We start from the raw sequence: 56724 nt of genomic DNA on the forward strand, positions 1-56724 counted from the left end.
TCACCTCCTCCAGGAATGTCATCTTGGCTAGGCCCAGGGCATGGAATGTAATAAAGAGCCCTGTGTATAAGACAGGGTCACTCCTTAGCTGAAACTTCTAAGGACCCATCACAGGCAACTGGAATTTCTCTATCCTGACTTTATTCCCAGGTCAACTCTGACATATAGAGTTCTAATTCTAGATAAACTGTAATTAGTGAAGTTGAAAATATACCATAATTTCAGCAAAAACTCTAATCAATTATGACAAGAGAGGTGTTAGTCAAATGCTGTCTTGTATTAGATAGTACTAATGGGTTAAGCAAGTTAAATTCATTAGTCTTTTAAAGAAGTCAGCCTTATTTCTATCATTCAGTCCTTATCTTGAAACTGAGTCTTTGGTGGATGTAATATAATCTCATCTTAGATATGAGCAGAGAATAGCCATTAAAATGCATCACAGACCAAAACTTTTCTATTTGGTAACAACAGAAATTCTACTTATAGAAAACAGGCTCTCAAATCTTAAAAGTTTAAAGTTTCATTAGAAAAATCATAAAAATAAAAAAAGTATTCATCAAGAACAATAATGGTATTATTTCATTACCAAATTCATTTAAACCATGAATTACAGTATAGCAACAGAAATGACAACATCAAGTCTTACATAACTAACTCATCTGCACAAGAAGTCCTTAAAAACAAACATTACACCATGTGGGTTTAATAAAAGGCAACTGCAGTTCCAATTTCCAAGCTGTATCCTTAAGCTGAAAGTTTTCTGTAGTTGGTTTTATATTAAACTGTCTCCATAACAAGTTTAAAGGTGTACGTCATTTCATCAGCAAGAATTTTAGTCCCAAAATGTGAAACCAAGCATCTGATAGTGAGGTATCCTGTTCTTGCCTCTCATTTATCCTCTCATTTATTTTGTTGAGGAATACAAAATTACTTTAGGGTCAATCCAAGTTCAAGTCCACACCAGAGTTCTACCTAGCACATGAATATTTGCCCTCCTTTGCTTCTTAGGAAGCATGATTAAGAGTCACAGCCACAAAATTGAGATTACAGTGATGAACTTTTGTTTTTTGTTTTTGTTTTTTTAAGTCTATCTACTAAGTTCTATCTCTTCTTTCACCTGCTCCTGGAATCTCCTCCTCGCCTATCAGATTTAGATTTGGGAAGAGGTGGTTTTGTTCAAAGTCTCTTTAATTTCTTCAGTATTCAAATTATATCTGAGTTTATTTGAGACTTTAAAAAGAAGGAAATAAAAAAGCTTACCTCTTTTTATTGTTTCATCAAGAAAATGTTAAAACCCTGACAGAAGCTTACCATCTGTTCCAACTCTATTCTATCAAGGCTCCCAAACAGCTCCCCATTTGCTAAGGCAGCAGTGACAGGATGTGCATTACCAGCTCCTGTCAGCACTAGCATGACACCACAGATTGGATCTTTTTCCATTGTTTATTTCCAAAAATTAGCAAAATCCTTTGTAATTAGTTGAACTCTTATCAGAATAAATTCAGTCTCCAAAGATGAAGCAACTTGAGTTGTTCCATTCTGTTCATGCACATAACAAAAACCAGGATCACTCATTTATCCTTCAAAAAACCATACAGTGTGTGTGACAACTGCAAGCGAGGTTGGCTAAGACATTCCTGCAGCTCAGAGAAATTAAAGCAAAGTGCAAGCTGCAAGTGCATTCTAAAGTTAAGTCTCCCACTTGAAATTTAACTACAATAAAGAAGGTTAGAGGAGCATGAACAGGATCAATGTCTTCAACAATTACCGAGGTGGGAAGCCACCTCTGTGTGCTCCTCCACGGCCCCCTCTAAAGCCACCTCTTTCTCCTCGGAAGTTAGATCGATTTCTTTCTCGTCCACGGCCAGCGGAAGTTCCACCTCTTCCTCCACCTCGGGGAGCTCCACCTCCTCGGTCAGATTTAGATTTAGGAGGAGGTGATTTTGGTCGAAGTCTCTCAATTTCTTCTGTACAACCAGTCAAGTAGGAATTAGGAGCACTGAAATAGGATGCATATGTTTCTGCATTGTAGTTGCTATTTGTAAGCGTTGGTCCAACTGTGAGCCAGCCTAAAATGGAGGAAAAAAAGATTATCCTTTTTATTTGCAATTCTCTCTTCTCTTATTAATTCTTTAAAACCTAGTTCAAATCCCCAATGCATTCTTAAAGATGTTCCCATCATTCATCCAATATTGATCTCTTTTACAGAATGGCACTGAATTGTGATCATATTTTGAAGATTTCACAGGTATATATCTTGTTTTAGTAAATAAATAAAATACAATAAAATTTGTATACACAGGGATTGAAAAGTATTATGTAAAAAAATAATTATTAGAAACTTTCCTAAATGTTACATTAACTTTTCAATTATTAAGAGATTACCATCTGATGTTTGCTTTTATTCTTGTAATTGTTTTTTCTTAAGTTTTCTGTTTCCTTAAACAGCAGTTGCCACTGAGATTATTCTCAAATTTAGGAGCTATATTTGTGCAGGATAGGTTAATAAAAGGAGGAGAAATATCTGTCCTTTATTTACTCAAACATGATAGCTATATTCTTGATTTGTAATATATATGGACACTTATGCTTCCTGAACAAACACGCTACTTCAGTTGAAATTTTAGAGACATTATTTTCTCTTAACTCAGTGAAGGGGAAATATTTGCTTACCACAAGCTCTGCTGCCAAAAAATATTTTACTCTTATAAGAGAATAAAGTCATCCATAGAACTTCCAAACAAGATGTTCATGTATATTTGCAGAGGAAGCCTAAACAACTCAAATTTCATTACATAGCCATATATATATATATGATGTATATGTATAATTATATAATATATATGTATATATATGGCTTTGTAATGTATAATACATATATAGTATATATATGTATATTGTATATATATAAAATATATATTATATATGTATATTATATATAATATACATATATAATATACATAATATATATATTATACATATACATATTATGTATATTATATATATACACTATGTATAAAATATACATATGATCTATATGCATATTGAGGAAAAATTGGTTTAAAAAATTAAGGAAATTCTAAAGATTAAGCCATAGTATTCTCACTCTTTAAAAATCTATACTATTTTAATTTAGAATTTAGTAACTCAAGGATACATGCTGCAGTTTCCAAGATAATCAATGAAAGAACAACAAAAGAATACATAACAAGTTAATGAAAAGGAAAAATGAAATGATAAAAGAGTAATTAATCAATCCAAAAGAAGTGAGAGAAAAAGAAACAGAGCAGGTGGTACCAATACAAAGCAAACAGGAAGATGGTCATTTATGCCCCAAAATGTCAGGAATTACATTACATATAGATTGACTAAATGTCCAATTAAAAGATAAAGGTAAACTGGATGAAAAAGCAACTGTGTGTTTATTTGCAAGAGATACATCTTATATGTAACAACAGAAAAACTGAAAGTACAAGGCTGGAAATAGCATGCCACACAAAAACATAAACCTAAGAAAGTTATAATAGCTATACTATCAGGTGAGGTAGAATTTAAGGTCAAAAACACTGGATAAAGGACATTTCATAGCATTAAGGAGATCAATCTACCAGGAAGGCACAAAAATTCCACCTTTTCTATGCACCTAACAACAGAGCCTCTAGTAGATATAAATAAAAACTGACAACAATACAAAGAAACCACAAATCCATAACCATAACAGATTTCAATAGACCTTTGTCATGTAACAAGTACTTTAAAAATATCAGTAAAGATATTCGTGATCTACATAGCATACAGTTAATAAATACCACAACCGGGCCGGGCGCCGTGGCTCAAGCCTGTAATCCCAGCACTTTGGGAGGCCGAGGCGGGAGGATCACGAGGTCAAGAGATCGAGACCATCCTGGTCAACATGGTGAAACCCTGTCTCTACTAAAAATACAAAAAATTAGCTGGGCATGGTGGTGCGTGCCTGTAATCCCAGCTACTCGGGAGGCTGAGGCAGGAGAATTGCCTGAACCCAGGAGGCGGAGGTTGCGGTGAGCCGAGATCACGCCATTGCACTCCAGCCTGGGTAACAAGAGCGAAACTCCGTCTCAAAAAAAAAATAAAATAAAATAAAATAAAATAAATAAATAAATAAATAAATACCACAACCACAACAAAAACACAGTACACATTCTTTCCAACTGGACTTAGAATATTTATTAAAACTGAGCCATAAAGCAAATCCCAACAAATTACAAAGAAGCGAACTTTACAATATATGTTATTTGACCACAATATAGCCCAAAAGCAGTAACAAAATAACTTAAGCAACATAATACTGAATAACCAATAGATTAAATATGCAATCACAATGAAAATTTGAAAAAATTATTTGAAATAAATGATAATAAAACACTACATACCTAAATTTTGGAATGCAATAAAGCTGTGCTTAGAGAAATTTAGAGCTCGCAATATAATACCATAATACAAAAATGCTGAATACCAATGTTAAAATACTTCAGAAAGAACGAAAGTAAACCCAAAATAGAAAGAAAACAAAAAAGCAGAAATTAATTAAATAAAAATAAGCATGCAACAAGGCAATAAGACAGTCACCAACAAAGACAAAATATTTGCAAAAAACAAATCTGATAAAGTACTATTCTCCAAAATATACAAATAACCCTTAAACCTCAACAACAAGAAAACAAACAGCCAAATAAAAAATGGCCCAAAGACCTTAAAAGACATTTCACCTACGAAGACATACAGATAGCCAATAAGCATATGAAAAGATGTTCATCATATGTCAACAGAAAAAATGCAAATTAAAACAACAATGTGATACCACTACACACACACTAAAATTGCCAAAATCCTGATCACTGACAATACCAAATGCTGGTGAGGATGTGGAGCAACAGGAACTCTCACTGCAGGTGGAAATGCAAAATGGTACAGGCACGTCAGAAGACAGTCTTAGCAGTTTCTTACAAAATTAAAGATATTCTTATACAATCCAGCATTTGTGTTCCTTGGTATTTACCCAAAGGAGCTGAAAACTTATGACCACACAAAAGCCTGCACACAGATATCCATGGCTGCTTATTCATAATTGCCAAAACTTGGGAAGATGTCCTTCATTAGGTAAATGGATACATAAACTGTGGTACATCCAATGGAATATTATTCAACACTAAAAAGAAATGACCTATCAAACCATAAAAGGCATAGAGAAATCTTAAATGCCAATTGCCAAATAAAAGAAGCCAATCTAAAAAGGCTACATACTACACAATTCCAACTATATAACATTCTGAAAAAGGCAAATTATGGAGATAGTAAAAAGGTAAGTGTTTGTCAAGGGTTGTGGGAGGGATAAATAAGAGGAGCATAGAAGATTTTTAGGGCAGTGAAACTATTGAGTATGATCCTATAATGATGGATACATGTCCTTACACATTTGTCTAAACCCACAGAATTACCACATCAAAAGTGAATCCTAATATAAACTGTGGACTTTGGGTGATTATGACCTGTCAATGTAGGTTCATCATTTGTAACAAATGTACCACTCTGGTGGGAGATACTAACTGGGGAGGTTATGCGTGTGTGGGGGCAGAGGTATATAGAAAGTCTCTGTGCCTTCCTCTTTGATTTTGCTGTGTACCTAAAACTGTTCATATTTTAAGTACAGCAAGAAAATGAATCAAACACATAAGAACTTTATTTTACACAGCACCATGTCCTATTTCTTGACATGCACAATCCAAAGAATCATAAAGTTGTTGTTTTAACTGAGGTCCTACCTGGTCGAATTGTACTATCTCTTCCAAATAGATGAAGGCGTCTTCTACCAAGACAAAAATGCTCAATTATATGAAAAATTTCTACAGGTTTTTCTATGTTGCCAATTTCAGGTTCTTCTGTGATAATTAAGTCAATGTCAACATTAGCATGAATGAAGTCCCCATCTGTGCTACGCTTCACAGTTCCTTTGATCCCCATGAGGCAGTGTTCCTAAATAACAAGAGCAGACCAATTAATCTCTTTTAATCAACACTCATCCAAAACCTTTTTTACATTTCTGATATCCTCAATTTTAAAACAATCCTCATTTCTCCAAATCTTTGGGATACAGTTCTTTCTCTTTTTTTTTTTTTTTTTTTTAAGACAGGGTCTTGGCTCTGTCATCCAGGCTGAAGTTCAGTGGCATGATCTCAGCTCTGTAGCCTTGACTTCCTGGGCTCAAGCAATCCTCCCGCCTTAGCCTCCCAAATAGCTGGGATCACCAGAACATGCCACCACACCTGGCTAATTTTTTAATTTTTTTGTAAAGACAGGGTCTCACCATGTTGCCCAGGCTGGTCTCGAACTCCTGGGCTCAAGTGATCTACCCACCTTGGCCACCCAAAGTGCTCGGATTACAGAAGTGAGCTACCATTCCTGGTGGGATACAATTCTATGGGCAAAAAACCAACAGGAGAACCTGGATTTCTGGATGAGGAAAGACTGCCATGTAAATAAGAAAAACAAACTCTTTTCTACGCTCTCACTTACAACATTAGGCATTTTCAGAATACTTCATTTCTGATCCCAGATGTGTGGGTTTTTCCCATACCAAGCAATTCTCCACTTCTCCACCAATGTTATAATTCAATTCAATTCTGACACTATCTACCTACTTAGTGCAGACTCCACACGACTGCCCCACCTTCAGATACCAATCACAAGTCCAGATTGTCACCTGTGCTTCTGACCAACCAGCTATAAATCAGAGGTTCCCATGACCTCTTTCTCAGGTTAGATCACTTGCTAGAACAGCTCACAGAATTCAGGAAAGCTCTTTACTTATTATGACCTATTTGTTACAAAAGGATACAATTCGAAACAGCCAAATGCAAGAGACACACATTGAAAGGTGTGGGGCACGGGTCATGGAGCTGTTGTGCCCTCTCCAAGCGAACCACCTTCCCAGAAACTCCACAGGTTCACCAACACGGAAGCTCTCCAGCCCCTGTCTTAGGATTTTATGGAGGCTTCATTACCTTGGCATGATTCCAGTCCAAAAAAGACTTAATAAGAAAGACCCTCCCACCACTCGCTCCCTCAAAAGTGAAGAATAAAAACTGTTAAAGCCTGATACTAGCAGGGCAAAGTCACATGAAGCAGAAGTTCTCAGGGGTTTTTAAAGGAAAAAGAAGAAGAGAGAAATATGTTTCTAGGCTGGCCAGCTAGAGTCTTGCTGCTATCTTTCCTTTCTGAGCCTAGAAAAAGAAAATTCTGTGGGAGAGGGTGATCAAAAGTGTTTATCTAACTTAGAAATACGGCATTTAGGACATAGAGGAATACATACTCTCCTCCCTAGCATGGTTGGGGTTGATCTAAGATGGTGAATAAATCATTTAAAACCTAACTTGGATGTATTCCTATAATGCTCAATGCTGTCTTTACAAGTCTAAGATAAGGACCTTTTCATAAAGTTAATTAAACAGCATACCGGGATTTGGAAAAGCTTGAGAGAAAATCATGAAAATTAAAAAAAATAAATCAGTAAAAGCAATACCTTTGTTCTCTGAAAGACAGCCTTTGGATCTAAAGTCTTAGTCTTCCCAGGATTGTTTTTATTGGTTTTAATCCAACAAATATCTTCACATCTTCTGTAACCCCATTTTCGTAAACACTAGAAAAGAAAGAATTTTAAACAGAAATCCTTAACTTAAAGAAATAAATAATACTTACAATAACCAACAGCATTAAAAAAAACAACTTTCTAGAGGTTTCAGACACTAAATTCCAAGGTTTCAAGGTAATTTTATCTTAGTGTAGAGTATAGAAAGAAATGCCAGTCTTTAAATATACAGCCCTAATATAGAATACATATATACACATATATAGTTAAATATCAAAACACAGAAAGGATTACATAATATCCCAATTCTGCATTCTCTTGTCATTAATGGATACTGGGTTGTAAATTGTAAGCAGACACTCAGACCTTCTGTAATCACAAAATAGTTCAAAACACAATTTGATTTCTGCCACCTCAATATTCTATCTCTGACAAAGCTATACATTGTTGAAAATTTTCTAAATGCAAACATCAAATGAGAGTCTTATAAAACTGTATTTCTATATTGAATACAACTGTAAAAATGTTCAGACTTAAAATTGTTAAGTGTATCTCTTTGTTGGATAAAACTGTACTTTCATCTCTATATAATCTAGAAAATAAAGATGTGAACCTGAATGTCCTAGAATCTATTACACATGAACATGAAACAAATACCAGCTAAATGATTGCTCACAGTGACCTTTGAAATCCTACCATATGCCACTGCTGGCTAGCTGCTGGGAATAAAAACATGAATAAGATACCGTCCCTACCCCCATCAACTTAAGATTAAGAGTAAAGGAGGCAAAAATAAATAAAAAAGTACTGTATTGCTGGTATGATGATCAGTACATATAAAGATACAGTAGAGTTTGAAACATACACTTTTCAGAAATGCTTATTGGGCAATGTAAGATAACACCTCAAAATAAAATTTAAATTTTATTTTTTTGTTTAAGACAGAGTCTGACTCTGTCACCAAGGCCGGAGTTCAGTGGTATAATCCTGGCTCACTGCAACCTCCACCTCTCAGGTTCAAGCAATTCTCATGCCTCAGCTTCCCAAGTGGCTAGGACCACAAGCATGTGCCACCATTCCCTGCTAATTTTTGTATTTTTAGTAGAGATAGGGTTTCACCATGTTGGCCAGGCTGAGGCTTGAAATCCTAGCCTCAAGTGACCTGCCTGCCTCAGTCTCCCAAAGTGCTGGATGATAGACATGAGCCACTGTGCCCAGCAGAATTTTAAAATCTCCAAAATCAAGATCAATATCTATTCCTGTTACTAAATATTTATTTTGCACCAGGTGTCATTAACATCACTATGACCTAAATTCTACATGCCCTAATCCACTAATTTATCAAAAGCTCTTAAGTGTTTCTCATGCTGAATTATTTTTTAAAAGTGTTTTTCACTAAACTCTCACCAGTATGATAAACTGCTGCATAAGCAAATAAGATACAAATCTCCTGGATGGCTACTGAAGAGGCTGAGGCAGAAGAACTGCTTTAACTGGGAGGCAGTTTTATAGTAAGCCATGATCACACTCTAGCATGGGCAACAGAGCAAGACTCTGTCTCAAAAAAAAAAAAGATAAAAAACCTCCTAATCATTTTCAATCTAATTTGGGGAATTCGAGGAAAGATCAAAGTCAGATATTAAAGTTAAAACAAAGTGAATACCAATATACCTATAAAAACATTTGTTTCTCTCTAACTTTTCTATAGCATCTTGAAGAGCCACTACCACAAAAAAGGAGATACCCAATCGAAATACAATTATAGTCTATCTTGGAGTTAGTAAATGATAGAAGCAATGGTATTACCCAACAGCCTTACTATTTATGTAAAGAATATAAAGTAATAGTGGAATTTCAGAATTGGGGCACAATCTTATTTCCATATAATTGTACTTGTTATCTCATATAATCCTACTTAAATTTTTCAACTGTTAAATGGATACCTCCCCAAATTGGAATGATTAAATGAAATCATTTGGAGTGTAAGAAGTAATATGTCATAAAAATGGAAAGTGTCAACCAACAAAACATGACAAAACTGGGAACCTCAGCAGTAAGTACCTTTTTGCATAGCAGCTGAATTGAGAGCAAAATTAAGATTCCTGATACATAGTCATAATACTGTCATTATTCTTGTTTAAAACAGCATATATAAAATTATTTTGTTCCTTTTGGCAAAATACTTCAATCAGGGCCAGGTGTGGTGGCTCATGCCTGTAATCCCAGCACTTTGGGAGGCTGAGGTGGGAGGATCCCTTGAGCCCAGGAGTTTGAGGACAGCCTGGGCAACATAACAAGACCTCATCTCTGCAAAAACTAAAAACTAAAAAAAACTAACCAGGGGTGGCGTTGTGCCTGTGGTCGAAGCTATTAGGAGGCTGAGATGGGAAAACTACATGAGCCCAGGAGGGTGACTGAGGCTGCAGTAAGCCATTTTGTAACACTGTACTCCAGCCTGGGGAATAGAGTCGGAACTTGTCTCAAAAAAATAAATAAAAACGCCAACAAAAAATAAAAATAAAAAAGCTCTAAAATACAATTAAATATCAGATACTTAAAATAAGTTCAGGTGTTATATCTTTCTCATTCATTCATTCATTCATGTCTTCCATATGCTGTGTTACTTTTCCAATTTTACGTGACTTCTATTTGGATTTCAGGAGCCAATAGGAGTTAGAATACTTTTTAGCTACTCATAAAGAATAGTAAACAATACCAAAGCTGCTCATTTTTGAGGTATAATTTGGAGTTTCATTATCTTTAAGCTGTTCTCTTCCTACACGTGCAATAAAGTATCTTTTGAAAGAGCTACACATTCATCCCTAGTGCTGGTTAAGTGACTTACAAGTACTGCATTTCTTACATTCTTTTCTGGACATTTTTTTTCTCACTATTTTAAAATTATTCAAGAAACAAAGGACAAAATAACATCGATTTTCAAACTTTCTATGCAAAATACTGTTACTTTTTTTTTTCTTATTAATGTAAAAATTCACTTTATAAAAGCACCATCTTACCACTCTTCCAAGGTCCAACCCCTCCCCAGAACCACACCAGAGAAAAATAAACGATCGAGGTGCTGCAATCTCATCAATTTCTAACTTCATAATCTGTAAGAAATCAAAAGAATATTGCATCAAAGTATTTTGTTTCCCATTCATCCTAAATCCAAAAGAACAACAATTGAGATTTATCAGGTTACTCAGTAGGTGTGTTCTTTCAGTGTATTAGTTTCCATTAGGAACTATAATAGAAAAAAAAAATGTTATCCTTAAAATTGCTTGCTCTGTTGTTTTGTTACATTATATATAAACAACATACACATTTGCGCACACATGATTGCAACATGCACTCCATATATACACTTGCTTTTATACAGAAAGAGCTTATAGGAAACCATAGCTATAGAACTATGGAATCTTTTAAGATGGAGCTTGAGAGAGATTCTCCAGCAATGTTTTACCATTTACTGAAAAAGAATGAAGAGCTTAACTGAACCCAACGTTAGGAACAAAATTAAAATATAACAATAAATGTTTGGGGGAGGATTGTGATATACAGCGTCTATAGAACTTCTCAATAAATCAATATACATTATTTTCCTACGATTACTACTTAGTCTGAAATGCCAAAAAAAAAAATTAATTATTCTCTTTTGACATTAATTCTAAAAGCTAAGTGTTGGTATTTTAATTAGGTGCTTGTGTTCTTAAGTAAAACACAATGATCACTACTGATTCTAACATGAAAAAGTAACACCTGTGAAACCCAAACACTTTTCTTATTTATATTTTGTTTATTACATTATGTAATGGCACTTTCTTTAGGACAGTATCTCATAAAAGTTAAAGAGCTTTGGGGCCAAATTTTTCAATATGCCAGCCAGAACTGGTGAATAGTGAAATTAAACTAAAATTAAAAATCTGCATATAAAATAGAATTTATTTCAAAAACTGTATTAGTTTATCATATATAATTGAAGGTCTTGTACCTTCATTGCTGAAACTTCATGGACTGGCTAGAGAAAACAAAGTTCTGCCTAATTATTAATCAATGATATAATCAGATTCATTGTTTAAATTTTCTTTTCTTTGATCAAACTGACAAAAAATGGTTTTAATATTAATATACAACTTTAATGAGGATATAGTTAACTAGACATTGTTAAACACTACTTAAAAGAATGTAAATTTATACCTATCTGGAAAACTTCTCTGCACTAAATACCAAGAGCATTAAGTCTTTCATCTTAAGTGTTAGAAATACTATATTCCATGTACTTTTCTGATTTTTTTCTACAATAAACACAGGTAACACTTTAAACAAGGAAGGGGAAAAACTTTTACATTATAAGAGCCATACAAATGTAAATAAAAGTGCTAGGAGTATTAAAGCTAATAGGAAAAGCTTCAAGGAAGATGAATTAGAGGTAAATCTTGGAAAAACAGACATTCAGAGTAGTAACTACCATTAACTCAGAAAGGGACATACAAGGATTCCAATCAGTTTCCTAAGAAACATATCTTCCAGTTTCAGTCCCTTCCTCGGCCTAGATCTTTTCTAGAAATGAAGGATACTCCTGATTACACTCTCCTTGAAACTCACTATTCCCTTGGTTTCCATTACATTCATACTCTCCTGGTTCTCTTCATTCATCATTGAACAACTCGTTTTTGTGTTTCTTTTATACGTGGTCCTTAAATGCAAATGTTTTCCCAGGCTTTACTGTCAGTCCACCTTTTTATCCTGAGACATAATCCCAGGATAAATTCATCTATTTGCATGGATTTTATGTGACAATCTTCTAAAATACATATTTTGAAACCAGATCTGTCTGTCCTTTGAGTTTCATATTCCTGTTATCTCCTCCATTTGAATATCTCACATATACCTAGAGATCAACTTATTCAATATTATTTAATCTCTCTAATCCTGCTCATCTTCTAAAACCCACTCTTAGTTGGTGATAATTCAATTCACCTACCCCAAGACAGAAACCCTTAGTTATCCTTACCTCTTCTTCACTCAGTCTCACCAAATCTACCTCCTAAATATTACTGAATTTATCACCTTCTTTCCATTCCTACTATTATCCTAATTCAGGGTCTCTTCATCTCAGCAGTAGGTTACTGTACGAAAGAGTCTTCTAATTGCTCTCCTTTTTCCAGAATTCTTTCCCAGACTCTAGCCCAGCTTCCAAACACCAATCTGACCTTTTTACTAAACTGGTTAAAAATCTTCAAAGACTTATTAATGTCCTCAGAATAAAAGTCCAGACTCCTCACACAAGATAGTCCCAATCTGTTCCAACAATATCAACTTACATACAGACCTCCCACTAAGAGATAGTCATTTGCCTCCATCCCTCCTGTTCTTGTTGCTTGTAATCCCCATCCCACATCTTTCTTGGGTAATCCAACTCATATATTTATATTGTTCAGGTGTCACCACCTCCTCTATGTTCACATGTCCCATCTATCGAGGCTTGGTCAGTTATTCTCATATCATCTTATGCAGGACTCCATCACTTAATCAACAAAATTCTAATCACGTGTCCATATATCCTCTTTATCCATACTTTACTATAAGTCATTTAAAGAGTAGAAATCATGTTTATATATATATATAATATATATTTGGTTATATATATACACATATATAACCAAATTCTAATGTTTGCTGAAACTAATCAAATGCAGAATGAATTATGAATCATTCTGTGTGTTTTTAAACTTTTCTAGCTATATAGCCAAGGGCTCTAAGACTAAAATTGTAAGTCTTCTATAGCCTACTCACTATCTGCTCAATTTTTGCCTCATAAAGAAGAATCGTATTAAAGAAACTGTAATATTGGTCAATGTATCTTGGACCTTCAGCTATAATTTACACTATAAATCTATATTTATAATCCCTACAAAAGTAGAGAGATTTATTATCTCACTTTCTGATCAAATAAACATATATTCATTTGAAAATAAAAAGTTCATTACAGTATAGAAAGTTTCATCATACATCATCCCAAGTCCAGCATTTTTCGTTAGCAGTGATGCCAGTTTCTCTGTAATACTCTTCTAAAGGGGGTTCCAGAAGAATCACATCAAATTTGGGTGTTAGTTCTCTGATGTCAAAGGCTTCTATATCTGCTTGTAAGTACCTATTTGATTAAAGCATAAAAAATGTTTTTTTAAATAAGCTTTTTTAAATAAGATTTTCAAGTACCTTTCAGAAGGTAATGAAAGAAATGTCTTAGATATCACTAAACATTATTACTAAACATTATTTACAAAGTAATCAATAAGCTGATTACTAAAATCGTTTTTATTGAGGGTCTTTTTTTCTTCAGTATAGACCTAAACCATCTACAAATGGTCTTAGTACATGAACATAATTAAACTACATAGTAAAAGTCATATTATTCCCCAAGTACATCCAGAAATATTCTTCTCTTAATATTAAAAATCCATATACTCAGATGTGTCTCTGAACCCCTTTCCATTCTCATCTGAATTTTCTAAGGAATATCACATTGTTTTTTTCTCAATTGAACAGTTAGGTTAGAAAATCCATTCCTCTGTAAGCTTTAAATTCTTCCCCCTAAAACACAGTTTTCACATAATTTTCTTTTATTAGTTTTTTCATTAGTAAAAATGTTTATATTGAGTCTTTTCATGCTACCTAAGTTAGTATTGGCCTTTACTGAAAAGTTACTTCACATAGCATGAAAATATTTCAAATTTAAAATACTTTAAATGTAAACGGGTTTCCGGTTATTTTTTTTTTGAGATGAGGTCTCACTATATTGCTCAGGCTGAATGCAATGGCTATTCACAGGCCTGATCACAGAGTAGCACCATCTCAAACTCCTGGACTCAAGTTATCTTCCCTCCTCAACATCTCAACTAAAGGTGTATTTCAGGGCAGGCATGGTGGCTCATGCCTATAATACCAACATTTGGAAGGCCAAGGTGGGAGGATCAATTGACCCCAGGAGTTTGAGACCAGCCTGGGCAACACAGTGAGACCCTGTCTCTATTTAAATAAACAAATGAATAAATAAGCAAGTAAAGGTGTATTTCAAAATACAATGAACATTAGCGTATACTTACACTTCCTCTCCACATACTAAGACATTCTGTGGTACTTCTAATGACTTACAGAATACATTTTATCAAATCATTAAATGTACAAAACATTCCAAGCTATATTCTCCAATTTCAAAGCTCTTATATACATTTCTGAGGAAAACATTATTCTGTTTAGCAACAATTAAAATGAATTATCATATTCCAAATTGTTAAGAATAGTATCTCAGAATGCTACGCTGTGATTAATTTTTGTGTTCTTTCCCTAAATCTAACTTTTCTAAGCTTCCTTTAATAAACAAATTACTTGATAAGAAGTTATTTAAAGGCATTTTAAGTAAGTAATCAAGAATACAGAGTCTTGTTGCTCTGTCACCCAGGCTCAAGAGCAATGGTGCTATCTCAGCTCACTGCAACCTCCGTCTCCCAGGTTCAAATGATTCTCATGTCTCAGCCTCCTGAGTAGCTGGGATTCCAGGTATGTGCCACCATGCCCAGCTAATATTTGTATTTTTAGTAGACAGGGTTTCAGCATGTTGGCCAGGCTGTTCTCAAACTCCTGACTTCAGCTGATCCATCTGCCTTAGCCTCCTAAAATGGCTGATGCCTATAATCTCAGACTGGTCTCAACCTCCTAACCTCAGGTGATTAACCTGCCTCAGCCTCTCCAAGCCTCCCCAAGTGGCTCATGGCAGTAATCACCCACTGTGCCCAGCCTGAATGATTTTTAAGAAGAAAAAATATAGAGAAAAGAAAAGAAAAAAAAATTATCTGAAAAGCTGAAAAAAAATTGAGAGCCCACTGTGAACTCAGCACCAGAGTTTCAAATTAACATTTTTGCTATAAAGAAGAAATAAGGCTCAGTGCAGTAGCTCATGCCTGTAATCCCAGCACTTTGAGGCCAAGGTGGGCAGATCACCCAAGGTCAGGAATTTAAGACAAGCCTGAGCAACATGGTGAAACACCGTCTCTACCAAAAATACAAAAATTTGCCAGACATGCTGGTGCATGCCAAAAATAAGCCAGGCATGGTGGTGCCTGCCTGTAATCCCAGCTATTCAGAAGGCTGAGGCATGAGAATCGCTTGAACCTGGGAGATGGAGGCTGATTACGCTGAGATTGCGCCACTGCACTCCATATTCCAGTCTGGCCAACAGAGGGAGACTCCATCTCAAAAAAAAAAAGAAAAGAAAAAAATAGTGCCAGGAGTGGTGGTTGAAATGCCTATAGTCCAGCTGAGATGGGAGGAGACTGCTTGATCTCAGGAGATGCATATAAGCCCGGGCAACATAATGAGACCCAGTCTTTAAAAAAAAAAAAAAAAAAGCAAAGAGAAAAAATAGAGTAAGAAAGCATGTTAATAAAAGTGCTCAATTTAGGAAAAAGAAAAAAGGTTATAGAATAAACAAACTGTTACTTTAAGCCTGAGCTGGGAACAAACAGTAATAAAAACACTTACATAGGAGGAGTGTTAGATTTAGCTATTAACTCATCCTTTAGCCTGATGAGCTCCCTCAGTTTAGGATATTCTTCAAATCTGTCAGCTAATCCTGAGGAGATAAAACAGTAAATTCTGAATTTCAACTCCACTGAAGTTAGTATCAGTAATTCAAAAGTTATGAGCCCTCTCAAGAAAACAAAACAATACACACCACACACGTATCTTTTAAGGAAGCTTCATTTCTAATAATTTTAAATAATATGTACGCACATTTCATACTAATGACATGCAAGTAAAATCCTAGACGTTCTAAAACCTAGTCCAAGTCAATAAACCACTTAATAACACATATTTATTTAGTTGAACAGTCTGCTCATAGCATCCAGTTTAACATTCAGGAAAAAAAATATAACTACCTTTCTTGTGTGATTTTTTCCCCATTCCTCTTAGCTAAAAAAATAAATAAATAAATAAATAAATAAATTCCATATACTAAAGAAGCTAATTGTTAAGATTTTAACTTAATTTCTTGGATAGTTAACCAAAGCAGAGAAAATGAGTGTTTCTTTTTTCCCTCTCCCAGAGGAAGCACATTCATAACAATATAAATTAAATAAACTTCCTAATTTAAAAACCAAAGTACGAATATTAGTAACTTTAATTTAATCAAAGAAAAAAGTAAAAGATTTTGTAAAGCTTCCTCAATCGGTGGTTGCAGATCACATTTCAAATACAACGAATTTGAAGATTTTATTACAGTCAAGTTTCAAGACAGCAGAGTCAGCTTTTAATCATCTACAAAAAGAAGGTACAACTTTTCCTCGATCTGTAATAGTTTACTAAGTATGCTTTCTTTGCCTTGGGAAGACAGGTATCTTAAGAGCAGAACGGTTTATATCTAAATCTGGTTATACAGTTTATCATAAATTTTTAGTCTACATCTATATTTTGCTTACAAAAACATTAAAATTAGTTTCTCTACTTTAAGAATAATGTTTCCATGTAACAAAGGAAAAACTAAATTTGATTATATCAAAATAAAATATCTGTTACACAAAATATAATATCAAGAAAGTGACCCACAGAATGTAAGAAAGTATTTGCAAATTATTCATCAGATAAGAGACTTGTACTCAGAATATGTAAAGAATACACACACACATGCACAAAGAGAATATATATATATATATATAAAAGACTTGTTATTCAATAGTAAAAAGACAGTTAAACAATTAAAAAATACACAAAGTATTTGGATATTTCTCTACAGAAGATATTTAAATGACCAATAAACATACAAAAAGATGCTCAGTATCAGTCACTAGGCAAATACAAATCAAAACCACAATAAAATATCACTTCACACTTATGAGGATGGCTACAATAAAAAATAGATAATAGTAAGTACCCAAGATGTGAAGAAATCAGAACCATCATACATTGTCAGTAAAAAAGGAAAATGGTGCAGCGGCTTGGAAGAACACTTCATTAGTTTGTCAAAAAGTTAAGCATATACAATGCCATATTACTTGGCAATTTAAAAACATGAAGTATGGGCACATGCTTCAACATCAGTGACCCATGAAAATAGACTAAGTGAAAGAAGCCAGTAACAAACCACCACACACTGTATGGTTTCATTTATGTGAAATGTCCAAACAAAGCAAGTGTATAGAAACAGAAAGTAGATCAGTAGTTACTTAAGTCTGAGAAGGGGCAGATGAGAGGGAGCAAATGTAGACTAACTGCTAATGGGTACAGAGCTTCCTTAGGGGAGATGCGCATGTTCTAAAACAAACTGTGGTAATAGTTACACAATCCTGTGGATACATTAAAAAAAAAAACACTGAATTATAATCTTTGAGTGAATTGTTTTGTGTGTGTGTGTCTGTGTGTCTGTGTGTGTGTGTGTACATATGCATACACATATATATATATAATCTCAATAAATTTGTCTAAAATGCAAGAATAGGCACAGTACCAAACTGGAACCAAAAAGAAACTAACAAATACAGTAAGAAACACAAAAATAGTGATATTGAATAATAGAAAAAGAAGGTATACAGGGGTAGGCACAGTGGCTCACAGCTGTAATCTCAGCACTTTGGGAGGCCAAGGCAGGTGGATCACCTGAGGCCAGGAGTTCGAGACCAGCCTGGCCAACATGTGAAACCCAATTTCTACTAAAAATACAAAAATTAGCTGGGTAGGGTGGCAAGCACCTGTAATCCCAACTACTTGGGAGGCCAAGGCAGAAGAATCACTTGAACCTGGGAGGTGGAGGCTGTAGTGAGCCGAGATCACACCACTGGACTCCAGCCTGAGAAACAGAGCTAGAGGGAGGGAAGGGGGTAGGGGGAAAGGGAGGGAAGGAAGAAGAGAAAGAAAGAGAGAGAGAGAGAGAGAGAGAGAGAGAGAGAGAACCAGAAGTACTAAGAACAGAAAAAAGATGTCAAGCTGGGAAAAATAATTTTGTTAGAAATACCCACAAACTGGATAAATTATATGCATGTAATCGAGAGTCAGCAACAGTGTATTCCAAACAAATCTGACATACCTACATCCCTGATGAAATTCTGAGGTCTATGTCCAGTGTCTACAAAATGTTGGCAGTAATCATTATGTGGATTTAAGCTCTGCGTTCCCTAAAGTAAAAGATAAAATTAAATTTGCAACATGTACTGTAATGGTAGATACATTACCTCTGTACTTTGTTTTTTATTACAACACCATATAAAATGCAATCAATTGATAGATCTAAAAATTAGTATGTTTGAAAATACAACTAAAATTGCTACTTTTCAGTAGCTGATATTAATATTCCATTATCTCACACTAAATAGTCAAATAGAAGACTATTTCATAACTAATTTTAAATAATCTTTATTTTATAACAATGATCCCTCAGTCATTGAAAAATATCTCGAAGACAAATAGGCATTTAAAATTTTTCCAGGTATAGAATTTAAATGTGAAGAGTTACAAAATTTGAAAATTACTTATTTTACCTTAAGAAAAGTACTAGAATCTTTGTAAATTTCTTCTTCATATGGCAAATTTTCTTCCTCCTGTTGCATTTCTAGTTCATCCTTGAAAAACATAAGATTAAGTAAATACTTTACAAATAGGGGCTCTCTAATTATCACATCTTGATTAAAGCTCAACATAAATATTTTATTTCCTTAAGATTTAATAAATGCTTTAAGTTAGCATTAAAGTCAAACATTGAAGTCTTTACTTTCCCATCATTAGATCTAGCTAATTATTTTCACACACAAAAATTTCATCATCATAAATAATAATTATTATAACTATTTTGTTGACTAAATTATCTAAAATTATTTATCTTATGCAATACTATAAATGTTAAGAGTTTAGTTTGAATCATAGCAATATGACCACCAATGTTGCAATTTTATTTCCATTAGATTAAACCATATGAAACTGCTATGTTTATAGGTCAAAAAGTTAGAATATCAGCAACTGCATATGGTTCCACCTAAAACAATCACAAACGCTTAAGTTACCTATTATTAGAACGGCAACATATAAGACAATATTTATGAAATTAGGTACTATATCATTAAACTTTCTAGAGATTTTATTGAAACTATACATTCTTATCTCTATTATATACAATTAACCTGAAAAAACAAAAGTCTTTTGGCTCATAACACTTTCTTTTCAACTATTTCAACTAAATACTGCAATTACAAGTTAGAAGTTGGGTTTTCCTTGAGCCTGCTTCAGAAATATTTCTACAATGTAGACTAGGCCATGAATCCTAAAAATATCTTGATTGTACTCTCCAATATTGTTAACATGGAACAACTCCTCAAAAAAGACTACTGAAGCTTCTCAAAATCTGATCCAATTACTCCAAGTTTCTTTTTTATTTTCTTCTGTTTTTTGAGATAGAGTCTCACTCTGTCACCAAGGCTGGAGTGCAATGGCATGATCTCGACTCACCGCAACCTCCACCTCCAGGTTCCAACTACGCTCCTCCTGCCTTAGCCACCTGAGTAGCTGCGATTACAGGCATGCACTACCATACCCAGCTAATTTTTTGCATTTTTAGTAGAGATAGGGTTTCAACATGTTGGTCAAGCAGGTCTTGATCTCCTGACCTCAAGTAATCCACTTGCCTTGGCCTCCCAAAGTGTTGGGATTACAAGTGTGAGCCACGGCGCTGGGCCTAAAGTTTCTGACACACTTATATCCTCACTTGTCTTCAAGAATATTACTGCTTGGTACTTACCAGACATTATGCTGAGTGCTTTATATATAAAACTTAATTTAATCCACATAACTCTCATATTAAGATAAGAAAACTAATACAATGGTCTTAATTTAACTGGTGATAACATACACCACTGACAATTATTTTAGCACATCTTAAAATTAGGCTTCCATCAAATTTGTTTTCACAAATATGAATCTATCATTTGGATTTTTCTTTGACCATAAACTTATTTCACTAACTACTTGCCTTATATTCCTCTATTTTGTCTTCATCGGTCTCTCCTTCATCCAGATACTTACGTTTTGCATTTGGAGCAGAGGTATCATAGGAAGCCCTGAAAAATAAAACAGAAATACTACTCACAAATACATACAAATATAGAAATGTATAACAAGTTATAAAAACAAAACAAGGAAAATTTTTCCTGATTAAAGAGTATCTAATTTACCCAGTTTGCAAGTCATCCAAAAAGTCACACAACATGATTAATTGATTAATTCTGTACTTCATTATTATGAGAAAGTAACCAAATGAGAAAATATGCTGCTATAGGAGATATATTGAAAAAAAGAAAACTTATATAGTATGCATTATTTTAACCTGTTTTTAGCAAAACAGATGGCCAAATTGAAGATTAGAATAATGAAAAAATTTTGAAATGCTTTCTGAACTACCAAATAAATACTACTTTTAGGGTAAGGTATATTTTCTTTTATAAAAAAATTTTTAAATACACTTATTTATTTATAGTATATATGCTAATTCTTAGTCTATCATTCCATTTTCTAAGTACTTTACAAATGGGAACTTACTATCTTGAGAAAATAAATATTTAATAATGAAATGATAAAAACCATTGTGTCTAAAATCATTATTTTGGTGCCTTTCTTAATACACTGCATACCTACCTACAGTTATTTGTTTATTAAAACAGTAATCCTTTCAGTATTTTTTTTTTTTGGACATATTCTCACTCTATTTCCCAGACTGGAGCTGTAGCACAATCTCAGCTCATTGCAACCTCTGCCCTCCAGTTTCAAGCAATTCTCCTGCCTCAGTCTCCCAAGTAGCTGGGATTACAGACACCCGCCACCCCACCGGCAAATTTTTGTATTTTCAGTAGAGACGGGGTTTCACCATGTTGACCAGGCTGGTCTTGAACTCCTGACCTCAAGTGATCCATTTGCCTCAGTCCCAAATGCTGGGATTACAGGCGTGAGCCACCACGCCCAGCCCCTTTCACAATATTAACATGTCATTTAGAAAAAAATATTATTCGGTTGGGCACAGTGGCTCACACCTGTAATCCCAGCACTTTGGGAGGCCAAGGGAAGCATACCACAGGAGCCCAGGAGGTTGAGGCTATAGGGAGCCATGATCATACTACTACACTCCAGCCTAGGCAAGAGTAAAACCCTGTCTAAAAAAAAAAAAAAAAAAAAATTTGACTGACCTGCAAGTTTCTCTTGTTTCAGCAATTTCCCTCTGCTCATCTTTGCTATTTAACACAGCACCAATGCTGTCGGCACTTTCAGCTCCCAACTGAGAAAAGGCAAAATCAGAAATTAGGTCACAATACATTAGATAGCCTTTCTAAGCATTTGTAGCAGCATTTGACATATTAAATATTTAAAAATCAAAAACACATTAAATCACACACACACACACACACACACACACACACACACACAATGAATTAATCAGCTTGCAAGACAAACTGGAAAAAACCTGGAAACAAACTGTATTAAGAATGAGTTTGAAGGCTGGTAAAGCATGTTATGCTTTCAGTTACACAGATGCTCCTTGATTTATGATGAGATTATGTCCTGATAAACCAATTGTTAAGTTGAAAGTAAATCTGTTTCAAAGCAAACGTTGTAAGTGCATTTTCAACTTATATTTTCCACTTATAATGGATTTATCAGGACATAACTCCACCATAACATCATTAAGTCAAGGAGTAGCCTGGATGCTTATCACTTTTTTTTTTTTGAGACAAAGTCTCACACTGTCACCCAGGCTGCAGTGCAGTGGCACAATCCCAGCTCACTGCAATCTCTGCCTCCTGGGTTCAAGCAATTCTCCTGTGTCAGCCCCTGAGTAGGTGGGATTACAAGTGTGTGACACCACACCCAGCTAATTTTTTGTATTTTTAGTAGAGACCATGTTGGCCAGGATAGTCTCATCTCCTGACCTTGTGATCTGCCCGCCTCGGCCTCCCAAAGTGCTGGGATTACAGGCGTCAGCCACCCCGCCAGACTGCCTATCACTTTCAAACCATCATAAAGTCAACTGTTAAGTTAAATGATAGTAAGTCTGGGGCCATCTGTATTTGAAGATAAGACACTTTAGCCAATTTCCTATAAAGTAATAAACATGATTTAGTACAGGTTGAGCATTCCAAAACAGAAAATCCAAAATGCTCCAAAATCGGGAAATTTTTGAGCTAACATGACATTCAAAGGAAATAATCACTGAAGCATTCAGATTTCAAGTTTTGGCATGCTCAACCAGTAATATGCAAATAATCCAAATCCTGAAAAGAAATCTGAAATCCAAAACACTCTGGCCCAAGCATTTCAGATAAAAGAGATTCATCCTGCAGTAGCAATTAACAACAACAAAAAAGCAGCTAAGACAGTGTTTGCGTAGGGTTGTGGGTGCTATGTTAATCATTTTGTAGGCATCAGCTTATATAATGTAATTTATATTGTATGTTTTAATAAAAAAATCTACCTAGTTTTACTGAAGCTAAGTTTTACTATTTACAGACACAATGCTGAACTTTACTACCTTAAGATGGTAACATAAATTTTGTTTGGCAGTGGGGAAAATTTTGCAAAATACAAACAAATGTGAACAAATAATGGTTAAGATAAGGCTGGCTAAGTAGAGTGCAACCAATTCATAAATAAACTTTAAAAGCCAGACCAGAATGTAGAATGCAATTTATAGGCCATGAGGAACCATTTAATATTTTTAAGCACATGGGCCCAGGAGCTCAAGGTTGGAGTGAGCCATGATCACATAACTGCACTCCAGCCTGTGACTGATCAAGACCCTATCTCTAAATATACATATTTTAAGCACAAGAAGGGCATGAAGAAATCTGCATTAAACAGTCCATTTACCTCAGGAAAAGGGAGGAAGCATACTAAAATATCAGACTAGCAAGTTACCAGCCTTGATCTTAAACAACTATCCACTGACCTTGTAGTCCACCCACACAATATGACTCCCCTCAGGTTTCCCCAGTGATAAATCTCTTCCAATATATCAACTCTTCCTGAAATTTCAACTCCTCCATAAACTCTTCCTTACTCCTTTTCTCCTTAGTCAGGAGACAACAGACCTAATTCCTACAGTTGGAATGCTATCTAACTTTCTTCCCGTAACTGACTCCTTTCTTTTCCTATCTCAGATGAGTACACATTATTTACTCAGAGATTTGTTTCTATAACTGTATGGATAGGCAGTTCCCTTCCATTATTCTCCTTTTTACCTTGTTTCCTCATCAATTTCATGGGACTTAATACAACTTTCAATTATTTTATCTTTTATTTTCTATTTATATTGTTTATTTCACAGTTACAACTTTCAATTATTTTATTTGCATACTTCAATTATTTTTATCAGTTTTTGTTCACTTCTCCCCAATAAAATGTGAAATCCCTAGAAGAAGACCCTGCCTATATGTTCAGCAACTAGTATAACACTTGACTAACAGTAAATGTTAATCGATATCTGCTGAATGAACAAATGAGATTTCATACTAGGGTCTCAATTAGGATACAATGTATCACAGGAGAAATGTATTAAATCATAATTCTGTTTACATGTTTAACTGTCTTCTCACAGGCCAACATCTTTTTGTTGTTGTTGTTGTTATGGTGGCACTAAACACGTTATCTGAATAATTATAACAATTTGGTATCTTTTGAAGTTAACAAATGTGAACAAATAATGGTTAAGATAAGGCTCGGTGCAACTAATTCATAAAACTACAAGCTGAAATAAAAGGCAGGTATAAGTTGCTGGTGACAGCATCCAATTGCCAACATCATGGTCTGGGCCTACCTAATGCATCCAATGTCTTCATCCAGCAGACCAAAGCAAATTATACACAGAGTTGTGCTCTACACTGATATTTCGTCAATCAACAAACATTTATTAAAAGCTTATTTTGTGCAAGAACCAATGCTGGGATAGAAGATTAACCCAACAGGAGTCATATGCAAAGACTTTGCACCCGAACAGTTTGTATTCTGTTTGACAATTAACAAACGACATATAGTAGTAGACTCAACAACAAGGACAATGAAAGCTCAAGGCATGCGCCTAAGCCAAGGTGATCGGGACAGATTTCATCACTATGTTGTAAGCTGTGACATGGAAGCTACAAGGAATTCAGAATGGAAGGAGAACAATTTCAAACATCATAAAGGGTACATTGCACAAAGCATTCTGGAGAGTAATAAAGCAGTCTGCCATGTTCAACATAAACAAAAAAGTAAGTGAAAGAGAGGCTGAAGTTAATTGGTAAGGAGGAAGAGGATGTCTGTCATTGATTATATGGGGCATCCTTACTAAAGCAGAAAGGTCCAACTACAGGACCAGCAGACAGCTAGATGCACTAATAAAGATAGGGCCTAAGTTAAAAATTGCAGCTTGGAAACTTACCAGCTTTTTGGCTTTAGACATGTAACTTAAATTCTTTGAGCTTAATTTCTGCATCTATAAAATGCTGATAGCATCTGATATGTAGGATGCAAGATAATGTATGCAAAAATCTTAAAGTCTGACACAATTAGAAGAGACTTTAAAAATGGCACCCATCATTAAACTTTATGCACTTTTTAAGGTCTTTAAGGATAGGGGCTACCTATTACTTGTAGTTCATTTGCCAATACCTACTAGAGCCCCTTGCAATTTGTTGAGTGTAAAACATTCAATAATTGTCCTATGAATGTATCCGGAGTCAAATAGAAGTTTGAATTCAATATTAAGGAGTAAAACATCTTCTGTGGTAGCAACAAAGAGCTATTGAACATTTTTGAAGAAGTTGGGGAAAAGAAGACTTAGAAAGGGTACTTGATTTGTCCAAGATTATAATGCCAGAGGGACAAGGAACAAATGTGATTCCAAGTTCCCATTGTTTTAGCAGTATACCATAAATCTGTTCATCAAATCATAAATAGGTTTCAGAATTCCATTTACTAAAACCAAGTTTCATTACTGAAAAATAACAGGAAGATGACCAATTACAGTCCATGAGCATTTCTTCTATCACTTTTACTGATCTGAATGGTACAATGGAAAACATAGCCTCGATTTTAAGTAGAACTGTGCACAATCTGTATTTTCTTCACGTATACTCTACTGATCGGCAAATGTTAACTTACTCATACACAAGAAGCAGTGAAGGACAATGGTTTAGAAGACAATGGTTTAGAAGACAAGCTTTGGGGAGACAAATCTAGGTTCTATTTCCCAGCCGAGAAGTGAGAGACCAGGAGTAAAATTCCTTAACCTATGGAGCCTATTTCATTATTTGTTAAGTTTAGGAAACACTACCTGTTTCGGGAGATTATTGTTGACTAACACAGAGTAAGATTTCAAATATTAACTGTGGGACAAGGATACTGTACATAAGATGCAGAATCTAAAATTTACACTCAGGCTACTTCCAGTGCAGTCTTTAGAAAGACGTAAAATACTGCAAACATATTTCACAATGAAACCACAATCTCAAGAATTTGGCACTGAGGACGAGGAAAAGTAAGAAACAGATGATCATTTAAATCGTGAACAGAAATGTAAGGGGTAACATGCCAATCATCCTGGCGTGAACTGCGGGAATTTATTTAGAAAGACCAAAGCGTACATCCTTGCCAGACACTCGGTGGGCGTTCCACAGATTCGAGGCCAATCTTAGCATTCGGTTTAGCGTAACAAAGACCGCGGAAAGAAACGGAAAAACATTCGGAGCACCGCGAAAGTTGAGAACAAGAAAGGGAGAACCAGGGATCAGGATCGCAGGACCAGAAAGGCCTTGACAGCGGCAGGTAGAGAGGGGACAGAAAAAGGCGGGGTGTGGAGGTAGGAGGCGACCGCGCACTCGCCTTCGCGATCCCTCCCACAGGGACCACCAGGGCCGCGGACCTGCTGCGCGAGGAGCTGTCGCCGTAACTTCTGCCGCTCCCGGATCTCCTGCAATCGGCTATCCATGTTCCAACTGCTGTTTTTAACTAGCCCGAATATTTGTCAATCGCCAGCGAACCCCTGTCCAACTTTTCTTCCGAGTCTATGGAACACAGTAGTCACCGGGAGCTTAAGAACAGAGTAACCTCCATGCTTTCCTCAGTAGGTACTTCCGGCGTGGCAGGAATTGGCTGGCTCGGCCCGGAAGTCCCGCCTCCTTCCCTACGCCCGCGCTCTGACGCCACTAGGAAGGGACACAAAGCGGTCTATGGCGCTGCAAGGGTACTGAGGCCTCTAGGCCGCCACGGGATGGGATGGTCTGAGCCGGTCCGGAAGGAGGACAGTCACTGACCTCTCCTTTCTCTCTCCTTCCCAGGGTATCAGGCTCCCTTGGTGTCTCACACTGTTTCCGAACTGTTGATTCCCTTTTCAATTGATGACACAGGTGACAATTCCTGACGTTTAAAAAATTGCCACATAGGGCCGGACGCGGTGGCTCAAGCCTGTCATCCCAGCACTTTGGGAGGCCGAGGCGGGTGGATCACGAGGTCGAGAGATCGAGACCATCCTGGTCAACATGGTGAAACCCTGTCTCTACTAAAAATACAAAAATTAGCCGGGCATGGTGGCGCGTGCCTGTAATCTCAGCTGCTCAGGAGGCTGAGGCAGGAGGATTGCCTGAACCCAGGAGGCGGAGGCTGCGGTGAGCCGAGATCGTGCCATTGCACTCCAGCCTGGGTAACAAGAGCGAAACTCCGTCTCAAAAAATAAAAAAATTGCCAGATACCTTAAATTTTTTTGTTGGTTTTAACTGAGAACACAAACTTAAGCCAGACTGCCCAGGACTGAACTTTGGTCTCTCACTTCCTAGCCAAGTGGCCTTAGCTAGTTAACCACCTTCCTGAGCCTGAGTCTTCTCATCTGTAAACTGGGAGTAGTAAGTGTCTGCCTCACAGAGCTGTGATTGAAAGGATAAACAGAACGTGGCACACAGAGCTATTTCTGCTTAGGGCAATGAGTGCGTGACAGTAAAGTGTGTCTTGGGTTACGTCCTAGGAGTCAGAAGCTAAGGGACTCCTTTTTGTGCTTGTACATTTGTCTTAACTGAAAATAACCCAAGAATAAGGAAACACATAGTTTCCTGAAATTACTCAGAAGTCATTTCGAGGATGGAGGACGAAGGGCGAAAACCAGGAAGTGGTGATTCTCTCCTGAAAGGAAGGTAGCAAAGGCCAAAGTCTTATTTAAGTTACTACGATTATTATTCACCACATTTGCCATCTGATTTCAAACTTACAGTGGCGGAAATGGACTAAAACATCATGTTGCCTCAAGTTTAATTGGAAGTCGTGGTAAGTACTTACCAAAATTAGTAACAAGTCTGTTCTTTGAGAGTGGATTTAATTTTCAAAAATAATATTAAATCATCCAGATTAAAACCAGTTGAGTCAGGCTGGGACAAAAGCGGGCAAGGACTAGTGTAAACTAGTCCTTGCCCACTTTTATAGAAATAATTATAATGTATTTCTCAAGAACTAGGTCTGAAAGGCAATTTTAAACAAGTAGTTCTAAATTCCTTGAGTAATGTCAGCACTATTTGGATGCTGTAAAACATTAATGTCCATATGAGTTAAAATGTATTTCTTTAAAAATCAATTGTATTATCTGCCAGTCATTTAAGTTGAATACTGATTTAAATTTTGCCAATGGTAAGAATAGGCATTTATTCATTCAAATGTCTATTTAGATATTGATCGAACATTTTATATGGCAAGCACTGTGATAAGCCCTAGAGTCTATAGAGTTCATCAGAGATTAACTACGAAATAAGTCAGTTTTTCTTTACGGAGTTTACTATCAAATGAAGGATTTTTTTTTTTTTTCCTGTTAAGGTTTTATGCAGGTTATTTCCCTATAATCTTTGAGCCTCATACTCACCTACCCTTTGCTTTGAGATGATGGCTAGGCAGGGAGTCCACAGACTACATTTCCCAGCCTTCTTTGTTAGATGGCTTCCTGTAAGACTCTGCCCACTGGAGGCACAGGAAAGAAATCAAAAGGTGGAACATGGGAAAACTATTGTCCATTTCTTTTATGCTCTGCTACTGGCATCTAGAGCAATGTCTATGTCCCTTACAAAGTCTAGAACCAGTTAGAGCAGCCCCTCTTTTCTTCATCTTAAGAGGGTTACACCCTTAACAATGAGTTTGCTCTTTGCTACGATAATACTACTTCTGCCTTCTGTTCCACCAGCTCCAGGACTGGTAGCCATCCTGCAGTTTAAAATTTCTAATTCAATCTTCTCCCTTTTTGCTCTTTTAGCCTTCAATACCTGCTTAACTATTTCTCCATAGTAAATTGTGTCTGTTTAAAATACTTTGAATGATTTGTTTTCCTGCCTGGAACCGTACTGATGCAGATATGTACTACCATGTAATATTTACAAATCTGTTCAAGTTAGGCAGAGGGTTGTTGCAATTTTTACAAAGAAGGGGATATAAGTTTGAAATCTCTCTCCCATCTAATGAATTTATTATTATTATTATTATTATTATTATTTTGAGACAGAGTTTTGCTCTTGTTGCCCAGGCTGGAGTGCAATGGCATGATCTTGGCTCACTGCAACCTCCACCTCCCAGGCTCAAGGGATTCTCTTGCCTCAACCTTTCAAGTAGCTGGGAATACAGGCATGCGCCACCATGCCTGGCTAATTTTGTGTTTTTAGTAGAGACAGCGTTTCTCCATGTTGGTCAGGCTGGTCTCGAACTCCTGACCTCAGGTGATCCACCTGCCTCAGCCTCCCAAACTACTGGGATTACAGGTGTGAGCCACCACACAAAGCCTCCAACTAATGAATTTTAAAACACCAGACCACATCAGCATACCTATAGAGTATCTTACATGCCCATCAGTAACATCTATTTATTATAGCAACATAAGGGCGACTTGGGAGTGTATGTGGTAGGAAGAGGAGGAAGAAATTTGGAAAGTCCTCACATAAATCATACTTTTTAAAGAAGCAATTTACTTATAGGCACTTATTTTCAGGAAGTAAAGAGAGATCCACATTTTGACTTACGCATCTCTCCCCAAGCTCCTGGAGGATGACTCCTCCAAACCTATGCTCCACAATTCCTGATGCTCCCCAACTTATGATGGGGCTATGTCCCAATAAATACATCCTAAGTCAAAAAATTGTTAAGTAGTCCAGGCACAGTGGCTCCTGCCTGTAATCCCAGCACTTTGGGAGGCCAAGGCAGGTGGAGCAACAGAGGTCAGGAGTTTGAATCCAGCCTGGCCAACATGGTAAAACCCGTCTCTACTAAAAATACAAAAATTATCCGGACTGGTGGTGGGCACCTGTAATCCCAGCTACTTGGGAGGCTGAGGCAAGAGAACTGCTTGAATCTGGGAGGTGGAGGTTGCAGTGAGCTGAAATTGCACCATTGCACTCCAGTCTGGACAATAAGAGTGAAACTCATGTCTCAAAAAAAAAAAAAAAAAAAAAAAAAAATTGTAAGTGGAACTATTGTTAGTTAGAGACTGCTTGTGTAGCTAGTTGCCTATCATACACCTTACTAGAATGCCCTCCACAATTTCTGCTGTGGTGTACATAGCTAGGAGCTACCATATTAGTCAGCATATGTCTGGCTTCAAGAGGATAAGTACCTAAACCACTTAGCATTTTATACAATACTTTGCTGCCTCACTGATACAGTTTGAATGTAAGTCCCTGCCAAATCTCATGTTGAACTGTAATCCCCAATTTGGGGGTGGAGCCTGGCAGTAGGTTTTTGTCTTCTCCAAAAATTCATATTGAAACTTAATCCTAAATGCAACAGTATTGGGAGGTGTGGTCTATAGGAGGTGATTAAATTGTAAAAGGTTCTGCCTTAATGAATGGGATTAAGTGCTCTTATAAAAAAGGTTTGGCAGAGAGAGTTCCTCTTTTGCCCTTCTACTTTCTACCATGTAGAATAGCATTCCTCCCCTCTGGAGGATGCAGCATTCAAGGTGCCATCTTGAAAGCAGAAATTGGACCTTCACCAGACAACAAACCTGTTGGCAACTTGATCCTGGACTTCCCCACCCCCAAAACTGTTAGAAATACATTTCTGTTCTTCATAAATTACCCAGTCTGTGGTACTTTGTTACAATAACACCAATGGACTAAGACAATCTCAAACTTAACATGAATAAAACCTAAATTTATCATCTACTAAAAATAATTTTACTCCTCTAGCATTTTCTATTTCAGAAATTAGGGTCAATATCCACCCATTTTCCTAAACAAGAAGCATCCCACCTCTCCTTCAGCCTCCATATCTACTCTGTGACTGTAGTTTTGCTTCTGGTTGCACCACTGACACTTACCATTCTTCATTTCTATAACCACAACCTGTGGATGACATGTATTCTGATTCATATCCTAATTGTCTTATCTTTTTCCAGTCTATCCAATTTTTTTCTAGAAATTTGTGGAAAATTATAATTTTGTCATTTCAAACTCTGCTCAAAATTTTTACATATTTCCTCATTGTCTAGGGCAGCACTATCCAATAGAATTTTCTGTAATAATAGGAATATTCTACTAACATTTATTTCTATACTAATCAATATGGTAGCCACCCACCATATGTTTCTACTGGACACTTAAAATGTTGCTAGTGTATTGTTATTTGTAAAATAAAGATTACTGAATCTTTAATTAATTAAATGTAATTAGCTGTATTTGGCTAATAGCTACCATATTAGATAGCATATGTCTGGGTTCAAGGGGATAAATGTCTAAACCACTTAGCATTTTATATAATACTTTGCTGCCTCACTAATAGAGTTTAAAAGTATGTCCCCACCAAATCTCATGTTGAATTGTAATGCTGGAGGTAGATCCTGGTGGTAGGTGTTTGGACAGGAGCAGATCCCTCATGAATGGCTTTGGCCATTCCCTTGGTAATAAGAGCTCTCAATCTGAGTTCACTTGATATCTTGTGGTTTAAAAGTCTATGGCACCTCCCTCTGCCCCATTCTCTGTCTCTCCCTCTTGCTCCTGCTCTGGCTACATGACATGTCTGCTCCCTCTTCGCCTTTGCCATGGTTGTAAACTTCCTGAGGCCTCTCCAGAAGCTGAGCAGATGCCAAAACCATGCTTCCTGTATTCTGAAGAACCATAAGCTGGTTAAACCTCTTCTCTTTATATATTAGCCTGTCTCAGGCATTTTCTTATGACAATGCAAGAATGGCCTAAAACAGCCTGCTCTAGTCTCCTTTATGTACCCAATCATAAGCACATTAAAGGTTTGTCGTTTTTCCCAAACATGCCTTGTTTCTTGTTCTTGTTGTAAATACGTAATTAAGAGAAAATTCTTCTAGTACAAAGAGATGGGCTCCAAAGTGATCTAAAAATACGTTTTGTAAGCAGAAAGTGTTTTCAGGAATGGACATAAGATAAAACTAGTGTCAGAATCCAATGACAATTTCTGTTTCCATCCAGTGCCTTGCAAAGAATGAACACTCAGTAGATGCTTATTGATGAAACCGTTGGTTGAGTTTTTGTCCGAAAAACTGTTAGTAGCTATGTTGGGTAGAAGTCAGAGAGAGCACTTAGCATTTTACATCATTCTTGGAGCTTTATTTATAGTCATTAAATGCAGAAGACTCCCCAGTTCATGAATTTATTGTGCTCAGCAGGACAGCTGCTGAGATCTAGTGCACATGTGTGTGTCTAATTAAAGGGCTACATAAGAAACAGATGAAGACTGTTTATCTCATCACTTGTCAAAACATTTTTAAAAGGTACTGCAACTACATTAAAATAATTTTATTTATTTATTTTTTTGAGACAGAATTTCACTCTTGTCACCCAGGCTGGAGTGCAATGGTACGATCTTCGCTCACTGCAACCTCCACCTCCCAGGTCCAGGCCGTTCTTCTACCTCCCAAGTAGCTGGGATTACAAGCACCAGCCACCACACCTGGCTAATTTTTGTATTTTTAGTAGAGATGGGGTTTCACCACATTGGCCAGGCTGATCTTGAACTCCTAACCTCAGGTGATCTGCCCACCTCCCAAAGTGCTGGGATTACAGGCGTGAGCCACCGCACCTGGCCACCTAAAAATAATTTTAAAGGCTTGATTTTCTGGAATGTTAAGTAAAAAGAGATATCTTTCACAGCCTGTATGTCAATATCAAATAGAAACATGGAGAATTCAATGTTTGATTTATTTTGGGAATTTGCACCCAAATTCCCTTTTGGTTTCTTCAAAATGACAAAAACTGTAAGGAAAGTGAGAAATGACAAGGTGAATAGAATAAAATAATACAAAAACTTTACAAATAATATTAGTACATTTAACTACATAAATGAAAAAATAAAGGTTGATTAGTTTAACATGAGTTTGCTCTATTAATTGAGAAAATTCATTTCTGTGATAGAGCACAGAATGAGGTGGATTAATCCCATAGGATGTGTTAAGTTCAGATAATGGGTAAGCCAGTAGCTTGTGAGACATAGGTAGAATTCATAATATACTAAATACAGACACAAAAGAACCTAACAATGTGAAAGATGTGTTAAAACTAGACAGACCAAATTCAATGTATGATGAAAGAAAGGAAGGTGTTATTTATAGATGGAAAGGGATGGAAAGAACTTATCACCTTTATACCAGCCACTTACGGTCCTACTGTGGGACCGCATGTGCTCTACCTAAGAAATGCTTATCATACCTATAGCTGTTTGCAGGCTGATTGACAAGTTATGGCTGTGGTTAGGCATACTTGTCACTGTCTGTCTTTAATAGAGCAAGTGTGTATCATTGGCCCCAAGCACCTTCTGTCTGTTGACCTCACTCAAACCTCAATCTGTTCTAACTATCAGTGAAGAAGGCTGATGCCACAGATGAACAGAGACATAGGATATATGAATACTGCCTAACTCACGATTCACCTGGTGTGGTCTTTCCCACTTGAACCCTATCCTAAGTGTGGAAAGTTACCCCATCTCTTTCCTCTTGCTTCAGGTTATGTGCTTTAAAGTGATTTAATAAACTATGTGATTCAAACATCTTCATTTAATCTTTGAGCCTGGTTTGTGACTTCCAGGATAGCTTGCCTTGTAGTCTACTTGGAGGTCACTGTTGCATCAAAGTAATATCTCATGGCAACTACAAAAAACTTAGAAAAATAAGGACATAGCATTGTGTAGCATAAAGGAAAGTAATTTAAAGAGAGAAAGAAAGGTCACAAATTGTGTCATTGATAGACTTAAAGACAAAAAAAAGTAAAGGACAAACCAAAAGACAAAATGTGGCAAAAATTTGTTTTCTAAATTGATTTATAGAAAAAGAAATGAGACAAGAAAGAAAGGCATGGTTTGGGGCAATGTGTAACTGTCGTTGATACCAATTCTATTTTATTTCTGAGACCAAAATAACAGTTTCAGAGGTAAATACAACAAAGTCCAACAAGTGGACTAATCCCTGAATTTCTTCCTCCTCCTTCTCCTTTGTCTTCCTCCTCCTCCTCTTTCCTTTCCTTTTTCCTTCCTTCCTTCCCTCCCTCCCTCCTCTTTCTTTCTTTCTTCTTTCTCTTTCTTCGCTTTCTCTGCCTGTCTTTTTCTTTCTTTCTTCTTCTTCTTTTTTTTTTTTTTTTTTTTTTTTACAAAAAAGAATCTCTTCCTCTGCTGCCCAGGCTGGAGTGCAGTGGTGTGATCACAGCTCATTGTAATCTCAAACTCCTGGGCTCAAGTAATTGTCCCATCTCAGCTTCCCAAGTAGCTAGGACTACAGGTGCACATCACCACACCCAGCTAATTTTTATTTTATTTTTTGTAGAGACGGTCTCACTATGTGGCCCAGGATGGTCTCAAACTCCCTGGCCTCAAGCAGTCCCCCTGCCTTGGCCTCCCAAAGTGCTGGGATTACAGGTATGAGCCACTGCACCTGGCCTATCCTGAATTTCATTTAATTCATGCTACATAGCATTACAAGTTTGTAAAAAATGTTTACTACATTTTTAAAGAGAGAAAAATAACAGGCTCTAAAAATATCTAAAACTAAGAAAAAAAAAACTAGGAAGGAAATACATATAAAATAGTACTTTCTATAAAAGGTTTTATTATTTATATAAAATTACTGAAACATTCCCTGTAAATGTATTCCTAAGAAAAGTTAATAATGCAACTATCTTAAATCTTTGTGGAATAAAAAATTTATTAAAATGAAATATATTTTTAAAATGAAACTAGGGTAGGCATGGTGGCTGACACCTGTAATCCCAACACTTCGGGAGGCCAAGGCAAGTGGATCACCTGAGGTCAGGAGTTCGAGACCAGTCTGGCCAACATGGTGAAACCCTGTCTCTACTAAAAATACAAAAGTTGGCCAGGGGTAGTGGCATGTACCTGCAATCCCAGCTACTCAGGAGGCTGAGGCAGGAAAATTGCTTGAACCTAGGAGGTGGAGGTTGCAGTGAGCTAAGATCTTGCCACTGCACTCCAACCTGGGAGACAAAGCAAAACTCCTCTCCCCACACCAAAAAGTAATTAACTTCTAATTTATCTCTTTCATAATTTATTTTCTTTAGCAACTCACTGTATCTCTATGCATTACAGAAAACAGCTAGTTAAAAACTTGTCAAGGTAAGTGAAATAGCTGATGTATAAATTGCTTATAGGGTTCTCTGTAATAAGTTACCATACTTATATAAGAAATGAAATTGTTTACCAGGCAAATACTTCTTGGCATTAACTTTGTGGTGTTTAAAGAATATGAAATTCTGTGATGTAGCTTATTCAAACAGTCTGAATACTTTAACAGTTTTTTAATTTGTTTGTTTTTACAACTTAATTCTTTCCCTGAAGTTGAGTATTTTCTCCCTAAGTTAAATTTGAAATGGTAAAAGCAATTAAAAAAAGAAAGTATATTCTATGATGAATCAAAAATAAAGCTTGCATTCAAAGAGATTGAAAATACAGTATGATTAAGTCCTACTTATTTTTATTAATGATATGTTTGGGATTTTAAATATTTATATCATTTTATAACCCAGAACAATAAAAGATCTGGTCTAAGAATTTACAAACTATTATTTGTAAATGGTAAACTTTGTGCCATTATAAAAACATTATTAGAAATTAGAAAAATACCAAGAAAATATTTTTTTACTTTATACCAGATGACCATAAAAATGGATTTAGTTGTATACATTCTTTAAAATGTATGTCACATTATTGTAGCCAATACAAATACTGTAATTTTTACCCCAAAGAATTAGGTTTTGAGTGAATACGAAAGGCAATTTTTGTATATATGCTCAAAAGAAAGATAATAAAAATTATGGCAAACACACTAAATCTGTTTCAGATTATGAATGAGTGCATCCAAAAGTAATCCCTGGAGTTACTGTTCATTGTAGTCTTCCCAGCATTCTCCGCTGGGCATTTATATCAGATAACTCATGAGTGATGCAGAATTAGTGCACTGGTCAGACACTGATTACTTAGAATTCCTTCTGATTTGAATTACATCTAATGTTTTTTTCTCCCATCCATTTATGGGTCAAATGAACAATAAACCAAAACATGTTGATTCTGGTGAAATTTAGCAGAGAAAAACAGCTTCGGCTGGTGGCCACAGAAACTTGAAAAGCTTTACTGAAAGGAAATAAATTGGATATCTTTTCATCCTGGATATGAACCGGATTCCAACTTAAACTTCCAAATGTAATAGTTTTGCTGTTTAACTAAAGTCTGAACCTTGCATATGGCAATACTTATCTCAAGCAAAAGTATAGTTTCACATTGGTAGTACTGTATTCAGGAAAACTGGAAATCATATTATGAAGAAGCAGCTCTACCACATTTGTATCTAAGTCTACATTGATAGCTGCTGGAAACAGATGTTATATTCATACGAGGTGGGGTAAGCTCATAATGTTTGTGTATGCACATGTGTGCACACACACATATATGCTACCGTATAATTTGGAAAAATTTTGTTAAGATATGTAGGAAGAGTATCTTTTTATTCAGAATATTGAACAAACAGGACTCACAGTGTAAAATCAAGAAAAATTAATTATTTTTCTTCTACTACCCTTTATGTGGATTTGGTTCTTCCTCTGTCCCTTAATGTAAACTTATGCAGTCTCTATGCTTTTTGTATTCATTCCTAAATATTAGAAATAGTTATTTGATTACTTAAGCTTTAATCTCAGTTTAATAACCAAATATGAGGTTAAAATTTAACTCTGGCTGTAGAATTAAGGCTTCTCTCTCCTGCCACACTTTCAGGCCAGTTGCAGGCATGATACCAGCAGTCTGGGAGGTAGAGACAAGGGCGCAGTCTTCTGCTTCCCTCTTTCCCCATGGGGATGCGCCAACTTTGATTTCACCAGGTCTACAGTGTTTCCCAGGTTTGGAGTGTTGGGGAGGAGAAGATTTAATGGAAGCAGCTTAAGGGTAATATTCAAACTAAACTAATACTTTCTTCGTGATCCAGCATTGAAATTATCTGGACTTGACAGATATTTCAAATTTGACTCTTATTCTATCAGCATTTTCATGGGTTCCTCTGAGATCCATGTTACCCAACCTGTGGATTCCCATGAGAAGGATTAATGCATCTCTGTTCCTTCTAGACCTTTATTTGCCTGGCTTCTTTCTGCAGGGACTGTTCACCCTTATAGGCCAACCTTTTGAGCATAACCTAACAAGACCCATGCTGGCTTTAAGTGAGTGGTACACATTTGGTTCTTAGGGAAAACCGCATTGTTTGTCCCCAACAAACTTTGGAAGTAATATTTATTTTACTGCTGGAATTAAGGAAAACCAGAAATACCTATTATAAAATGGCTCCTCTAAATGTTCACATTACCCCTTTTTGTCTCTGCCCTCTGAGCAACTAGCCAGCTCTACCTCTCTGGATTTTCCAAATGAAAGGTAAACACATCCATGTCCCTAAGACCTCAATTTCTTCTAGTGGTCTCTTTAAGCTTCCTCTCTTGAATTAGGGTGAAAAGAGACCGCCTTCTACCCCCTCCTCTTGAGGAGAGGGGTGGTATTGTAGCCCAACAACAATAATTTCCAAAATTTTCTCCTCCAGCCTCTAATTCTCAACCAGTTTAGATTTTCAAAGTGGATAATGTAGTTTAAAGCCTTACAGCCAATTATGCTCTACTTGTACAAGTCCTACAACCACGTGGTCTCAATCCTCACTTTGGAATGTTGCATTTACTCACCTAGTGCCCTACCCAAAACTTCCACAACAAATCCTATGGTGCATTTAACTGAAAGATGTTCTTCTGTAGATACATAGACAGGTGGATAGACAGATGATAATGTATTAGAACCATATCAAATGGTTAACTTTTCTTGAAAAGGTAATCTTTTAATTTTGAGATAATTATAGATTCTCATACACTTGTAAGAAATAACACAGAAAGATCCCACGTAGCCTTTAGCCAGTTTCCCCAGTGATAACATCTTGCTAAACTATAGTCCAATATCACAACCAAGATATTAGCATTGATAGATCACTTCCATCACCACAAGAGTCCCTTATGTTGCCCTTTTATAGCCACACTCATTTCCCTCCTGCTCTCACCTTCTCTTTAACCCATGACAACCACTCATCTGTTCACCATTTTATAATTTTGTCATTTTAAGAATACTTTAGAAATGGAATAATATAGTATATAATCTTGAGGGCTTTTTACACTCAGCACGATTCTCTGGAGGTTCATCTAGTTTGTTGCATGCATCAATAGTTCATTCCTTTTTTACTGCTGAGCAGTATTCCATTGTATGGCTGTACAGTAGTTTGCTTAACCATTTGCTCAATGAAGGACATATATTAATAGTTTGTTTCCAGTTTCTGCTATTATAAATAAGGCTACTGTATATTCATTTACAGATTTTTATATTAATGCAAGTCTTCATTTCTTTGGACTAGATGACTGAAGTTCAATTACTGTGTTACATAGTCATTGCATATTTCTTTTTTAAAGAAACTGCCAAACTTTTTCAGAGCATCTGTATTATTTTATAATCTCACCAGCAATGTTATCAATGACCTAGTTTCTCTACATCCTTTCCAGCATTTTCTTTATTTTTTAATTTTACTTTGTTTGTTTGTTTGTTTTGAGACAGGGTCTTTCTGTTGCTCAGGCTGGAGTTCAATAGCATAATCAAGGCTTGCTGAAGCCTGATCTCCCTGGGCTCAAGTGAACTGCCCACCTCAATGCTGGAAGTAGGGTGCGGCACCAACCACCAGCAGCAGGACTATAGGCATCTGCCCCCAGGCCTGGCTGATTTTTTTTTTTTTTTTTTTTCATTTTGCAGAGACGTGGTTTTTACTATGTTGGAGAAGCTAATCTCAAACTCCTGGGATCGAGTCATCCTCCTGCCTCAGCCCCCAGAGTGCTGAGATTACAGGCATGTGTCCAAGGTGACAGAGTCCTACCTCTGGTGTGGCCTATTTTGCCCATTTTAACAGATATAAGTTTATTTAAATTTAGGATTTTTAAGATACCACACTTTCAATGATTAGGAGAGACATAAGATGGAAATAAAGATTTTATTACTTACAGGTTGAGAACACATGACACTCCTGGAGCCCACACACACAGAGGTCAGGGAGTACTGACAGGGAGAGAAAGGGCCCTGTAGGCCATTACCGTTATTGGGTCCAAAGAGTTTCCAAACAGATTTCTAGCAGGGAGTTTAATTGGTGGGCTTAAAGTAAGCAGGCATGAGTTCTAGGGGGTCACACTGTGACTGAGAGGTAGTCACTGTGGCATGTCTGCATAGTCCGTCCCATGTGTGAGGATCAGCAGGGTCTTCAAGCAGCCTGCATCTAGCCACCCCCTAGGGAAGTGGTCACCAGAGAGCAGTTGTATAAGGGAGATGCCTGGATATACCACACTGGGGAACTGGGGGAAGGGAGCCTCAAACTGAAAACTGTGTCCAAGGTGACAGAGTCCTACCTCTGGTGTGAAAAAGCTCAGCTTATATTTAAAGTGGATGCCAAAGCAATATAAAATAGAAATTCATTACCACACTGATAGCTTGTGGTTTTTTGTTTTGTTTTTTGAGACGAAGTCTCACTCTGTCACCCAGCCTGGAGAGCAGTGGCACAATCTCAGCTCATTGCAACCTCTGCCTCCCGGGTACAAGCGATTTTCCTGCCTCTGCCTCCTTACTAGCTGTGATTACAGGTGCCCACCACTATGCCAGCTAATTTTTTGGGTTTTTTTTAGTAGAGACTGGGTTTCACCATGTTTGCCAGGCTGGTCTGGAAGTCCTGATCTCATGATCCACCCACCTCAGCCTCCCAGAATTCTGGTATTACAGGCATGAGCCACCGCACCCAGACTGCTGGTGGTTTTAATTTGCATTTCCCCAATGAATAATGATGATGTTGAGCATAATTTCATGTGTTTATTTGCCATCCGTATTATTGTGTGTGTGAAATATGTCTTCATGTCTTCTGTCCATGTTCTAATTGGATTTTCTTACACTGTTGAGTTTTCAAAATTTTTTTTTTTTTTTTTTGAGACGGAGTTTCGCTCTTGTTACCCAGGCTGGAGTGCAATGGCGCTATCTCGGCTCACCGCAACCTCCGCCTCCTGGGCTCAGGCAATTCTCCTGCCTCAGCCTCCTGAGTAGCTGGGATTACAGGCACGCGCCACCATGCCCAGCTAATTTTTTGTATTTTTAGTAGAGACGGGGCCATGTTTACCAGGATGGTCTCGATCTCTTGACCTCGTGATCCACCCGCCTCGGCCTCCCGAAGTGCTGGGATTATAGGCTTGAGCCACCGCGCCCGGCCCAAAATTTTTTTATATATTTCATTTACTAGTCCTTTGTTGGATATGTGGTTTCAAGTATTTTCTTCCTGTTTGTAGCTTGCCTTTTTGTCCTCTTAACAGAGTCTTTCGAAGATTTAGGGGTTTGTTTGTTTATTTGTTTGTTTTTTGCAACAGAGTCTCACTCTGTCGCCCAAGCTGGAGTGCAGTGGTGCACTCTCGGCTCACTGCAGCCTCTGCTTCCCAGGATCAAGGAATTCTCCTGCCTCACCCTCCCTAGTAGCTGGATTATGGCGCTCACCACCATGCCTGACTAATTTTTGTATTTTTAGTAGAGACAGAGTTTCACTACGTTGGCCAGCTGGTCTCAAACTCCTGGACCCCAGGTGATCTGCCCACCTGGGCCTCCCAAAGTGCTGGGATTACAGGTGAGAGCCACCTTGCCAAGCTTTACAGAATGAGTTTTAATTTTGATGAGTTTAGGTTTTACTTTTTGGATGGTGCATTTATTATGACATAATAGTTAACATTTTATGTGTGGAAATATGTACATTGTGTCTCATTCCCTCTCTCCTGTGTCCAATCCATTGGCAGGTCCTGTCAGCACCATCTCCAAAATATAACCTAAATGTGTGTGCCTGTCTCCATTTTTATTGCTATCACCAAGCTTCAAACCACCATCATCTCTCACTCAGTTGATCTCCCTTCTTATGTCATGTGACCTTGTAACTTAAAATCTCCCAGTGGTTTCCCATTCACACTTAAAATCCAAACTCGTGACAGAGTGAGACTTTGTCTCAAAAAAATAAACTAAAATAAAATAAAATCCAAACTCTACCACAGTCTACAAGAACCTGCCCCATCCGGGCTCACCCTGGTACACTAACCTTCCACCTCCCTCCATCTCACTGTGGTGCACTAAACTATAGCTACATTCCTTTCTGTTTGTTTATATTCTCACCCAACTCAAACACAACAAGCTCCCTCTCACTTCAGGTCCTTGTATATGCAGGTCCCTCCCCAATGTTTGCAGGACTAGCTTCTCTTTCAGGACTCAGTTCAAATGTCAGCTTCCCCAAGAAGCCTTCACTCATCACCATATGTAAAGTAGCTTATCTTTCCCTTATCACTTTGTATTATTACTCCTTTATTTTTATATAGCACTTTATTAGCTGAAGTTATTTGTTTGTTTACTCTGCATATCCTACTCAAATGTAAACTATCAGAGCAGTGGCCTTGTCTGTCATGTTCATCTCTACAATTCAAACTCCCAGCACATGGCAGTCACTCAGTTAATATTTATTAAATGTTGAACACTTCCTTTATTTTTCAAAAGCAAATTTCTTTTTGAGTATTCAGCTACTGGTAGCTTAAACATGTCCTCAAAAGAAACTATTTGTAATCATGCTAATTAATTAGAGGAAAAAAGGTAAGAAAATTTTAGTTTCTGAATAAATTCAACTCATGCTATTAAGTCATGTCCTTTATTCATGTTACCTGAGGTACACAAATATAAAGTAGAGTAAAATATATCTCAAGTATATCTTGATGCTAGCTGCAAGAGAGGATACCATTATTGTGTGGTAACAAACTCCAAAAACTATAAATTTGTATGCTCAGCTTCAGCAGTAATTCTAACTTACCCTAGGCAAGTCTGAACAGGTCTCTACAGCTTAGCTTCTTGTTTTGTTAAAAGGATTTAGTACAAGCTTACCTCACCAAGATGCTATGTAAAACAGTTTCTATTTATTGCAAATACTGCATGATTTTTGTATCTATATTGGTGTGGAACAACACACTCAATACATGATGGCATCAAAAGATTTTGCATCATGAAGGATGCCATATTCTTGGTGATACTAGAAGGATTACAGTGCATATGTCTAATTAATTTTGGGGATTGTGTTGCAGTTAGACCTAAAGATAAATTTGGTATTTAACTAGGCTGAAGAATTGTCTGAAATCATTTTAAATTGTGGTTTTAGAATATGACACTTAAATATCTCAGGATAGCCTTAAAACTTTAGTAGAAAATCAGGGAAATATGCCTTATAAGCTTATAAAGTTATAAAGTTTATGTGTTTTATGTGTCATATAAATAAAGCATTGCAGACACATTCCTTATTTTGAAATGAAAAAACTTTCTGATATTAGCATCCATTTACTTAAGACCCTGTGGAACTCAACAAATAATAGAGCTGGAGAAAGGATTGCTAACTTATCCAAGATACAATTTTGATTCTGAAAGGATACTATCCATCATTCTCAAAGACACTGGGATCGCAATAAATATAGTTTGATAGGATGCATTATGTAGAGTTTTTTCAAAGATTTTATAAAGTCAAAAGAGCCCATTCAACAAAATCATTTAATTCATAAAATTAAAATTTTTGTTTTCAAATATAAAATAAGCTTGTAAAATTCTGAAGTCATCAAAATGAATTAGGCTTCTGACTTGAACTGAGTCATCCAGCCACACTGTATCAGATTCCTCAATTGCGATTCAAAGGAAATGAAATAATTCAGTGATTCCCAAACATCTTGGTCAAGGACACCTTTACCCTCTTAAAAACTGAGGACCTCAAAGAGCTTAATTTATGTTTATGTGGATTATATCAATATTTTTTACCATATTAGAAATTTAAACTATTAAGATGAAAACAGATATTTATTAATTCATTTAAAAATAATTAAATGTTTTATTACATGTTAGCATACACAGTATATTTTGTGAAAAACTATATTTTCCAAAGAGAGCTTTTTTTTTTAAGAAGAGTGACATTGTTTTATCTTTTTTCAAACCTTTTTAATGTCTAGTTTAATAAAAGATGGCTGGATTCATATATCTTTTTCTGCATTCATTCTGCTGTGCATTTATTCATTGATGTTGTTTTGCATTTTGCATTCATTCATGTTGTTTTGGCAAAAGTATATGAAGAAAATTTGGTCTTATACAGAATATATATTTGGAAAGGGATTTATGCCTTTAAAACTTTAATATTCATTTCAGATAATTGTTTGTTGCTATTATGCTTATATCATCAAAGGAAGATGGGCAAAAGGGGTAGTTAATAGCATCTTGGGCTGCCTGCTTTTAGAATCAGAGAAGAGGGCTTACTCAGCTCAGTAATGCTTGTCTAGAGAGTTTCTGGTTTCTTTTTTCTCCTTTTTTTTTATTTTTTTTTTTTGAGGAGGAGTTTCATTCTTGTTGCCCAGGCTGGAGTGTAGTGGCGCAATCTCAGTTCACTGTAACTTCCACCTCCCGGGTTTCAGTGATTTTTCCTGCCTCAGCCTCCCAAGTAGCTGGGATTACAGGCAGGCACCACCACACCTGACTAATTTTGATTTTTAGTAGAGATGGGTTGGTTAGGCTGGTCTCGAACTTCTGACCTCAGGCAATCTGCCCACCTCAGCCTCCCAGAGTGCTGGGATTATAGGCATGAGCCACCACACCTGGCCCCTAGTTTCCCTTTAATACTACTTGGAAATTTCACATGTAGTAATGTCTTAAAGCCTAGTGCTGTGTGAAATCTGAAGCATAGCAATACATTTTTTATATTAAGATTTTTAAAATATCCATATCGAAGAATGACATGTTGGGAATGTCTGGAAGATACTAATAGAAATTATGCCTTCCTTTAGTATACCACTGCTGAGGGGTAAGAGGAGGCAGCAGACAGAACTATGGGGAAAAAACCAACAAGTCAATTAAAATTAATAATTTTAACCCACCCCTCTTAAATGCTGATGAAACAAGCTGACCAAAAAATATAATCAAAATCATATAAAATTATCTGATTAATAAACTAAAATTAATAAATGAAGATACAATATCTTATACTCAACATAGAATACATATTTTTTAAAACACATAGGGAACATCCATAAAAATCACCATGAATGAAGTCATAAAGAAAACCAAATATTTCAAAGAATTCCTGTAATGGAGATTATGTTCTTTCATCAGTACAGTATATAATTTAAGAACAAACATTAAAGCTGGGCACAGTGGCTCACGTCTATAATACCAAGACTTTGGGAGGCCGAGAGGGTGGATCACTTGAGGTCAGGAATTTGAGAGCTGCCTGGCCAACATGGTGAAACCTCATATCTACTAAAAATGCAAACATTAGCATGGTGTGGTAGCGCATGCCTGTAATCCCAGCTGCTAAGGAGGCTGAGACAGGAGAATAACTTGAACCTGGGAGGCAAAGGTTGCAGAGAGCCGACATCGGGCTGTTGCAGTCCAGCCTGGGTGACAAGAGCAAAACTCTGTCTCAAAAAAAAAAAAAAAAAAAAAAAAAAGAATGAACACTAAAAAGGTGGATTTTTAAAATCTCATAACTCTAGGCATTGAAAGTAATTAATAATCCTTGGATTAAAAGGGGGAAATTAAAAAATTCTTTAGACTGAATACATCAAAAACAAGAAAAATTGAGAAAAATAAAGCAAATATAATGCTCAAAGAGCTAGAAAAGGAAACAAAGGAATAAATATGTGGAAACAAGATGGGACAAGATCATACAAGTAAGAAAAAATAAGTAAAATGATAAAGAAAAAATTAGTAGAGATAATTTAACAATCAAAACCCTATTTATCTGAAGAGTTTTAAAATGTACAAGTATCTGACAATTGTGATGGTTAATATTAGGTGTCAACTTGTTTGGATTAAGGAATACTTAGAATACTGATAAAGCATTACCTGTGGTGTGTCTGCCCACAGATGTTTCCAGAGGATACCGGCATGTGAGTCATGCCAGCAAGGAAGATCTTTCTTCACCCCACCTCACAACCCCCGGCCCTCAGAGCTAGAACACTCTTCTTCTGCCTTTGGACAACAGAACTCCAGGCTCTCTAGCTTTTGGATTTCAGGAATTACAGCAGTGGCATTGCCAGGCTGAGAAATACATCATCAGCTTCCGTGCTTCTGAGGCATCCAAACTTAGCTATCTACATCCCAGAGTCTCCCTCTCACAGATGGGTTGTTAGACCTCTCAGCTTCTGTAGTCACAATTCCTCCAATAAATCACCCTCTTATCTGTCATCTATATATCTAGCTACCTATTGATTCTGTATCTCTGGAGAATCCTGGTCAATACCAATAATAAAAGAGACTAAAACATTAAAATTCAACCTCCAAAAGAGAATCACCTCTAGAAATAATAGTAATTCTCTTTATTTTTTGTTACATTTTATTTATATAAATAAATTTATGTATCTATATTTTATTTTATTTTTTAAAGAAATATTGCAAAAATAATGAACTATATGACAATAGTATTGAAAAACTTAAATGAAAACAGAAATAAATTTCCAGGAATAATTTGCCTGAGAAAAAGTAGAAAACTTGAATTGCCTGTTAGCTATGAAAGAAATTTCTAATCACCTGTCAGGCCTCCAGTGTAGGTAATGTTTGTTATGGTCAAAGTTCTTTATTCTAGTTAAGCAAATCCACTCTAGCTATTATAATCTGAAAATGCTTTATTAAGAAATATATGAGGCCCAGCATAGTGGCTCATGCCTATAATTCCAGCACTTTGGGAGGCTTAGGAGGACAGATCATTTGAGCTCAAGAGTTCAAGACCCAGCTAGGCAAAATGGCAAGACCCTGTATATACAAAAAATACACACAAAACAGGCAGGCATGGTGGTGTGCCCCTGCAGTCCCAGCTACTCAGGGGCTGAGGTGGGAGGATGGCTTGAGCCCGTGGGTCAGAGGTAGCAGTGAGCTTTGATCAGTGCCACTGTACTCCTGGGCAACAGAGTGAGACCGAATCTCAAAATAAAATAATAAATAAAATTTAAAAAGAAATGTATATAGATCACAGAAGTACTATAAAGAATTAAATAACAGACTGTCTGAGTTTCCAAGAATTATCTCCAAAACCCAGCAGTACTGGACAACTAAGAGAACTGCAGCCACTATTTTATGATCAGGAATTTGCCACCAGCAGTACTGGTTTTAGTATCACACTACCACTGCCACAATCTATACTATAAAACCAAATGTACTGTACCCTGTTTCCGCATATTTCAATCTTGGATCAAAATCTCCCACAGTGAATATTATTAAGAGAACCCAAATTACATTCAGAATCTTAAATGCTGGAGAATCTGAAACATGTAGATTTTACTTTCAGTCTCTATGTTATGCAGCAGTTGGAACAAGATTGAAAAATTAATCCACAGGATCAGATTGTTTTGAAGATGCATTCTTCAAACCTTTCCCAGTAGAGATAAGTTCAGTTTATGTCAAGTGCTGCAGAAAAAAGAAAGTGAAGGACAGCCGCACAACTCATTTTAAATCTTTAACTCTTAATTCGTTTTAAAAAGTTAATTATAATCTTTAGACAACCACTAGATAAGGACAGTACAAGAAAAGAAAGTTATTAGCTACTTGTTAGCCATAAGTGAGTTATTAGCTCACTTATGAGCAAAAAGGTGGAATTCTAGGCTGGGTGCAGTGGCTCACGCCTGTAATCCCAGCACTTTGGGGGGACAATGTGTGTGGATCACTAGGTCAAAAGATCGAGATCATCCTGGCCAACATGGTGAAACTCCGTCTCTACTAAAAATACAAATATCAGCTGGGCCTGGTGGCTGGCGCTTGTAGTTCCAGCTACTCAGGAGGCTGAGACAGGAGAATCACTTGAACCCAGGAGGCAGAGGTTGCAGTGAGCTGAGATCGTGCCATTGCACTCCAGACTGGTGACAGAGCAAGACTCCATCTAAAAAAAAAAAAAAAAAAAAAGTGAAATTCTAAATAAATATTAGCTTATTTTAACTATGTTTTAATAAAACATGTCAATGCAAATTTTATTCCAGAAATGTAAGGGGATTCATCATCAGAACGGATATAATGTAATTTATCGTATTAGTGAACTAAAGGGGAAATATAACTTCAACTTATACAGAAAGACCATTTGAAAATGTTTAACATCTAATTATGAGATATTTTAAAGTGTTAGAACAACTATGAATAAAAGATAATTTTTTAATTTGACAAAAGCTTTTTTTCTTGAGACAGAGTCTCACTCTGTTGCCCAGGATGGAGCACAGAGGTGTGATCTCAGCTCACTGCAACCTCGTGGGTTCAAGCAATTCTCCTGACTTAGCTTCCTAAGTAACTGGGACTACAGGTGCTCACCACCATGCTCAGCTAATTGTTGTATTTTTAGTAGAGATGGGGTTTCACCATATTGGTCAGGCTAGTCTAAAATTCCTGACCTCAGGTGATCTGTCCACCTTGGCCTCCCAAAGTTCTGGGGTTACAGGCATGACCCACCACTCCCAGCCTTAACAAAAACTTTTAATAAATATCTATTAGCAAGCTGAGGGAAAAAAAATTGTGACGTGATATTTAGGAACAAGAAAGAGTCTTGTTATGATAGCTTCCACTGAATATGGTGAGGTGTTGTCAGTCAACATAATATTTTTTCCTTCCAAAAAAGTAGGAAGTATAAGGATTGGATAGAATGAACAACCTAAACCTTTCCGTTTGCAGATTATTAGATCTTCTACCAGAAGACCCAACTGAATCAACAGACAAATTATTAGAACTAATAGGGGAGTTCAGAAAGGTTGTGTAGATGCAAGGTTGATGATAGGCAACAAAACATAATAATAGTGAACACATATAGCATTTACCTAATTAATATATAAGAAATCTTATAAATACTTTATGTGTATTAATCATTTAAATTCTATATAAAAATAATAGCATTCTTATATATCAGCAGTGACCAACTGGAAATTAGTATAGAAATGCAATTCCATTCACAATAGCAATAAAAACTACAAAGTACATAGGATATAAACTAATGAATGAATCCATCCTTTACAGAGAGCTTTTCAAGCTCTATTAACGGACAAAAAACAAGATCTAGGTAAAAAGAGAAAGGTACCATGTTCATGAATGGGACAAATTAATATTGTAAAAATCATTCTCCCTAAATTGATACATAAATTCAATGCAATTTTAATGAAAATTTCGTCAGGATTTTGTGAAGAACTAGACAATTAATTAGTTAATAAAATGTGCATATAATAGTAATAGACCACAAATAAATAAGGTGAATTTTTAAAAAAGAAGAGCAAAGGGAGGAAACTTGTTGTGTTGGATATATTAAGATATATTATAAAACCATAGCAATAAAAATAATATGATACCAGTATAGGAATGGGCAAAAACTGATGCGACTGAATAGGGAATCAGTAAACAAACCTATGTTATATATGAGAATGTGGAATATAATAGAAATTAGCATCGTAACTCATAGAGGAAAGAGAGATCATTTAAGGTGTGGCTCAAAACATAGGAAAAAATAAACTTAGATTCTTACCACACTCCAAATACAAAAATAAATTTTGAATGGATGAAAAACCTAACTATAAAAGGCAACACTATTAAGTCAGTAAAATACATGAAGCATTCTTTTTGAACTTGGGATGGGAAAGGATTTTTAAACAAGACCTAAAAACAACAAACTTTAAGGGTGGGTGGTGGAAATTGATGGATGTGATCATATTAAAACTGGATATTTCTATACCAAGAAGATAAGATAGACAAACTGGTTGCAGACACATTAGGAGGTGATAACACCATTATAATACAAATCTATTTGTGACATAAGTTTCTCAGTTTATATAGCTGAGTTTTGTACATTTTTGACAATCTAATCTTTCTAGGAGTTGAGATTTCTTACCACTCTGGGAAAAAGTTGTTGGAAAGTTACATATGCCTTTTATAGCCTTCTAATGTTATTTAATTTTTTTCTAATAAATTAGGAAAATGTAGAGAATTATAAATTAGTGGAACTGATTAATTTACTTGGTGAACTTTTCATACTTGATAGTAAATTCTATTTGTCATTAATCCAATTATGTATTTTAATATTTTTTTCTATGTTACAATTTTTCTAAATTTTCTACAATAGAATATACTACTTTTTTTAATATACTACTTCTATAGTGAAAACTCAGGCTGTGTATTATATTTTGCTATATGATATTATATAAAATATATGATCTCAAAAAACTAGAAGGAAATGTGCAAAATATAACAGTGTTTATCTTGGGATGGTGGAACTTCATGTGATTTTATTTCTTTTATTTCCTATGATGAACATGGGGAAAATTTTAAGAATGTCTAAATTTCCTGGAAAAATAAGGAAAAATGACTTTTAAGTTTAACTGTATATTTGTAAATCTTTTGTGTAAATAAATCAGAGTAAATGTCCTGAACTGTTTTATTTCACTTACTGATGTAGGAACACTTACAAGGAAATCAGAAGAAGGTCACACTTGTGGAATCATGGAATCAATACAAAGAAACAAAAAGGACTCTAAAATTCTTTTCTGCTTTATTTGGTAGATGTTGGAGTTGATTACTTGATATCTTTCAATGATTATTTTTCTGAAAACTTACAGATTTTACATCTGAAAGTAGATAAATAAACATGGTCAAACACCAAAGGCACTGCTTCTTTCACTGCTTCAGAAATTACTTTGTTTAAAAGTAATTTATCAAATACATAAGAAGTCATATTTTCAATATGACATTTCAAAAGTTTTACTCAAGTATTTTAGTTAGCTATTTTTCTTGTTGTAAGACACATACTTCTTCAGTTTTGATCCTACAATTTCAATGCCAATTTAACTCTGAAGAAATATTAAATACAAATATAATCACAGTGTAAAAACTTGCATACTACTTGGTTTTCCAACCATAAAGTATTTTCAGAGCAAATTCCAAAAACGAGGTAATTCCTCAACTTTCTGATATGGTTTGGCCCTGTGTCCCCATCCAAATCTGACCTTGAATTATAATCCCCACGTCAAGGGCAGAATCAGGTGGAGGTAACTGAATCATGCGGTTGGTTCCCCATGCTGTTCTCGTAATAATGAGTGAGTCTCACAAGATATGATGGTTTTATAAGTGTCTGGCATTTCCCCTGCTTGCATTTCTCCTTGCTGCTGCCTTATGAAGAAGGTGCCTTGCTTCCCCTTGGACTTTTGCCATGATTGTAAATTTCCTGAGGCCTCCCCAGCCATACTGAACTGTGAGTCAATTCAACCTTTTTCCTTTATAAATTATCCAGTCTCCGGTATATTTTTATTAGCAGTGTGAGAATAGACTAATACAATAGCTTAGTTAACATTTCTAGTTTTTCCTATTTTTATCTTTACTAAACTTACTGTCCAATTTATAATCAGTATTCTAAATTCATCTAACTTGCATTTATTTATTTATTTAGAGATGAAGTCTTGCTCTGTAGCCCAGGCTGGAGTGCAGTTGTGTGATCTCAGCTCATTGTAACCTCCACCTCCTGGGTTCAAGCAATTCTCCCACCTCAGCCTCCCAAGTAGCTGGGATTACAAGCATGCACCACCATGCCCAGCTAATTTTTGTATTTTTTGTAGAGACAAGGCTTCACCATGTTGGCCAGGCTGGTCTCAATCTCCTGACCTCAAGTGATCCACCCGCCTCGGCCTTCCAAAGTTCTGCGATTACAGGTGTGAGCCACCATGCGTGCCCTAACTTGCTTTTATACATATAAGATGAACTATTCCATTGTGAAATTTATTTTTTGAAGCCGTTATACCAACATCATTTTTTTTTCTGGCCTATATTTTACTTGTTATTCTTTACATTCTGATGTCTGCCCTACAAGCATCCTTGAAAAGATAGTCTTGAACAAAGGCAGTCAGAGGCTTCTTCTCAAAAGATGTAAAGAAATGTGAGATATGTAGAGAACTCTCTCCTTGCAGTAAAGCAAGAGGCAGAGAGGCTGCAGCTATTCCGATAGACTGCTAAACTGTGGAATTAAGGGTGGCATTAATTATTTTTTTCTCTGCTCTGTTTCCTTCTGTTAGTTACTTGACTACTGTTTCTGGCGTCTAGCATAATGCCTCAGCACCTAATACAGTGCCCTGCATTGAAGAGTCCTTACTTTTTGAGAAAGTAGAAGGAAGGAAGGAATTCAGTTTCCTATTACTTCTGTAACAAATTGCCACAAACTCAGTGGTTTAAAACAACTATAGTTCTGTAGTTCAGAAGTCTCACATGGGGGTCTCTCTACTAAAATTGAGGTGTGAACACAGCAGCATTACTTACTAGAAGCTATAGGAGAAAATCTGTTTCTGTTTCAACTGCTAGAGGCCACCTGCATCCACTGGCTCATCGTCATTTTTTCTGGCCTATATTTTACTTGCCTCAAAATAAAAGGTTAGATTAATTTAGAATCTTGATTGTAAAATGTGAGAAGGCTCCCCTTCTCTGACTCCAAAGCCAGCAACATAGCATCTCTCTGACCCTGCTTTCAATGTCACATCTTTTTCTGACTCTAATATTTGAACTCTCCCTTCTACTTTTAAGGAAACTTGTAGTTACATTGGGTCCACCTGGATAATCCAGGATAATCTGTCAACCAATCAGCAACCTTAATTCTGTCTGCAATCTTAATTCCCCTTTGCATGTAACATAATACATTGACAGGTTCCAGGGATTCAGATGTGTATATCTTTCAAGGGACCATTATTATGCCTACCCCCTTGCTTTTGAGGGCAGTGCCCATTCAGACCACAGATTTAGCTAATGAGCAGGTCATACAGTAGCAGGAGAGTAATTTAGGTGAATGAAATCACTTAGAAGAATGTTATGAGCATGGCGAGCATGCTGAGCCTTGCTTAGCCAGTAAATCCAGTAATTATATTGTGATTTTTTAAAAAACCACTAAACTATAGATAAGACAAGGGCATGAGCATCGATCGCCATGACTTTTTTGGCCACACAGAAAAGGTTTGGCCTTAACATAGATCGATGGTTGACAATCAAAAGTGCTGAACAAGATTCCTGCTCGATGCCATCCTTTTGAAAAAGAATGGATAGAATGTGCACATGGAATCGGTAGTATTCAGGCAGAGAAAGAGTGCAAAATAGAATATGATGATTTCATAGAGTGTATACTTCAGCAGAAAACGATGAGACCTATGAGTACCATCAGGAAGCAGCGGGATAAGCTGATAAAGGAAGGGAAGTACACCCCTCCACCTCACCATGTGAGCAAGGGTTTATCACTAACGTGAGCTGCTCGGCCCTAAGCAGAGCAGCTGCTGATGTCTGAAGGCTGATTCCCATGTCCTCTGTTATCCACTGGAAAGGTTATTTACGGAAAACCTCCTTGTCAAAGTGTGTGAAAATAAATGATTGCTCCTTCACCCCCCCCCCCAAAAAAATCCACTAAACTGAATGATGCACAAATATATTAAAATAATTTTCCATTGTGGTAGAATTATGGGTCATTTAAATTGTTAATGTTGTTCTGCATTTATTAACTTTTCTACAATAAGGTTTTGCTTTGTAATGATTTGTTTTTCAGCATTTCAAACAGTCTGCATAGACTGTGAAAGCTACAAACAGAAAAGAAGTAAATGAAATGACACATATGAAATTAACATATACAGCTACTCTTCATAAAAAGAAAAAAACTTATATAAATGATAAAGGCTTAATACATAAATTAGATAATTTATAAAATTAGAAAATTTAGTAAATGAGGACAAATTTCACATATAATACCACTACTCCCAACACAATTCCTTTAAGAAGTTTGGTATAGTCATTCCTATTCCAACATAAATGGGAAAATAGACATATTAAAAACAGTGTTAACTGTGAATTATTCTAAAATATAGTTAAATTATCAAATCATCCTACTACGCATTTGGCACAGGCTGTTAGTAGTATCCTATTTCTTGTCGGAAGTTCTAGTATAGGTAAATAAGAAGGAATTAAAATGAAAAATATTAGACTGGAGTAAATAAGAATATTTTTTTTCTGGGCCGGGCACAAATGGCTCATACCTGGTTCCAGCACTTTGAGAGGCTGAGGTGTGAGGATCACTTGAGCCCAGGACTTTGAGACCAGCCTGGGCAACGGAGCAAGGCCTCATTTCTACAGAAAAAAAAAAAAAAAATCAACTGGACCTGGCGGTGTATGCCTACAATCCCAGCTACTCAGGAGGATCACTTGAGCCTGGGAGGGAGGGGCAGCAGTGAGCCATGATTGTACCACTGCATTCAGCCTGGGTGACAGAGCGAAATCCTGTTTCAAAAAAATAATAAATAAGATTTTTTTTTCTGACAAAGAAACCGATAATGGATGGCTTAAAACATGTTCAGAGGACAGAGAAACTCAGCAAACACTGTGCCCCCCATGCTTTTGTCTCTGTGTACCAGGTTAAGTTGTAAAGGCATCAGGAAATAACTAGGGCTTCTTATTCAAGAGTGTCAAATGAGACTCTCCACACAGGCTAGGCTAGAGTCTCTAAAAGTTACCACCTGCAAGTCCCAAGCCACTCTTAACCAGTCAAGAAATACATCTCACTGGCTGATGAGACTTGGACTTAGTTCTTTTGCTAAATGACCTAGTACCGGACATACTAGTGTAGGGGAAAAAACAATTTCTTCCCTTTTTCTTAGATTCTAGGTTGAGATACTCTCCTGAAGTCGGATTAACAAAAGAAAAATAAGCAGAAGTTTACTAACACTTGCACCCATTATGCGAGAGAGGCCTCTGGGCAAATGCATTTCTCTTTCAAGATAGTGTTTTAGGGTCCTTGCTGAAATGGTGTTTTAAAAATGACCCACAAATCCTATGTAGGGACGAGACAAAGAAGTGTTAAAAGACAACCCTTAGCCAAATTAAATTTAACAGAGTTTAACTGATCAAAAACAACTCATAAATCAGGCAGCTTCCTGAGCTAGAGTAGGCTGAGACTCCAGTGCAACCATGTGGTGGAAGAAGATTTACAGATGGAAAAGGAAAGTGACATACAGAAAACGGAAGTGCAGTAGAAAACAGCTGCGTTGGTTATAGCTTGGCATTTACCTTATTGAACATGGTTTGAACAGTTGGTCCCCTTTTGCCAAAACACAGTGGCTGCACAAGCGTAGGCTTTAGTCTGTTTACACCCCCATTTAAGTTATAGTTCACTATGTACAGAGAAACCTTTTAGGCTGAACTTAAAATATGTAAGGAGGTAGCTTCAGGCTAAAGATGATGTAATGGAAAAGAGTATCTTCAGGTTTCCAAAACACACAAAAAAAGTAGGAAGGTAAATGTATGGGAAGAGGAAAGTCTGCTCCTAGATCCTCTGGCACCAGTATCTCCGAGTTCTGTTTCTGAGCTGATAAGCAAGGGCAGCAAAGGAGCCCATCTTCAGGTGGGCAACGCAGAGGGGAGGGGCAGCATGTGCTCTTGCATTTTAACCTTAGTTTTAGCTCAATAAGTCTCTTATTTTAGAGAAGAATATTTTGGTTTCCTTCATCAGAGATATGTGCCTAGAACATGAAAAATTGGTTTTTTGCCTCTGTTTCCCTGTCTAGCACTCCTTTTCCTGACTAGAACAACTGGAGTTCTATCCAAAACCTCAACCTGTAACAGATGGGCTGGACCACTGACATTGTGCCAGCTCCAGCCCTAGAATACAGACTCACGTCTGCCCAGAACAGCTAAAGCCTTGCCATAGAGGGCATGATTTTCCAAAAGCACAATGCCTTTCTTTAGTATGGCTATATGTTTGTTTTTTTGTTATTGTTGTTGTTTTTGGTTTTTTTTTTTTTTTTTCATTATAAAAGCCATAATTACATGATACAACATTAGAAAATTTTACAAATAAAGACAAATTTCACACATAATATCACTACATCCAACACAATCCCTTTAAGACGTTTGGTATTATTCTTATAAAGTTTTTAATGTACAGTCATTTTTTTATAAACATGTAGAGCAACGTTCCCAGCTTCAGAATAAACTATGCTTATACCAGAACTCAGACATGTCTGGGCACATCTCAGGTCTTGCTGAGGCCTGCCAGGGGAGAGAATTGTGAGGTGAGTGGAGCTCCCAGTTGGGATTCATACCAGCCCCACAGACCCACATATGATTTCTGGGGAGAGAGGACAATGAATGGATATGAAAAACTCTTCCCACCAACCAACCAGCAAATGAAAACCTAATTTCATTACTGTTTGAAACCCAGATATCAGAATTTATCACTAAAGTGAGGGAAGAGTGATTCCTACAACTTCAGCAGGAATACAATAGGACTTTTCCTTTAAGGGCTTAGGGATAGCTTTCTCAGGGCACTAACCCAGAGGAGGAAGAGGAGGAGGAGGAGGAGGAGGAGGAGAGGGCAAGCTATGATCAGTGAGATGACTGAGGTCATTAGAACAAATGAGAAGGCCTCTGGAAATGTGAGGAAATGTCTGACGCTTCTAAAGAGGTTGAGGACAGAGGAATGTTATCGTGAACCTGTCATACCACCTCTAGCCTGGAATGGCTTAATGGAATTCAGGTTTATTTTGGAGCCTCATGGAGCAACGTTATATCCTGGTGCATTGTCTGTGTGCTCCAAAGATTACTTCCTTCCTTAGAATCACAGCTAATTGACATGTTAGAGACAGTGTTGGGGATTACACTGCAAGTTCCTGGAAGACTGGTACTGTGCCTACCTCATTCCCTGTTCCCAACACTTAGCACAGTGCTAGCACATAAGAAGTACCCCGTAAACAAATGCTAAGTAAATGCCAAATAAATGCAAAATGAAGCCCCGTACCCCTGGTGTACTAGGAACCTTTGGAGGTCATTGCTGATTTGGAGAAACCAGTGAACTCTGTGATAAGACTAAAATTGAAGACATCCTGCAAATTGCTCTAAGCTCTTCAGAGGGTAGAAACTGATAAAAAGCCTGAAAATCATTGGAGGCCTTATTGCAGACCATCTGCACAATTGTGATGGAAGGCTGTGGGCAGGACGTGATAGTTTTGGAAAGGTAAAGAGTGATTAGCTCTGAGAACATTAAAAGAAGGAGGTTTTTTGGGGTAAGAGAAACCTAAGAACCAGAAGCAGGTCAGAAATTGGGCATGCACACCTGAGGTTATATGAGCCGGAGAAGTAAATTCAAATGCAAAATTTAAGTGGCTTAACAATAAAAACACTTGCTATTAGGAAGTACAAATGCTTATCAACTGTCTGGAGGGTAATTTGGTAACATTGTTATAACCAACTATGTGCCAGACTTTAAATGTATTAACTCATTTGGTTTTCTCAATAGTCCTGAGCTAAGTATTAACATTAACTCTTTCATATAAATGGGGAACTCAGATGAATTAACTAATCCAGATATGTACAGTGAAGCTGCAAATACAGGCAGCTTAGATGGTCACAATTTGAACCAGGCTCTGATCTCTTTCTGTGTATTGTGAGGTGAGGGCCTTCTGAAAGATACTTCTGTTTCTAGGAATTTCTTCTAAGGATAG

General features: G+C 36.5%; 1 protein-coding gene, 1 long non-coding RNA gene and 1 pseudogene across 4 annotated transcripts; 2 read left to right on the forward strand and 1 right to left on the reverse strand.

The window, feature by feature from the left end:
* Positions 1-552: 552 nt before the first annotated feature.
* METTL14 (methyltransferase 14, N6-adenosine-methyltransferase non-catalytic subunit) lies at positions 553-26754 on the reverse strand. Its single transcript, XM_010340355.3, has 11 exons — positions 26553-26754; positions 21844-21932; positions 20637-20724; positions 19156-19236; positions 18705-18792; positions 16166-16256; positions 13637-13778; positions 10642-10734; positions 7559-7675; positions 5802-6012; positions 553-2069 (listed from the first exon to the last, which is right to left on the reverse strand). The coding sequence occupies exons 1-11, from the start codon at positions 26616-26618 to the stop codon at positions 1765-1767; spliced, it is 1371 nt and encodes a 456-aa protein (XP_010338657.1). The 5' UTR covers positions 26619-26754; the 3' UTR covers positions 553-1764.
* Positions 26755-26759: 5 nt separating this feature from the next.
* On the forward strand, positions 26760-49876 carry LOC141584083 (uncharacterized). 3 transcript variants are annotated; one of them, XR_012517038.1, is made up of 4 exons: positions 26760-26873; positions 26968-27943; positions 40734-40829; positions 45125-49876. It is a non-coding gene; the product is annotated as an uncharacterized LOC141584083 (long non-coding RNA). The 3 variants fall into 3 exon arrangements; XR_012517036.1 differs by having other exon boundaries at positions 26849-27943; XR_012517037.1 differs by having other exon boundaries at positions 26849-27943; positions 49671-49876.
* Positions 49877-52141: 2265 nt separating this feature from the next.
* Positions 52142-52654, forward strand: LOC120367751 (NADH dehydrogenase [ubiquinone] iron-sulfur protein 5-like; annotated as a pseudogene).
* Positions 52655-56724: the final 4070 nt, after the last annotated feature.

This window comes from Saimiri boliviensis, chromosome 3 (assembly GCF_048565385.1).
Source record: "Saimiri boliviensis isolate mSaiBol1 chromosome 3, mSaiBol1.pri, whole genome shotgun sequence".
NCBI lineage: Eukaryota > Metazoa > Chordata > Mammalia > Primates > Cebidae > Saimiri > Saimiri boliviensis.

Coding starts and splice junctions, on each gene's coding strand:
- METTL14 (XM_010340355.3), bottom strand. CDS start 26,618: ATGGATAGCCGATTGCAGGAGATCCGGGAGCGGCAGAAGTTACGGCGA. Junction 13,779..16,165: donor AAATCTAACACTCCTCCTAT/GTAAGTGTTTTT, acceptor TTAATCAAATAG/GTACTTACAAGCAGATATAG. Junction 2,070..5,801: donor AGATAGTACAATTCGACCAG/GTAGGACCTCAG, acceptor CCTCCATTTTAG/GCTGGCTCACAGTTGGACCA.